At 42.0% G+C, this 71,285-nt stretch overlaps 3 protein-coding genes and 1 long non-coding RNA gene across 7 annotated transcripts in view; 3 read left to right on the top strand and 1 right to left on the bottom strand.

Moving 5' to 3' along the window:
* SNAP91 (synaptosome associated protein 91) overlaps positions 1-5,830 on the bottom strand; it is a 63,745-nt gene extending 57,915 nt beyond the window's left edge. Inside the window, exons 1-2 of one of the 2 annotated variants that reach the window (XR_014508884.1) lie at positions 5,727-5,830; positions 4,022-4,181 (exon numbers count right to left, since the gene is read on the bottom strand). Coding sequence is in view for 1 of the 2 variants with exons in the window: in XM_083431162.1 (XP_083287288.1) it covers positions 4,022-4,151 (130 nt within the window). In the remaining variant the exon portion in view is untranslated. Of the gene's footprint in view, positions 1-4,021; positions 4,182-5,114; positions 5,512-5,726 lie in introns of those variants that run through there. The other variant, XM_083431162.1, reaches the window with a different exon arrangement.
* A 147-nt stretch (positions 5,831-5,977) lies between these two features.
* On the top strand, positions 5,978-20,482 carry LOC310673206. Its single transcript, XR_014508908.1, has 4 exons — positions 5,978-6,260; positions 6,522-6,663; positions 15,452-15,515; positions 20,379-20,482. It is a non-coding gene; the product is annotated as an uncharacterized lncRNA (long non-coding RNA).
* Positions 20,483-34,838: 14,356 nt separating this feature from the next.
* Positions 34,839-38,654, top strand: RIPPLY2 (ripply transcriptional repressor 2). The gene is made up of 4 exons (XM_083431231.1): positions 34,839-35,319; positions 35,465-35,540; positions 36,884-36,942; positions 38,293-38,654. Exons 1-4 carry the CDS (start codon positions 35,240-35,242, stop codon positions 38,456-38,458), a joined length of 381 nt encoding a protein of 126 aa, XP_083287357.1. The 5' UTR covers positions 34,839-35,239; the 3' UTR covers positions 38,459-38,654.
* A 2,302-nt stretch (positions 38,655-40,956) lies between these two features.
* LOC310673177 (cytochrome b5 reductase 4-like) lies at positions 40,957-70,809 on the top strand. Of its 3 annotated transcripts, none has more exons than XM_083431190.1 (16): positions 40,957-41,262; positions 43,475-43,628; positions 47,626-47,726; positions 48,338-48,422; positions 51,161-51,202; positions 58,370-58,424; positions 58,943-59,000; positions 59,915-60,008; positions 61,327-61,359; positions 62,977-63,099; positions 63,750-63,890; positions 64,967-65,119; positions 65,770-65,920; positions 67,472-67,558; positions 68,783-68,947; positions 70,203-70,809. In XM_083431190.1, the coding sequence occupies exons 1-16, from the start codon at positions 41,188-41,190 to the stop codon at positions 70,255-70,257; spliced, it is 1,572 nt and encodes a 523-aa protein (XP_083287316.1). In that variant the 5' UTR covers positions 40,957-41,187; the 3' UTR covers positions 70,258-70,809. The 3 variants fall into 3 exon arrangements, with proteins under 3 accessions (XP_083287316.1, XP_083287318.1, XP_083287317.1); XM_083431192.1 differs by having other exon boundaries at positions 41,036-41,262; positions 63,822-63,890; XM_083431191.1 differs by lacking the exon at positions 51,161-51,202 and having other exon boundaries at positions 41,039-41,262.
* The last annotated feature ends 476 nt before the right edge of the window (positions 70,810-71,285 follow it).

Genomic DNA, 71,285 nt, shown 5'->3' with positions numbered 1-71,285 from the left:
CCAAGATTTCTTAGCCCCTGTCCTATTTCACTATACTGTACTATTCCCTGCTCCTTGCCACTGTTCACACCTGAACCCCCAATGGTGCTCCCACCTTACTGTTATTAGAAAAGCAGAGGCTACCTTTGTCGTTTCTCCCAATTTTGACTCCTGTGCCTTAAAGAGCAGTGTGCAAGCTCCAAGATCCACCAATATTATTCTCCAAATGCCTCTCCCCAGTCTTTCTCCTTTTTGCTATTACAAAACAGAGGAGTTTGTTCAAGAGCATACATAAATTTCCCCATAACCTGATTACAATTCCGCCTTGTGCTACTTACTTACAAAGTTAATCTCATTTCTCCAGAAGTATATTGCTCCCCACCCCAAAAACCGCATGGCCAACATCTACAGCAGTAACTGATTACATGAATCTTCAGTACATACATCTTAATTTATTTAATGCAGATGAAGTGGGAATATGTATCCCTGGGCCAACAGCATTGCCACTCATCCATCTCAGTATTTCTAAGGCTACACATCTAGGCATAATTACTCACATTTTTCACTGAATTCAGTAAAATTTCTTTCCAATTAAAAATCACAGTGAACATGTGTGAATGGTTGGGTGGGAGAAGCTTATTATCTTCACATATTAGGCCAAGAAGATTAGGGATGGAAACTTCACAACTTCACATGTCACCATGTTTGCATGTTTATATGTTAAAAAGGTCACGACAATAAGGCTAGATGGAGTTGCTTAAAAGATTACATTAGCCTGCCTTTTGGATTCCTAATATAATGTAGTTACCGTGAAATGTGGTCTGATAGTCAGACAATAGCCAGGAAAGGTTAAGTCCCAATGCATCAATCACTGCCTATAAGGTTGTCAGCTGGCAATTTCAATTACCTCTGTCTCTAAACAGATCTGCAGGTGCAAAAAAAAGAGGATGTGGTCACTATTTCTACTATGCCCCTGCTTTTTAGGTCCAATATTTGAAGTTTTTAAACAATGTCAGGCTAATCATTAAACTATGCAGCTTTTCTATACAAAGTGATTACATCAAGGGAGCTAAACAAAACCCAGTTGGATGCCAAAGAGTAACAGTGCAATCCTATTCTGCTAAGTGAGGATAGGATTGCTACTGCATATTCTGCTGCACCCAGAGAAGGTGATGCTATGCCAGTGTAGTGAATTTACACCAGCATAATCCTATGCTGCACAGAGAAAGTCTGGCTGGAGTCAGGGGCATGGTGAGAAGTGTTGTACTACTCTAGGAAAATGCATAATTTAGTCTCACTTCTAGAGATTTCATAATGCTATCAGCACCACAAGAAAACACACTTCAAGTCAATGGAGACCCAGAAATAGGCATGCAAACCCCTATTTCCCTCACCCATCCCATATTAGAGAACAGAATGTGGCACAGGGAACAGCTGTAGCTCAGGAGCCAAGCACATGCCTTACATGCAGGACATCCCAGGTTTAAACCCTGCCATCTCCAGGTAAGTCTGCCTCAAAACTTGGAGAGTCACTGGCAGCCAGAGTGGACAGTATGGATTTAGAGCCCAAATGTGGGTCTCTAGCTGTTTTTGGACTACAATTCCCATCATCCCTGACCACTGGTCCTTCTAGCTAGGGATGATGGGAGCTGTAGTCCAAAAAACTGCTGTAGACCCAAGTTTGCGAAACACTGCTCTAAATCCATACTGTCCACTCTGGCTGCCAGTGACTGCAAGTTTGGGAAACGCCGATTTAGAGAAACCAGTGGTCCTGACTTGGCATAAGGCATCTTACTATGTATCAGAAGTTCACTCCACAATAACTTAGAGCAGGGCTTTCAATGTGGCTGCCCCCTGTTCTGTCAAACAGCATTCCTGTCAATATGCAACAGACACCCACTATCTGCACTTTCCAGAAAAAAGTCATTTTTTGTTCTGACAAGCTTTCCCAGCTGGATGAAGGGGTCTCTGCTTTGTATTGTTTTTAATTTCATCTTCTGCCAGTTTCTATGCTGTTTTAGCCATTCTTATCATATTTTCTACATAGCCTTGTGACATTTGTGGAAGACAGATAACCATAATAACAAAATTATTATTATAATAATAATTAATAATAATAATAATAATAATAATATACTTATATGAGCCCTAGCAAATGAATACCAATCACATAACAAGCATGGCACAAGTTTTATGTTGTTCTGCCCAAAGAATCAAAACACACACAGGTCCCACTATCCAAACACTTGTTATTGAAACATTCACATGTTATTGAAACATTCACATGAGGAATTAGTACCCAAACCTCATTATACACACCACAGATTCAGATATCCAAACAGCCAGACCTATGTGTAGTACTGTAAACAAATAAGCAGCCTTATGTTTTGCTGGTTTGCAGCAGGTGTTTTACCAGAAACCATGGTGGGAAGTGGGAGAAATCAGACAAATCTTTTTTCAGAGGGTTGTCCTGGGTTTCCCAGTTTTGTTTTTGTTTTTTGTTTTGTTTGTCATTTTGGGGTCAGAATTCCATGGTCGGAATGCATTATAAAATTCCCCCATAGGAATCAATGGAAATCATCTTCTCATTAAAAGAACGCTCACCTAACAAACGATTCTTGGAGAATGCATTGTGTTCAGATAGTGAGACCTGCTTGGATACAAATGTACATCTGGAAAACTTTGTGTACAATGCTCTCTTTCTATCACAGCTCATTACTTAAAGGAAGGGCCTGCACAGACAGCTATGCAAAATCAACAATAAAGAAGGAAGTGAAGAGTCATAACACTTATCCACCTCAGCAACAGAATATTTTGCCCTGAGAAGCTTGTGCTCTACAGATCCTACCTCCTTCAGCCCTATAGAGTGTGGCAAGTGGGAATGGAAGGGGACACATTTAACCATGACATTGTCCCTCTTAAAAGAGTTATCTGCAGTCTGCCACCAGCTGCCAAGGCATCTGAACTCCTGACCCTGTACTAGAACTTGTGGCTGCAGGTGTGTGTGCTTGCTTGTCCTCCTAACCCAGCCTTCATTAACCTGGTGCCCCCCAAATGTCTTGGACCACAGCTCCCATCAGTCCCAGCCAGCAGTTACAGAATGCACCTGTGCAATGTGCACAGGAAGATGTAACAGGGCCCTGTGATGTCATCATGGTATCCCTTCCATTCACATATATTGTTGGTGCCTTCTCTGTGTGGGTTCTATGGCAGTACTGATGAGCAACTTCATTACGGATGGGTGATGGGAGGAGTTCCTAGAGATGTTGTGTGCAGGTTGATGTCTGTGGACCTTCTCATTTCTACTGGTGTTGTTTAGGTTTCTATTTTGCTGTGTTGAGTACAGAAGATCAGAACTACTCTGTCCTTTGCTGCTCGCAGTATTTAGGATTACAAACTGTAATATGAGGGCCATAAAGTAGGATTAGATGGCCCAACCATGGTCTAGCAATTTTGACTACCACTCCCTGCAATATAGAATGAAGGCCAAATGAGTGCAGAATGAAGATCTAACACAATTAAGGATGGCTGCACAAAATAACACAACTAAGAGCACTACAGCGATTTCATTTGGGATGAGTGTGCATGTGACATACTTTAAAATGTTCATCTTTCCTACCCTTCATTAACGATACACAATGGAACCATTACAATGAACAAGAATCATTCAGTTTTGCCACGACCAAACCAACCTCTCTGTAGAGATAATCTCCACATTACAGCAACTCAAGTCAACATCCACCCTCATCTAAACTCATTCGCTCAAAGCATGGCCAGAATACTTTTGCAGTTTCCAAATAGTCACAGGCCTTACATTCTCTCTCTGATACATGCACCTGTCCTAAAACCTGAAGGTCAAAATGAAGCAAAATAAGGGGACTAAGGCATTTCTGAGGTGTTATATTGCTACAATAAAAAGTTCATTTTTTAATTTTAATGGCAGAAGAAACTGATTACCCAGAGGGCAATGGACCCCAGGAGCACAGAACCACAGATTCCCTAGCCCTCCACACACGAACCACTTATATAAAAAGATGCTTACAGTCCAGGTGTTTTTTCTTGGGCCCCATCACTTCATGTGTGGTTGCTTTGCAGACGGCTCTAGCTACAGCTGATCCTGTAACGCTGTACTGAGCAGCTGCGATGCGATCTGTCAGCGTCTGACCCGACATCTTCGGCTAATTCTAGGACTGCTACCACTTCTACAAGGGGGAGGGGGGAAGAAAAACAACTGAGGGGAGGATAATCTTTTTTAAAAGGATATATATATATGGACAATTATTTAACTAGCGAAAGCTGATTTCTAAATCCTGGCTCATTCCAGGTTCCCTCCTTCCTCCCATGCCACCTCCTCTGTTGTGTAAGTGTTTGCATTGCAACTATATCCGAGAGATTCTGGGGGCATTGTAGACGAAACAGAAATATGCCCACATAATAATACTGTATATGAATTCCGAGGGTGAGTGTGTGTGTGGGGGGGGGGTGTCCTTTCCCTTGCCTGCCTCCCTTGAGTATGATGGCGGTTCCTGCAAACCACTATGTATCTCATCTCTCTTGTTTATGGGGGGTGGGGAATAAATGAAGCTTTCTCCCTCCCCTCCCCGCAACCTCACAGAAGATCTCCCAGCCCCGGGCCTTCCTGACAGAGCCCCAAGAGGGCCCAGGGATTGAATTATCTAGCCAGTCTCCAACACGGCCCTGTCACCACCGCTCCCTCCTGCTGCTGGCGGGGCTTCTTACTGCAGCAACGGGATTCTCTCGCCTTCCTCCCTGCGTTTCTACCTCTCTCTCTGGTGGGAGATTATCATATCATTGCGCCATGTTATGCCCTCTCGGTGCCTTTCCCCCAGCCAGCTCTGTCTTGAAGACAACCGCAGGCCGCGGGTTCCCAACCTCAAACCACCCCACCTCGGCGATCTCCCACACCCCGCAGCGCCCCGCTCCCCCTCCTCTTCCCCCTACCCTCTCCAAGCCGCTTGTCTCCTTCTCCTCGCCCTCTGCAATGCAACCCTCCCCTTTTTTCGGGGGGGGGGGGAGAGGAACGACAGCAGAGGCGGCGGCGGCGTTTGGCTAGTAGTCTTGCATATCTGCATCTCTCCCTCCCTCCCGTCCCCCCACCTCGCCTCGGGGATTACCAAGCAGCGCCCAGCCAGGCCTGCTCTCCCCGTCCCCTCCCCGGAGAATGTGGAAGTGCCCGAGGCGGCGGCGGCGGCAGCAGCAGCAGCAGCAGCAAACCTGTCAGTGCGTCCGCGTCCTTCTGGCGACTGCCGCGCCTCTGCTCTGCCCCTCGCGGTGCTGCTGGCGCTGCCTCCTGCTCGCGAGGAGGCCACGGTCTCTCCTCCTCCGCTTGTCCCCCCCCCCTCCACCCAACACGCTAACCTCTCTCGCCCCCGCCCGCTCGCAGCTGCGCCGAGCCCCCCTCCGTCCGCACCGGCGGCCCCCTTTGCTCCAGAGCGCGGGAAAGGCGCGCCCTGGGCGCACACGCCGCGCCCTCAGGTGCAGGGAGAGCAGGGATGCGCTAAGGCCAGAGCGGGTGCCGGGGGAGCTCTCCACGCCCGCCGCCGCCACCGCCGCTATTTCTAGCCTAATCCCCGGTTGCCTAATCCCCGGTTGCGGCCACAAACCTTCCCTGTGGTGCCACTGCTAGGATGCATGTATGCGTGCAATACGCAACCCCCGACGCGATCTCTCGCTCTCTCGTGTGTGTGTGTGTGTGTGTGTGTGTGTGTCTGCGCGCGCGCACACACCTCGCTCCCTCCTTGCCTTTTCTTGCCGGCTCTTCTTGCTCGTTCCTCACGGGGCCTCGCAGGTTTGTGGCTTCTTCGGAGTCAGGTGACTCGGAGCAGACGAAGCGGACAGCCCTCTAGGGGGCCGTAAGAACCGGATAAGGCCTCCCCCCCCCAACACCCCCCGCGCTCTTAAAAGGGACACCCCTCGCGGGCCGCGCGGTGGGAATCTCCCCGCCTTGGAAAAAACCGCGCGCCCAGTCGTGGGAAGGGCAGCTGAGAAACCGGGGTGGCGGCGCCCCTCTTCCTTCCCCACCACCAGCCCAATAGTTTTTCTATACACGTACATCGGTGTTATTCAGCATACCTGTATTTTTGTTTGGGGGGTACCTTTCACTTCAAATATGTGAAAATATAGCAAGATCTCTCCCCTTTGGACTGTATTATTTCTAATTAAGTTAGCATATTACCAAACCATTTTGTAAAGAGCCAAAGGAACACAAGTGAACCGCAAAGAACCTGCACAAGCAACGCTGACACCAAACGCTACATATAGTAAGTAAAATAGAAACATGCCACCCAACCCCAACCCCACCCATCTTCCCCCCCTCCACCTCTTTCCCCCTTTATTCCTAATGTCTCAACAAATGAAACAAATTTTTAAAAAAAGTTACATGGGGGAAATACAAGAGAGACATTGCACACACTTTTGTAAATCAAGAAAATCTTTAATAAAATAAAAATAAAGAGCTAATATCTGATTTGCCTGACTCTATCAGGCTCCTTCACATTTCATCTTCTTTGTTGCCATTACAGATAAACATTATTAGCTGTGTAACCAGATGGATGAACAATTAACATAAAGCTGCAGTCCTAAGTGTACTGCTTGCTATAGGACTCATTGAGCTCCATGGGAATCGCTTCAGACCGGGTAAAGGTGCTTAGAATGGCGCTGCAGGTATGTTCATAAATAGTTCTCATATGAAACAGCTTCAAATTATAACTTCCAGTGCAACTATAAATGCTTTCTAGCCACTTAAGTTGTACTTCAAATTGTATTATAATAATGACAGAGTTCCTCATTATTTTCAAACGTCTTTGCTTTTGTAATCACCTTCAATTGTAGTTAAACTCAGAAAATTGCTGTATTTTAAGAACTCAGAAACTGAAATTGCACTATCATGATGGTACATTTCATCTTTCCCCGTAATGACAAATTGAGCAGCAATAAGAGCTCGTAAGTCATGAGTGAAGCGGTGCTGCGGAAGGGAGGCATGTTGGAAAGATGTGGATGCATCTCATTAGTCACGTTATTAAATAGACCTGAGTCAGTCTGGTACCAGTTGCAGTGGTTTATATTTGCTTACTTTTTCCTGGATAGGCCCCCTAATGTTGTCTGAAAATCCCAAAACAATTTTGCTCTTGAATAGTCACTTTGAATTTAATCCAGAGATGGTATCCTTCAGCTCTAGAGTTCTTGGTTTCAGGATGTACAGCTTGCTTATAGGATAACAGTAAATGTTGAATTATTTTACAGTTGCAGTGGCCTCTTAATTTTACAAACTAGCAAAATACCAGTCCTTATAATGAGCAAGAGCCGAGGTGTGAGGTCATATTGCAAGTCATATTGCAAGTCATATTGCAAGGAGAAATCCTATTCCGCTGAGAAGTGCAAAGCTAGAACATGAGGCTGTTCTTCTAGTGCTGGGATGGAAAAGGCAGGTTTTCCCACCACCAGCAGCTGATTAGGTCTGGTTTATTAAATTTCTACATTACTCCACACTATAAAAAGTCTTGAAGCCATTTGCACCTAGGAGTAAGAGCACAATTAAGAGAAATACATATGAATTGTTCTGAGTTTGCGGGGCAGGAAGTAGGCTGTGTGCGAAACTCTTCTAACTCCTGGATCCAGCAAGTGTTAAGGCAGGCTAGGTTCCTGTGTTGAGGTGATAGCTTTGGTGATGGGCCATTAAAAGCGGGGAAAGGGAAGGGGGCTTTGTGAGAGATGGGCAAATGGTGGTGTTCCTTCTTCAACTCATATATGGTTAGAAGGACAAAGCTTGAGTTAGGAGTTGGAAGTTGCAGTAATGTGGGCCAGAAGAGAAATGGCAAGCTGGAGAGAGGGTCAGAACAATGTTTGATTTCTGTTTGAATCCAAAGCTGTGGCTATGGGAGAAACAAGACCATATATAAATAAACCATATATCATAAAGCCACCACAGTCTCTATTGTGGCTCATTTCCAAAATGCCTGGAACCCCTGGAATCTCACACCGCTTAGAGCAGGCATGGCCAAACTTGCTCCTCCAGCTGTTTTGGGACTACAACTCCCATCATCCCTAGCTAATAGGACCAGTGGCCACGCATGATGGGAATTGTAGTCCCAAAACAGCTGGAGGGCCAAGTTTGGCCATGCCTGGCTTAGAGAGTGAGGTAGCATGAAACAGTATATTAAAAATACAGTAAGAAACAGAACATCCTACCAGTTAAGTCCTTGAGTGCCACACTTGGAACCGTACACCACTGATTTGTAAAAAGGCATTGATCTCTTTCCTAATGATTTAGCATGTATTTTGTAATTTGCAATATGTATGCATTTATATGTCTTTATTATGTATATTTCTAACATGTCCTTCAGTGATCTGTGATGCCATTAGGGTAGCTAACAGATCTAAATTGCCGAGAGCATTGCGATATACAAATTATAACATCAAATAACATTTTAAAATAATCATAACAATACTGTAGGAAATATATAGTGTTTGGGAAAGGACTGTTATTATGATGGCTATTTTATTATTAGGCTGTTTGTCAGTATGTTTTTATTATGTTTTTATCATTGATGTTTTGTGATTTGTTTTTAATGTTGTACACTGCCTGGAGATCTTCTGATACATAAAGTGTATGTGCATGTATGTGTGTAATAAATATCATCATCATCATCATCATCATCATCATATAGTTGCCCTCATTGCATTAATCCCCTACAAAGGTCAAAACATATACGTCTTCAGGGGCTTCAAAATGTGAATGTTGGCAACAGCTGTAATGGTGCAGCCCCAAATAAGACCCTGTATAAGTAATCTACAGGTCATATTCTGCCACAGTTGTTAGAATGATCATTAACATCCTGTGAAATCACAGCAGCTCAGCCAATGACTGGAAAGGACATGAAGGATGCCAAAAACAGTTGTATACAAATAATTCTTTGCATTGTGGTCTTGGAAGTCTAGCTATTATCTGAGTGGGGCTTTTTATGGTTGATACTCTTGTCATAGCTGTCAACTTTTCCCTTTTCTTGCGAGGAATCCTATTCGGAATAAGGGAATTTCCCTTTTAAAAAGGGAAACATTGACAGCTATGACCCTTGTGTATGATAAAACTGCAATCATTTCTGCATGGGGAATCCTGTAGCTAATAAGGATAGTTTATCAACAGAATTACATTGTTTTTTAAATTGTTTTCAGCTATGTTAACTGAATAAAAGGAAGATTTCTAAATAGAGCTTTAATATATTTGACTTTGAAAATCAGAGTGGGGAACACATCTTTCCCACTCAAGAGCCATTTTGAAAAACCACATACCTTGTCTTCACAAGTCTATGTCATCAAGCATATACTATTGTCTAAGAAGCCCCACTTCAAATGCCTCATTACAATCAATTCTGTACAAGCCAGTATTTGGACTTAAAATGTAGTTATGACCTGAACGTGTGTTTTGAACTTCATTCTGATATCTCAATGTGCACCTGAGTTATTGCATTATAAGCAAACAAGTGTTGCAACCAAATGGAATGCCAAATGAATGAGTTACACCAAATGCCTCACTCTGCTTGGCCAGTAATGGGAGTTGTTTTTGACAGATTGATGTAACCAAATTTTAAGACAACCCATTATCTGCAGCGTAAAAGACAGAAGGAGTATGTCCTTTTTTTGTCTTTTGTAATATTTTAGCACTGAGATTACCAGACTTCTTTCTGCTCCTTCCTTTCCTGGTTCCAATCCCCAATGGGGCAGCCCATTTCCCCTTCATGGTCTGTATCTTCCCCCCTTCCTCTTCCTTTATCCCCTCCTTGTTCCTTCTCCTTTGCTCCTGTCCCCTTTTCCTTCTGCTTTCTACTAGGATGGAGAGCAAACACTTCCTGGAAACCTAGTATGGTCCTATTTGCTCCTGATTCCACCAGTGTAGTTGCCTTGCCAGCAGCCCATCGTAAAGCCCTTCAGCCGACATAGCTCCAGTATAGATTGTACCCTCAGCTGCAAATAACTGTAAATGTTAATAATTTATGGGGGGATCACCTGAATAGCAGCCAACACAGATGAGGCATATGTGTTGTAAAATTCAAGCTCAATGACCAGTTGTGTAATGTTGGTTCACTGTCATGCTATTTTGAGATTCCTTTGTCGCCATCCTATTCATTTATGGGATAACCAACTTTTCAGTTATTAAGAGTTGCCAGTTAGCTCCTGTCTCAGGTATGGAGCACCTGCTTGCTTCAGTTGGCAGGATTTGTTGTTGACTGGGAGGGAGCGGGTGTTTCAGGGGAATGAATTGCGGTAACATCTGACAGAATATTTTTCTGCAGTAGAGCTCTATTAAATCAGCAAGTTCAGCATCTGGGAACCAGAGCGGGGACCTCTTCTTATCATTTTTCATCTTATCTTATCTTATCCAAAATTACACAAGATGGATTCTGTTTAATTTTGTCAGGAACAGAGAGTCTGTTTAATTTTTACCCAGAATGACTGGGCATTTCCTAAGCATATGGGACAAATCTGTTGCTAGAAACTGAATCTGTGGAGATCTGCGGAATCTCCATTAAACTGGTACATCCTTCAATTGCATCTTTCCTTTAAAATCACACTATTATGATGATGGTTATTGTTGCTATATTTATTATTCATTTTCTGTTAAGCTAATCAGAAAGTATGTTTGTGTGATTCCAAGTGTTTATGCATTGTGGGGGTATCAAAATGCTACAGCCCACTCTGCTGTTTCTCTATCTCCACCAGTTTAAATGCAGATAAACTCATGAATGAAGACCGTTCAGTGAGTAAAACCATTTGCAAAGTACAAATGCTGTAAAAACAGCTATAGCTTGGACTAGTTCCTTCACCAGTTGGATGAAGAGACAGGCAAAGCCATAATTGCAATGTTCTACTAAACCCCAGCTGTCAGTTTAAAAAGCCGTCCCACTCATCTGACACATATTTACGCAACCTGACTTTGATGCTAGAACAAAGGTGATACAGTGATTCAATTAATAACAAGTGAGAAAATCTTTTTAGTCGGGTAATTTACATTCTATCTGGGTTTCTCTCCCCCCCCCCCACTATATGCCTTGAAGACCTTGCAACAGTTGGCTCGTGGAAAGCAAGAATGATCCAAATACTGTTTTATTCCAAAGTCACGTGTGTGCGCGCATACACACACACACACAGTCTGTGGCGGTGCCTGAGTCAACACATTCCGGCTGAATGTTCAGACAGAATCCCTCAGGAAAAGCTTCCTATTTAACTGGTTATCAGTAAGGATTTACATTCTCCTCTTGCAATAAAAAATACAGGTGGTGAGTACCACAAGGATTGCAACCAAATTTGAAAAGGGAAATATCAGCATTCGTTCTCCATAAACACAGCTATTTTTTAAATCGTGGCAACTGACCCATCCCCACCAAAAGCAGCCCAATAAGGACTGAACATGCTTGGTTAGCATAGAATGTAGAGTGGTAATAAGAAAGCGATAAAATGGCCTACATACTTGGAGAAAATGGCTGGTTTGAACCCTGAGCTAGAGGCCAGGAGAGAACATACACTGCAAAAAATCTGTTGCTGGAAAGCTTCGAGAACAGATTCTGAAAGTGAATGCCACTAGGAAATGCCGCTAGGGGAAATGGCTGTGTGCTAAGAAAAAAAAATTAAAAGGAAAAGAGCTTGTATGTCCCCTGTGTAACAAACCTTTAATAAAAAGGGTCTAATAATTAACTGGGAAATCGCTACAACTCAAATACTGATTAGGAAACAGTTCAAAGCTCGTGTGTTCCTTAACATCACTGACTTGTTTCTTTAATGGATTTGTAAGTTTCTCTTTCGTGGATGCACCTTGCTTGAAAAAAGGGATCCTAAGCTGGGGTAAATGGGCACCATTTTACTTAAGTCAATAAGTACTATTTGCCATTGGCTGAGCATTTGGCTTTGTGAAGTATTTGCTGGGGGGGGGGGGGGACGCAGAGAGAGATAGATGCAGAAACTTAAAGTTACCAGAAGCATTTTCTCTCCAAGCTGGTAGCGCACACTTAATCCTTATGGTATGGGGAAGAGGCATAGTGCAAGCATCTCCCCACTTATACAGGGGTTACATTCCCGGGGTTACCGCACATTTATGTGAAATTGCATATAGTGGGGAACATCATCTAAAAGGCCTGTAAACACCTTATAAACCTCACGGGGTTGCAGTTGCAAAGGCTCCTAGGATTGCTAGCTGTTTTCCTGCTGTTTTCCCGTCATTTTCACAGTTTTCCTGCTGTTTCGAGGCCCTTTTTGCTCTTTATTTATAGTTTAAATCAGTTTATTTAATTACTACCCGGCGCTGTGTGTGAGTTAAATGCGTGTAAGTGGGGAGACGCCTGTACAGTAACAGAGCAATGTAAAAGTTCCTGGCATCTCCAGGTAGGGCTGAAATCCTGGAGATGGAGGGTAGCGCTTGGGTTTGCATTGTTTGTAAACAGTGCTGAGCTAGCATTAAGCCAATGGTTTGACTCAGTAGTGCAGTGGCAAATTCAAAACTGCAGAGTCCCTTTTTGATACGCTGTGCTTGCTATCTAGGTTGGCAGAAGCTGGGACAGAGCAATGGGAGCTCACCCCATTGCAGGGATTTGAACCACCAACCTTCTGATCGGCAAGCTCAAGAGGTTCAGTGGTTTAGACCACCCACATCCCTGCTTCCTATATAAAAAGGTAAAGGTAAAGTCGTGACCGACTCTGAGGTTGCGGCGCTCATCTCGCTTTATTGGCCGAGGGAGCTGGTGTACAGCTTCTGGGTCATGTGGCCAGCATGAGTAAGCCGCTTCTGGCAAACCAGAGCAGTTCACAGAAACACTGTTTACCTTCCCACCAGAGCGGTACCTATTTATCTACTTGCACTTTGACATGCTTTCGAACTGCTAGGTTGGCTAGCTTCCTATATAGCTGCAATTAACTCCTCTTTCAGGAGTAAGGGGCAAAGGTTTGCATGTGTGCATGTTTGTGTTCACATGTGCTGAAGTACACCTGCAGGGCTGAGGCCTCATAGTAGGCATGGGGAATCTGCCTCAACCAGCATGGCTAAGGATCATGGATACTTGAGTTGTAGTCCAACACCAGGAGGGCAACAAACTCCCCATACCTGACTTGCAGAAGGCTGTAGCTCAGTGATAGAGCATCAGTCTTGCATGCAGAAGGTCCCAGGTACAATCCCCAGCATCTCCAGGTAGGACTGGGAGAAAACGCTGCCTTGAAGAATCACTGCCAGTCAGTGTAGACAGTACTGAGCTAAAAAGAGCATTGGTCTGCCTCGGTGTAAGGCAGATTCCTATTTTCCTGTGCTTTATAACCTTTGAAGAAGGGGCTGTATGGCTCTTTTCCCAGCAGTGAAGAACATTATGGCACAACAAAAGGATCTGTAGTGAAGGATTTGGTATATCATGCTAACTATGATTTCTGAAGTCAGAACTGCTCACCCATATTGAAGCACATCTGTGTGGCTTGTTCTAATTATAACACACTTGTGACAAATATCTCCCTAGCCCAGTACTCAAATCGTTGCTGGATGCATAAGTCAGCTGATGTATAAGTCATCTTCCCCCTAAATTTCAGAGGGGAATAAGAGAGGAAATTGCCATACAGGATGGCATCATTTGTTATCTTTAAAAGAAATACATTCAGGACTTGAGAGCCACAGTGTGAGTGCTGCAGAAAAAGGACATCATTGGCAGAAACAAACAGGAATAATAAACCGGATGATTCTAGACTTCATTTATGACTGCATCTTTGTCAGAGAGCCAAATGAAATGATAGACTCTTTCGCTTCAGTACAGTTGACTACTGCTTTAAATTCAGATACTGGCATACTAGCAAAGCTGAATTTCGATGCTTTGCCAGCAGAGCAGCTTCTGGCTGTGGACTACTTTTGTTTAATAGAGTCACATTTAAATGTTGCATGTCTGCAAATGTGCCTCTCTTTTTTGGACAGAGAAAAAATCCATTTGCACAAAAAGAAGCATCTTCACCCAAAGTGGCATTTTCCAGAGACAGGGTGCTTGAATTAATCTGCACAAAAGAAAGCCCATTTCTAAGATGGAAGGAACTCATGCAATTGTTTTGTATGTGGAATAGAAATACAGAAAGCACTCTTGTCATTTGTGAAGGTTGCACACATATGCAAAACTGGGAAGGCCATGGCATCTGCTCTGCATGCAGAAGCTCCCAGGTTCAATCCCTGGTATCTCTGTGTAGAACTGGGAGAGATCCCTGCCCCAAACCCTGGAGAGCTGATGCCAGTCAAGGTAGATTATAGCAAGGCAGATGGATGTGTTCCAGGGTGGGGAATCTTTGGCTCTCTAGATGTTGCTGGACTACGACTCCCCTCAGTCTATTAGCCACGCTGGCTGGGGCCAAAGTTTCCTCATCCCTCAGCTAGTGGTCTGGCTCAGTGTGGGGCAGCTTCCTATGTTCCTATATAGGTCTCTGTGGTGGCAGGGTTAGCTGGGAGAAGCTCTACATGTGAGAGCTCCATACTTAATTTCTGCAAAGAAACAGCCTTTGTATCAGGGGTGGGAAGCCTGTTGCCCTCCAGATATTGTTGGACTGCAGTTCCCCTCATTTCGGACCATTGGCTGTGCTAGAAGGGGCAATGCAAAGTCCAACAAAACCTGGAGGGCTACAAACAGGCCTTGGCCTGATCCAGTAGAGCCCTGCTTATGTTCCCCATTTAGCTTCGTGACAGTGTCCTGCTCATGGCTGGCTTCACTCTATTGGCCTGCCCACTGATCAGAAGGTTGGCAGTTCGAATCCCCACGACGGGGTAAGCTCCCGTTGCTTGGTCCCTGCTCTTGCCAACCTAGCAGTTCGAAAGCACAGCAAAGTGCAAGTAGATAAATAGGTACCACTCTGGCGGGAAGGTAAGCGGCATTTCCATGTGCTGCTCTGGTTCGCCAGAAGCGGCTTAGTCATGCTGGCCACATGACCCGGAAGCTGTACGCAGGCTCCCTCGGCCAGTAAAGCAAGATGAGCACTGCAACCCCAGAGTCGGCCACAACTGGACCTAATGGTCAGGGTCCCTTTACCTTTACCTCATTGCTCAGGTGGTGGTGAATATTCAAAATGGGGCCACGTAAAACAATAGGGAACTATTCCCATGCCTTATAGAACTCCAAGATGTGCAGGTCTCCAAGGTGTGAAGATGGAACTCTACCTCACCACCAAAAAAAGCCCAGCCAATTGAAGATTTAGCATGCTCAGCAGCTACACAATGTGGAATGAGAGTTGGAAAAGAAAAATGGAACACTAGAAAGGGAAGAGGAGTGGAATGGAATGATCCAACAGGAGGGAATGACCAAGTAGACCCTGAATAGGTAGAAGTGCAACATTTTATTGTAGGTTCCACATATAATAAGTGTCATCTGCCTTATGGGGTTGTTCTACAGGTTACTGGGGTGATGCATCTATTTATCTATTTATTTATCACATTTATATCCCACCTTTCTTCCAGGCAGACCAAGGGGGCACATATGGTTCCCTACCTACCTATTTAATCCTCATAATAACCCTGTGAGGTAGGTCACCCTGGATCTTTATATAAAGTACTTTGAATAATGTAAGATACTAAAAAATGGCAATTGTTTTTGTTATGGCGGCTCCCCACTTGTGGAATGCTCTCCCCAAGGAAGCTCGCCTGGCGCCTTTGTTGCATATCTTTAGGCGCCAAGCAAAAACATCCCTCTTCTCCCAGGCCTTTGGTTAATTCAACAATCTATGGCTGTTTAAACTGTGTGTGGGAAGGTATTGTTTGTTACTATGGTATGTAATTTGGTGTTTTTATATTGCAAACCACCCTGTGATTCTTGGATGAAAGGCTGTTTAGAAATTAAATGTGGCTAATTGAGTTGCAGATAATGGGATTTCTTATCATATTTCTTCCCTTTTAAATACTCTGGACAAGTTAATCTTGGGATTTTTATTGACAGCCAAGACATTCTTCTCACATATCTATATCTATATCTATATCATCTATATCTATATCTATATCTATCTATCTATATCTATATCATCTATTGTTGTTGTTTAGTTGCTTAGTCATGTCCGACTCTTTGTGACCCCATGGACCAGAGCACGCCAGGCACTCCTGTCTTCCACTGCCTCCCACAGTTATATCTATATCTATATCTATATCATCTATATCTATATCTATCTATATCTATCTATATATCTTTGTCTATCTAGCTGTCTATTGGTGTGTATATCAACTGTGACAGCATGGGGGTGCCTAAGTTCTCCTCAGTGCAATCCTATGCATGTATAGGATTAGCAGGTAGCACAGTGTTCAGTGCAATTTACTCACAGGTAAATGTGCATAGGATCACAGCCTAAAATCCACAGTTCTTCAAAATGTCAGCCCTGCAAAAAAATGTATTAGGCTGCATTCCAACACAGAAGTGGTTGGGAACCCTTTTCACCCCAAGGGTCATATTCTAGAAACCAGATGCAGGGCCAGAAGCAAAATTGTGTAGAGCAACAAATGTTAATTACTCACATATTCCTCTCTATTCTCCATCCAGACAATCAAGAAACATTATCAGAGTTCAAGGGCCCTTTTTAGCCTGGTTATGGGTTGTAATCGTTATCCAGTGCTAGGCTACTCAAAGTAGACACACTGGAATTCATGGACATGACTGACTTCAGTCTGTAAATTTGAGCGGGTCTACTCCGAGTAGAATGTAGGTAGATAACAACCCTAACGTTTTGATACAGTTTGGCACATGATTTCTAAAAGTCACAATGGCTGCATATAATTTACAGCAAAGGGATACTGTTTTGTTATCAGTCTATAGATGGCGCCAAATATCCATTAGAGAAATTACATCCTTTTTTATAATGGTGCTGAAAATATCAAATGGAGTGTGTAGTACGCATTAAGTCCACTGCATTACCATTCAGATCTAAGGTGCAGTTATATGTATCAGAAATACCACAGTTACCATAAATCTTCTGAAGCCGTATTCCCCTTTGCAGCATGTTGTTTGTTCTACATTATCTACTTAATGTCTCCTTATATACCATTACACTATATAATGTATTTGTGCTGGCATCTTCCCAAATACAAAGTGTTGCTTGCTGTTATCCCCCCCCCCCCCCCCAGAACAACTGCTGAGAGGCCAACTAGACTACAAGGTATTTTCTCCCTCTAGTTTCCTCTATGTTCCTTTGAGCTCACCTCCCCCAACCTCGTGGCCTCCTGATGTTTTTGAACAACTACTTCCCTCTTCCCTGACCACCAGTGGCCATACTGGCTGGGACTGGTGGGAGCTGGGGGGCCACCTGGAGGGCACCAGAGCAGAGAAGGCTGTTTCTGGGCTACTCACTTCCCCAGCCCCTTTTCCTAGGCTGTCCTCCACCCCACCCCGCCTTCGCTTTCTCTAACCATCTCAGTACCCTGCCTCTCTACCTCCTAAGCCTTGCTGTCCCCTCTTGGGATCTGAGGCCCTCAGTTTGTGGCAGCCAGAGGCCTACCTGCCTCCTTTTCTCCACTGTGACATTGGTTTAACTCGGCCAATCTGCAATGCGTAGGGGAGAGCTTGCCAACCTGTGGCCACATTTGCGTACAGGAGAAACTGTTGCAGGCGCCACACATGCGCCTCAACCAAGCACATGCCACAACATATTCTATTGGGCATATCTAATTTCGTGAGGGGGAGAATGCATCCTTGAACTCTGATAATGACTCTTGCTTGCCTGGATGCAAGATAGAGAGGAGTGTATGAGTATCTAGCCTAAGATACATAGGTAAAAATTATATTTGTGGCTCTTCTACTTTTGACTCTGGCCCCATCCACCATTGACATGTGGCCCTCAGAAGTTCGCCCAGAAGGAAATGCAGCCCTCAGGAATCAGGATGGTTTCCCAACCCCTTGGCAGAGCTTTCTGCAGTGGTTGTTCTCCCTAGTACCCATCTCCCCCCCCCCCCCCCCAAAAAAAGAACTGCTCATGCTCAAAATGATATCAGAAATAGTAATATTTTCTTTTTTAAAAACCCACTGGAGAATGAGATATCTTTTTGTTTCTCCAGTTAAGCACCCGTGTTCCCTACATGTATGTTTGGTAAAGGAGAGGGGGTTGTGGCTTTTTGTTCCCCTCAGAAAATGCAATGAGTCCCGCCATTAACCTACACACAGTTGGATGGCGCTGCCATGCATTTGCTGTGTCTTGTATTCAGTCTGTCTTCCAGTTTCCCCACAGAGCCATAGCTATTATTCATTACGGTTGTAATGCCAGTCAAACTGAGCCTATATATTCCTGCTCCTTCCTCTGGAGAGACATAGCAGCATTTATCTCATCATCAAGGCTATTGCTTTTGGAAACTCACTAGACAATAGTCATTAATTTGCAGCCCTTATCTAAAACAATTTAACTGGATTTATTGGGATGGATTATTTAAATATCAGAAAAGATCTAAATGGCTGAGTCAGTGACAGTTGGGCAGTGCCACTGATATATTTTCCTGGAATAAATTGTCCATTGATGCTTAGGGTGGCTGTGCGTATCAGATATCAGAAGCCATTTGATTCTCGTAGCGCTCTGGTGGTTTTGTTTGACCTGCAGCTGCACCTTTTTTCAGTAAATCCTTTTCATGTCACATTGATACATTTGCCTCCTAATTGCCAAAAGAAGCAGAAAGGGTGAGGTGGAGTTGCAAACTGGTATTTGACAAACTTTCCATATAATTAATATTACATCCATTGTGCCCTCCTTTTATATATCATTTCTAATACTCAGATTATTTAGTCATAAAAAGCAGCAAGAAACATAGGCCACATTCACACCATACAATGGACTACAATACCATTTTAAACAGTCATTGTTGTTGTTGCTGTTGTTGTTTAGTCGTGTCCGACTCTTCGTGACCCCATGGACCAGAGCACGCCAGGCACTCCTGTCTTCCACTGCCTCCCGCAGTTTGGTCAAACTCATGCTGGTAGCTTCGAGAACACTATCCAACCATCTCGTCCACTGTCGTCCCCTTCTCCTTGTGCCCTCCATCTTCCCAACATCAGGGTCTTTTCCAGTGAGTCTTCTCTTCTCTTCTCATGAGGTGGCCAAAGTATTGGAGCCTCAGCTTCAGGATCTGTCCTTCCAGTGAGCACTCAGGGCTGATTTCCTTAAGAATGGAAAAGTTTGATCTTCTTGCTGTCCATGACACTCTCATGGAGTCTCCTCCAGCACCATAATTCAAAAGCATCAATTCTTCGGTGATCAGCCTTCTTTATGGTCCAGCTCTCATCTTTTCTTATTGTTTATTCTACATCAGTCTACATCAGCTGTGTTGTTCTCGTTACCTTGAGGACTTTTCTATTTTTACCTAAGGATTGTGTTATACAGGAACTTACAAGAAGAAAAAAATACAGTTTACAGTTATTATTATTCCGCCTGGTGTGCTTTGTGTATTGTGATTACTGTATTTGCATAGTAAGGTATTGAATTTGTTTTGACATACTACAGCTCCCATCAGCCTTGACCTCTGGCCATGCTGACTAGGGCTGATGGAGAATGGCGCCCAGCATCTGGGCAGCACTACATTGGCTCCCCCTGATGTAAGTCTGGCAACGTCCCAGGAGGTTTCCTATGGTTTGCATTCTGAAAACATAAGCTCTGCACATGGAAGGTTGCCACTACACACAGAGCCAGATTCAGGTCAATGTACATACTATGTAGAGTCTATCCATAAACTATAGTGACTCCCTCTTTGGCTGTATGAATAATTTTAGTTGCAGAATAGCATTTAAAGGGCTAAACTTTTCCTGCCTGGCAGCAGTCAAGTTGCATGGTTAAAGGAGGAGGCCACTTTGACACCTTCCCCCAATATTCTGGTTGTATATGGTTGTATTGTGTGGGCTTAGGCTTCTTTTCAACAACCCTGCTGACCCCTGTCTTGAGGAGCACTGCAGGCCAAAGGATTCATTTTTTGTGTCCTATACTGAGCACACTGAAGTAATTCTCCCTGGAGGTTACCAGTGCAAGGATGACAGTGGCCAGGCCATTGTGGTCCAGAAATGGCTGCTGCTTGTTTTACCAGTATTATGATCGTACTGTAATGCATTCACGCCAATTCTTTGAGTGGTGAGAGATTTCAGGAGTTCAGTGTCTAGACTGGGTTGTATTCAGTGCAAGTCCTACTCAGAGCAGACCCATCACAATGACTAATTTAGTTCCTTTCATTTCAGTGGGTCTACTGTGCTAAGATACTGGATACAACCCTCTAGTTTTGGTTTCCACTGAATGAGCTCACTGGAGGGTTCTTGGTATTTTGTAATATTGGCTTAAACATGCTAAGAAATTTCCCCAAAGCTCAGTGCTTCCTCAACTAGAGATCCCTAGTCTGTCTTGCTGTCAGTCTGAACTCTGTCTTCATTTTCTTCACACAGACAGCTGGACCACAATATTCCTTAGAAGAGAGAAAGACATGCCCCCTTCCCTAACAGTCTCTGGCTATTGTTAAAGGCCCCCAATATCCCTAACAAAAGGAGGATGCTTGGCCGTTTGCCAGAATGATAAAGATATTGTCTACTGGTCTTTCTGGTTCTATTAACCACCCCAGCCCCAATATTACAGTCAAGAATCACAAGGCTATTCGAGATCCCAAGAGGACATCTGGTCCAACCCTAACCCCATAACAATGCATACAGTCTCAGTTGCCCAGTTGTTAGAAGATGATGTAATCAGATTGATTAAATGATGGTGCTACATTAACAAAATCTGCACTTGGGTCCTAAAGTACCTGACACTGTCCTTTTAATTAAATTAACATAATTTAAATGTTGTAATCCTGCAGGACGTGGGGTTAGCCCATTTTCAGCGTAAGAAAGCAGTCATGTATAATCTCTCTCTCCCATTAAGGAACCCAGCAGTCTTGAAGACATTATATAATACTAGTGGGAAAAACTAAACATGAACCCAGTGTGTATAATTAATAGCACAATATCCCCAGTACTGAGGATTTATTTTTTTTAGAGGCCTTAATTAAATGGTGACCTACCCTGGATAGAAGTGTTGATTTAAGAGTTCAGGAGGCTTTATGTACAATCTGGTTGAAAACTAGATTGTTGATATGAAAGAACAGGAAGAGACTATGAGTCTGTAGTTAAAGCTTGAGAACCTACACACACAGTTCTAGATTAAAGTTACCAGATTTTTTTCAGTGAATCCAGGGACACTTTTCAACTTCAATGGATTTTGTATGGGGACTGATTTGTAAATCCGGGGACTGTCCCTGGGAAACTAGATAGTATGCTAGTAAATGAAGTGGAGGCTATTTGTGTAGCTTCACTCTTTTGGGGATCCAAACTACTTGGTGTTACATTACTTTGCCAGAGAATCAAAGATGTGTCAACTCAGAAAACATAGGTCCATCTAATTCAGCATTGTCTACACTGACTAGCAGCTGCTCTCCAGGGTTTCAGGATACAAGTCTCTCCAAGCCCTACCTAGAGATGCCAAGGATTGAACCAGGGACTTTTAGCATGCAAATAGATGCCCTACCACTGAGCCACAGCCCTTAGTCCTTTATCTGTCACTGTATAGCTGCCATTGAAGGGCTCCTCTGTTCTTAAAGGGGTAAAGGGGACCCCTGACCATTAGGTCTAGTCGTGACCGACTCTGGGGTTGTGGCGCTCATCTCGCTTTACTGGCCAAGGAAGCCGGCGTACAGCTTCTAGGTCATGTGGCCAGCATGACTAAGCCGCTTCTGGAGAACCAGAGCAGCGCACGGAAACACCGTTTACCTTCCCACCGGAGCCGTACCTATTTATCTACTTGCACTTTTATGTGCTTTCGAACTGCTAGGTTGGCAGGAGCAGGGACCGAACAACGGGAGCTCACCCCGTCACGGGGATTTGAACCGCTGACCTTTTGATTGACAAGTCCTAGGCTCTGTGGTTTAACCCACAGCGCCACCTGCGTCCCTCTGTTCTTAGTTGGACACTAACCAGAATCCCTCCCTTGACAGTAACAATTACAGATTTTCTAGGCATTCACTGATTAAATGGGAAAATATTACCACAATGCTGTCATTTGGCTATCAGAATCAACTTGTTGCTAAGCATCAGGAAAATTATTCAACTAGGAAATATAGGTATTATTATTTGTTTATTTCTTCCTTATTAATGCATCATTGTTCTTTTGCACAATTAAATATGGATAGGAAAGATCCATTGTGTTTTGTATGAGCTTAATGTATAAACCTAACAATCTGTAAGTGTTATTCCTTTCACCAGAGTACTGTGAGGGGAAATCTTGAATGGGATAATGTATAATGTAATTAAATTGTCATAGGCAAGTAGGGAAGACATTAATACTATTGAGATTTCTGCTCAAGTTTCTAGAAAGCTGACCATTTTAACAATGCCTGTGAAACATATATATTCAGCATGTAGCTCAACTTGGGCTCGTTGCAATTGCTCTTGGTGAGCTCATGAGAACCAAAGAAGGCTACTTATTTTTGCTCAGCATTCAAAGTGAATATAAAGTAAATCATGCTAAATAATTATATTGGGATGGGAAATATAAATGAGTTGTTCTGCATTTTATATGCACACCAGGTAGCTGGAATCACCAATGACACTATGACTCTAGACCAAAAGCAAGCAAGAGTCCTGGGGTATTTTAGCAGAAGTTAATGCTTAAAGGGGAGGGGTGCACACAGAAGAGAGACATTTTCATAAATACAAAGGGGGAAACCCAAAGTTGTCCATCCACCAGTGGAATCGATTGTTTCTTTCTCCCTCTGCAGGCCCTCAGCCTCCCAAAATCTGTTTCAGAGGGTTGGGAGACCCTCTGGAACAGATTTTAAGGGGGGGGGCTGCAAGGGAGAGGAGAGGAAAGTTTCATCACACAAATAGAAGATGTTGATGTTGCCCAAAGTATTTTGATTTTAATACTAAATAAGAAAGTTAAGTCCAATCTATCAGTCCATTTATCTGATGAACTATACATATCAGCTTGTCCATGTCTGTTATTTCCAGAACTAAAAGTTCTGGAGGTAACACTTTTTCATTGTAGGAAGAAAATGCTTTTTTCCAATAGCAAGTCAGAGTTATTTTGGTTGCAACAATAAGGTTTACTAGTCACAATTTTGCTAATCTTCTGGGGATATGCTGCCCACAAAAGTTTGATACAATTGTCAAACAGATGACAGGACTGTAAAATATAAAGAGTAGGAAAGGGGTAAACAAAAGCTGGGCCAAATGAAAATTCTGATCTTAGACATGTTTCTTCAAAAATAAGCTGTGTTGGCACATACTTCCAAGAAACTATGCTTATGACTGCAGTCAGTGCTGCCTGCCCAGGCAGGACTTAGAAGTGTTTCTGCTCACTCAGACAAAAATGAGAATCCCCAAATGCAGCAGGAATTAGTATCTGCACTTTGAAATAAGTGAAATACCACACAGCCCTCCATAAGACTATTAAGTCCAGAGCCTAAGATTACCCAACTGCACAATTATTTGTACAATAAGATTGCAACTGACTCTGCCTAAATTTAATCAGTTTCAGTGGCTGCAGAATTATAGGCCTAATCCATTGTTTAATGACAGCAAAAGCCACATTGTCTTGAAAATACCTAGTTGAGAAGGGTTGACAGTGGTATGGTGGTGATGATTCTGATGTGTGCTTCTAACCAGTTAGCATATTGATGCAGAACCCCATGATGCCTACCATGCCTAATTAACAAAGTGACATATCTTTATCTATTCTCCACCCCCCACTCCCACCCCGCCAAGCAACTGTGTTATTCTTGGTCAACAAAATGGTAGCAATATTGGAATGACATACTGATGAAAGTGAGACTCCCCCCCTTTCTTTACAAAATAATAATAATAATTTATTATTTCTTTCCTCAGCCACTCTGGGCAGCAACAAAGGATTAAAATACATTAAAACATCAGTCATTAAAAACTTCCCTAAACAGGGCTTCCTTCAGATGTTTTCTAAATGTCATATGGTTATTTATTTCTTTGACATCTGATGGGAGGGCGTTCCATAGGGTGGGTGCCACTGCCGAGAAGGCCCTCTGCCTGCTTCGCTTCTCACAGTGAGGGGACTGCCAGAAGGCCCTCAGCGCTGGACCTCAGTATCCAGGTTGAACGATGGGGGTGGAGATGTTCCTTCAGGTATGCTGGGCCGAGGACATTTAGGACTTTAAAGGTCAGCACCGACACTTTGAATTGTGCTTGGAAATGTACTGGGAGCCAGTGTAGGTCTTTCAAGACCAGTGTTATGTGGTCTCGGTGGCCACTCCCAGTCACCAGTCTAGCTGCCGCGTTCTGGATTAGTTGTAGCTTCTGGGTTACCTTCAAAGGTAGCCCCACGTAGAACACATTGCAGTAGTCCAAGTGGGAGATAACCAGAGCATGCAGCACTCTGGCGAGACAGTCCAATGGCAGGTACGGCCTCAGCCTGCGTACCAGATGGAGCTGGTAGACAGCTGCCCTGCACACAGAATTGACCTGTGCCTCCATGGACAGCTGTGAGTCCAAAATGACTCCCAGGTTGCGCACCTGGTCCTTCACGGGCACAGTTGCCCCATTCAGGACCAGGAAATCCTCCACACCCACCCACACCTGTCCCCCAAAAACAGTACTTCTGTCTTGTCAGGATTCAACTTCAATCCATTAGCTGCCATCCATCCTCCAACTGCCTCCAGACACTCACACAGGACCTTCACCGCCTTCACTGGTTCCAATTTGAAAGAGGTAGAAATGAATTATATAAGTTCTCTTGTGCCTTTGTGATAAGCTTCCACATAAACATTTCACTTTAGCATTTTTAATCTCTTCATGGCTTAGAGGGGTGGGGCAGAGGGATAACTCTTTCCAGCCCAAGAGCAGCATACTATTGTGGGCAATTTTCGAGAGCTGTAGTAGGTGGAGTTGGAGGCAAAAGTGACCATGACAAGTCACAAAAGAGCATGGAGCAAGGGATGTGACTCTTTGTGGTCCCGGTTGCAGTGTCACCCACACCCTGGCAGTGGTTAAATTAAGGGGTGATGAGATGAACTCAAACAGACAACGATCTGCATTAAAAATGGCCACAACTTTATTGATAACAAACATAGATAGTACTTTGGCTCAGGCATTGGATGTGTATATGTTCCAGCCTCCTGCCAGAGGGCTGAAACCATTTCAGAGTCATGCCAAGGATTATGGCCCCCGAAGATGCTGATCTACAGAGGTGGCTATCCTAAAGCTACCGCTAGAAGCTGTATGGCTTCTGGACAAAGACTTCCACCAAGACTCTTCTATCAGGGTAGAATCTGCTGATGGTTTGGGACTAGAATTGATGACTAGGATTCTACCCAATACCTTAACAAGTCACAAAAGAGCATGGAGCAAGGGATGTGACCCTTTGCCCAGCATACTACATTCCAGTTAAGCAAAAAGTTTGCACACACAACACACATGCACACCTCCATCCAGCCAACGCTGTGGAGTGTGTAGGTCACCTTGGTCCTTTAGTGACCTGCATGCGATGAAACGGGGAAAAGGGTAGGTGGTGCAAATCTGACCGAACATGCATTATTGCACCTATTATGTGGCAATGATAGCAGTGAAGAAAGTGTGCACAGAGCTTTTCCATGTGGTGAATGGACTTTTGTCATCTGGCCCAGACATCAATGCTCTGATTTTCCTGGCAACCTGCCATGACAATTTTGCTGGCTTCTTTAGGGTGTGGGTGTGTGTGGATGCTTTATAATTACTGGTCTCCTCTGTGTGTTTCATTTTTTGTCTTGTCTACCCTAGTTAGTTTGTTTTTAATGGTCTGTTATCTACAGTACAGTACTTGTTTTATTGGTTTTTAAATCTGTATATTTTTGATGCATGGAAACTGCCTTAAATTATGTGACCTATTAGTTCAATTACTAAGATATCATCATCATCGTCATCATCATCATCATTTATAAGATTCCACCATAGGAAAATACAAAAAGTGCTTTTTTGAATAAAAAATAAGTGCACCAATGCGTTTGAACAGGATACATTGCTGCAATTATATTAACAATTGTAGTGATAAGAGGCAGAACACAGTTTTCCCAAATAAGAAGTGCAATCAACACTGCCTGGTTAGAAATGTTTCATAGTCATTGAGTTGGAGGACAATGGAAAGAGAGTTCAGCTGCCATTGTCAGTTGTATTCTGAAAGGTTTGTCTGCAATGAAGGAAGCTCCTTGTTTGTTCAGAGTTAAGAGAGAGGTGTGAATTTTTAGTGAGCTGAAGTGGTACTGCTTAAGAGGTGGGAACCTGTTTTGACTCACACTGCCTCTCAAATTGATGCTGCCATCTTAACTCACTTACAGCCAGAGTACATCCCACTGAACTCATTTTCTTTTACAAGCATATTTATTCATTAAGAAGACATGCTGAAGGCAGTTTCCAATCTTATTATCAACATGTTTGGGTTAGCTATATCTTTGTAATCTTGGAGCTGCCTACTTGGGGTTTTTTTTTGGTACTTGATATTATACTTATAGGCATTTTGTACTGATTTTCTGTGCTTTATTATTATGGGAGATATCCACATTGTACAAGCAGACGTCATTGGCACAGGGAAACCTTCCCTCCTTTTCTTCCCCCTGCAGCCTCCTGCAACCCCCACCCCCATTTTCTTAAGAGGGTTCACCACCCCAGAGCAGATTTTGGGGGTATACAGGAAGCTATAAGCAGAGAGGACGGAGAGCTCCTTGTTGCACATAGCACAAGTATGTTGTGCTAGCAGATAGGCACCCTAGATGTTACCCTATGTGTTGGTTTAACTCACATATTAATGTTTGCTGCCTCACGAGAAATTTTCTGGAAGGACAGAAGGTCATTAGACAAATAAAATGAAATAAATGTGGAAAAAAATAAATAAATTGACCATAAAAGAGGAAGCCAATAAAACACTTCCAGTTAACAAATCAGGGAGATTAAAATTAACACATTGACTGGCCAAATGCCTGCTGGAAAATAAATGTCTTTGCACAGGGGCAGAAGGGCCATCTGAGAAGTGACATGGGCCTCCATTGGCTGGGTGTTCCAAGGTGTGGGCATGGCCACGGAAGATGTCTTTTCCTGCATCCCAGCCAAACCCATTTCAAATGTTAGTAGGATGTAAGCAAAGAAGATCTGAACTGGCAGGCAGGTTTCCTTACTTCTGAATTGACATTCATGGACATACGCTGTGACATTCTTACTAAATTCTGCATGTATGGGATTGTAGCATTGCATAATTACATTTTCTAAAATGTAATAAATGAACATACACATGAGATTTGTTTCGGAGCTAACAAGCCCTTTAAAAAATAGTTTTGCTAATGGAACAACAGTATGATAGAACTCATTTTTTCAGTACGAACATTTTCCTTCTGCTTATACAGTAAAATTGGGACATGGGTGGCGCTGTGGGTTAAACCACAGAGCGTAGGACTTGCCAATCAGAAGGTCTACGGTTCGAATCCCCACAAGGGGTGAGCTCCCGTTGCTTGGTCCCTGCTCCTGTCAACCTATCAGTTCGAAAGCACGTCCAAGTGCAAGTAGATATATAGGTACTGCTCTGGCGGGAAGGTAAACGGCGTTTCCGTGCACTGCTCTGGTTCGCCAGAAGCGGCTTAGTCATGCTGACCACATGACCCGGAAGCTGTACGCTGGCTCCCTCGACCAATAAAGCGAGATGAGCGCTGCAACCCCAGAGTCGGTCACAACTGGACCTAATGGTCAGGGGTCCCTTTACCTTTTTTATATAGTAAAATTAGCTTGCTGAGAATTTTTTTTTTTTTAGTAGTAGTGTTTCTTCTAAAAGGATTCATTACTTTCAATTGATAATCCAAAACCCTTCCTCATATCAAAATAGAAAATCAGTATATTTTGATTAAAAAATTTATTTCCTTGTTTACAGTTGGAATAACCACATTGTTTTGTTCATCTGAATGATGTTCACAGTTCCTCAGTACTCAGAAATATGCAGCCCATCATAGGCATATACTCAGAAGTACCTTGCATTAAATTCCAAAAGGTTTTTTTCTTAAAGAAGTGTTCATAGAACTGCAGTCTAAATACGAAGTCCTACCATTGGATTGAAACACCAAAAATGATAAAAACTACTATTGAGATGATTACTAAATTGGGCTGTTTGAATTGCTTTTCTTAACAGTGTCATTTCTCTTTTTCTTGGCTGATGGTACTGCTGGTGCAATTAGTAGTGATTGCAGTATTAAACTTTTCAATGTGCAAAAGTATTTTGGAGGACACGTAGCAGTTGCACCCATCAGAGATTATTCCCAGAGAAATTATCTACCTGACCAGCATTCTAGGTATATGCGGAGTCACTAGTTGTGAAATGAATCTATGATAACAGTTACATCAGGCCCCATTCCCCATAATTTCAGTAACATTTTATTTCCCAGCGGTGAACTGCTTTATGCAATCACACTAATATTCAGTTCATGCAGTAATGCTATTTCCTACACAGAAGAGCTTTCTCTGTTGGAATTTTGACATGTTTGTAGCAGCCCCGAGTGTGTCCATATTGCAGCTCATCCCATGCTAAATATTCAGAAGTCCAACTCAACACATAGCTAATATGTATTGGATGAGTCAACTCAGATTGACTACATCACATTAAAAAAAATAATCCTGTGGACTGGTTCTGTCTTCAAGTTTTCAAGACCGTGGAATCTCCTGTAATAAGAGGTTCTCAACCTCAGAAAGTCATTAGTGATAAAGAGGTGACAAACTAATTACCTTGGGTGTTTTCCTGTCATCCGTAGTGAAGCAGAACAGAATCCTGGCTGTAAAAGTAAGATCTGTAACACACACTGAGCCCTTAACATTGCATATGTAAAATAGAGATATAATTCTGCTTATTGTTTACAGATAGAAGGTCCACAATGCAGCATTGTTCCAGCGATAGCAAGAGCTCTGTTCAAACTTTGTTAACTCAGAGGTAAAAATGAAGAGTGGAATGTTTTCCATCCAGATATTCCCATGTAAAAGTGTCATTAGCACCACCCTGCCAAATCTCACCCTGAGCCATCTGTGAACACCCTTCTTGTTTGGATTAACACACTCAGGTTTGCCCAGATCTCAGTGCTTACTCTTGTGTGTCCATGTTATACGGCATTGTCTCCCAGTGTTGCACTGTGGACAATGAAAACATTTCTTAAGACGGATTCAGTCCAAATGCCTGGTTACTTAAGTGATAAAGCTGCAATTAATATATTAAGCCAAATGTTCAAAAATAGCTCAATTCCAAATTAATCCCCTAAATGTCCAAATTGACAGTCTCCTAAATGTGTGCATATATCAAGTATCTATATCTATCTTTCTTTAGACATTTACAAAACATGTCTAGAATTGTCAGCATCAATATTCATTTAACTTTGGACATTAACTGCAGCATATGTGTGTGTGTGTGTGATCATCAGTATTGGATACGATAGCAGAACTGTTGTAAGTTGTAATACCACAAATAAATATTTTAACACTCATAAAGTACCGTAGATTCCAGTGTATTAGGCGACTGGGCGTATAAGATGACCCCCCAAATTGGCAGATGCCAATTTGGGGGGTTGACTTATACGCCCAGTCTTATACGTGGCAGCTTTGCTGGGCAGCAGCAGGGGCGGCGGGCTCCGCGCCGGGAGGCAGCTGCCCAGCGAAACCGGCTTAGCATTGCTGGGCAGCTTCCTCCCAGCGCGGAGCCCACCGCCCACTGCCACTGCCCAGCGAGCCCATACCCAGCGTATAAGTCGACCCCCAACTTTTTAGAGGATTTTCTGGGGTTAAAAAGTTGTCTTATACGCCGGAATCTACGGTATATAATTCCCAACATTTTGTCAAACTGCAGAGTGGCCTTGGCTTCATCTGCACCAGGTGTTGAAAGCAGTAATATACCACTTTAAATAGTCAACCACAACCCTACATTCACCCCTTTTGTTTCTTCCATATAAGTTTATGGATGCCATTTACTCTTAAGGGAGAAAAGGAAAGTGTTACACCTGGGAATACAGTGGCAGTGAGGTCTTAAATAATCTGCCCTTCAGTTTGATATTGGATAGCCCCAACTCCATTGATTGTTGCAACAATTGCCTATATATATGAATTCATTCTTAGAGATAAAATTTGGGGTGGTCCAAAGTTTACCCCCAGTTCATTATTCATTTATAGAAATCTTGTCTTAATATTGGCTGGGGCACACACACTTGTCAGCATCATGTGCACCTACCCTGCATTGGGTCGGACATGATTGTATGGCTTCTCATAGGCCATACTCTCCTCAACATTTGGGTGCATCATTTGAGGTACTACAAAGGTTACTGTGAGCTGCACATCCCCACTTATTTCTTCTACCTTTAAGCACATAGAATCATAGAATAGAATCATTGAATCATAGAGTTGGAAGAGACCACAAGGGCCATTGAGTCCAACCCCCTGCCAAGCAGAAAACACCATCAGAGCACAACTGACATATGGTTGTCAAGCCTCTGCTTAAAGACCTCCAAAGAAGGAGACTCCACCACACTCCTTGGCAGCAAATTCCACTGTCGAACAGCTCTTACTGTCAGGAAGTTCTTCCTAATGTTTAGGTGGAATCTTCTTTCTTGTAGTTTGGATCCATTGCTCCGTGTCTGCTTCTCTGGAGCAGCAGAAAACAACCTTTCTCCCTCCTCTATGTGACATCCCTTCATATATTTGAACATGGCTATCATATCACCCCTTAACCTCCTCTTCTCCAGGCTAAACATGCCCAGCTCCCTTAGCTGTTCCTCATAAGGCATCGTTTCCAGGCCTTTGACCATTTTGGTTGCCCTCCTCTGGACACGTTCCAGTTTGTCAGTGTCCTTCTTGAACTGTGGTGCCCAGAACTGGACACAGTACTCCAGGTGAGGTCTGACCAGAGCAGAATACAGTGGCACTATAACTTCCCTTGATCTAGATGCTATACTCCTATTGATGCAGCCCAGAATTGCATTGGCTTTTTTAGCTGCCGCGTCACACTGTTGACTCATGTCAAGTTTGTGGTCAACCAAGACTCCTAGATCCTTTTCACATGTACTGCTCTCAAGCCAGGTGTCACCCATCTTGTATTTGTGCCTCTCATTTTTTTTGCCCAAGTGCAATACTTTACATTTCTCCCTGTTAAAATTCATCTTGTTTGTTTTGGCCCAGTTCTCTAATCTGTCAAGGTCGTTTTGAAGTGTGATCCTGTCCTCTGGGGTGTTAGCCACCCCTCCCAGTTTGGTGTCATCTGCAAATTTGATGAGGATGCCCTTGAGTCCATCATCCAAGTCATTGATAAATATGTTGAATAAGACCGGGCCCAAGACAGAACCCTGTGGCACCCCACTAGTCACTCTTCTCTAGGATGAAGAGGAACCATTGATGAGCACCATTTTAGGTTCGGTCAGTCATTTTGTCAGTGTCTTGCACCCAAAGTGTTGGACAGGTCACAATTCACTGTCACCTCATGGACAACACTCTCCAAGATATGACTGCATGATCTGTAATGGTACAAAGCTTATTTTGGGATGTGCATCCCTTGTGCGTAAACAAAGCACTGGGACAGATGTGATTTGGGGCCATCTCAGGGAGGACACTCTCTGGGAGGTGCATGTATGTCATTTGCGGTAGCTCAAGGCTTCTTTCCTTCCTTATTCCACATATTTTGGTTCTTATTGGCAATATAGCAATGGAATGCAGTGAATGGAATGGAATGGAGTAGAATGGGATGGGCTGGTATTAAAACACCCCCAAACTTGTAGTTTGATGTACTTTTTATGAATGGAGGAGTCATGTTTGATGGGATAAGTGCTGCAAGAGGATAGTTGTAGGCCACTTTGGAGAACGGCTGGAGCAGACGTATGCCAACTGCATCTGCTGTCTACTCAATATCTTTTCACACCAAACTATGCATCTTCTGTGTCATCAAAGTGGAAATTGCTGTCAGTAATGACTTTCCTGTTGGAAATTCGGGTGCAACTCAGCTTAATGAGTGAAGTTTGCATGGGGTTTGCACGGATAGCTCGATGAACTTCAGGATTCCTAGACTATCCCTCTACCTTTATCTCTATGCTGACTTGCTGCTCAGTTTAGACTGATACATCTTAGGTTGCATCCTGTTTACAACTTGTTCCTCCTCACACTTTTACAGGACCTAAAAGTGAAAGGCCATCTTGATCTACCTTCTAAGAACAAAAAGGCAAGTAGAACGTCTTTGTTTCTCCAACTAGCTAGTTAATCGTAAAGGGACCCCTGACTATTAGGTCCAGTTGTGACCAACTCTGGGGTTGCGGCGCTCATCTCGCTTTATTGGCCGAGGGAGCCGGCATACAGCTTCCGGTCATGTGGCCAGCAGCGCACGGAACCGGAACAGTGCACGGAAACACCGTTTACCTTCCCGTCGGAGTGGTACCTATTTATCTACTTGCACTGCGTGCTTTCAAACTGCTAGGTTCGCAGGAGCAGGGACCGAGCAACGGGAGCTCACTCCGTCGCGGGGATTCGAACCGCCGACCTTCTGATCGGCAAGCCCTAGGCTCTGTGGTTTAACCCACAGCGCCACCCGCATCCCTACTGGCTAGTTAGGTATATCAAAAATGTTCTTCCTTTAATAAATATAAACTTTTAATTTTATACCAAGTCTCAGTCTGAATACTTTACAACCCAATGTGCGCTCCAAGCAATGATTCATTTAACTGAAGTTCTGCTGCTGCATGTGCATTCTATGAGTTTGGGGTGATAAGCTATGTATATGGCAGACCCCTCTAATCCCTGGATCCAGCAAGTGTTAGAATTTAATCAAGGCTTCTAATTCTTGGAATACCCAGGCTAGCCTCCTGGTGAGGTGATAACCTGAGTGATGAGCCATTGGGGATTAACGAGCTCAGTGTGAGAAAGCAAATGGGTGGAGCCTCTTCCTCAACAGACAAAGCCGGAATAGAGTTTTTTGCAGTGCTGTGGACCAGAACTAAAGCAGCAAACTGGAGAGAGAGAGTCAGAGCAACATATGAGAGCAATGTATGATTTCTGTTTGAATCCAAGGCTCTGATGATGGGGGAAGCAAAACCCTCTTGGGGTGTTGATGAACCCTCCAGTATAGTCTCACACTGTACATATGTATGTAAATAAACCATATATCATAAAGACACCACAGTCTCCACTGTGCTGCATTCCTGAAGGAAACACAAACCCTGGGTAAGCATGCCTGGAAACCCTGGAATTTTGCACCGCTCAGAGATTGGATTGACATGCAACAATGTGGATTACTTAATGGCTCATCACCCAGGTTATCGCTTCACCAGGAGGCTAGACTTCCTATAGAAATCTATTACATGAAGAAGCCTATCTTGGCAGATGTGTCTCTGTACATTCTGCACATGGAACAGTAACCACACATATACTAAACTTGCAGAGGGGACCCTGTAATATACAAGCCCTTCCTTCACATATGCCCTACCAGTCATAATAATGATCATTTTAAGACCATAAAAAACACTGTGCATTAACTATATGATATTGTTCTACCTTGGAGAGTTGCTATTTGCTTGGCTTATGACCATACTAATATCTGGTACACAGCTTTTCACTGTGCATTCTTACTTCTTCCCATGACACCTACAGGCATTCTATAGGTGTGCACACATTGTGTGCACCGTTCAGCCTGCTTTAAATAATTGAAGTGACAACTACCACTTCAAATAGTATTACTTTTCTTATGAATAAAATATTCCTAAAGTTTCTCTGCATATTATCATGCAATACCAGTTTCCCAGTCCACTATTCAAACCTTTAACACTCTTTCCCCTCAGTATAGATCACCCCTGCTCTTGCCTTGAGTGGTATTTTGTTTTACTGTGTGCTTAGCTCATAAACCCTCCTGCAGCTAATCAACAGCTCCAATTCAAAGGTAACATAAGCCACCCCCGAACTGATGAAATATTCCTAGTGACCCAATAAATGTGGAAAATTGGAGCCAAATGCATCATAAACAACACAAACTAGGTCTATGTAATTGGCACCCTGATGGAAAACACTTGACTCCAATGGAATGTGCTTTCAAATCTGTAAGCTTTTGACTCTAGCCTTCTATCGCAACACCACAGACCAGCTTTAGGAGCTAAAGCAACATCCATGATTTTGTAAGTGGCACAAAGTGTGTGATGCTGGCACATGTACTTCCCATGCAATGTGGCCAGGATCCAAGTGCTCCTTCCTGCAACCATGTGGGGAGGCCTTCTTTGTGAAAAATAAACATGGAGTGGGCAATTTCTGGAAAACATGTATAAACTAGATAGTGCTTCATTGAAACTTTCGGTCATTTCTTCTATGTTGTTCTATGGATGCCTTTAGGTATTTCAGGTGTTTTGTTTCAGCTCATTGTTCTTGCTGTTGTATTTTAAATTGTTATATATATATTTGTATATAAAATTGTTATATACATACATGTGTCTGTGTGTAGCCAAGGGGGGCAGGAAGGGACAGCTGCCCCCCCCATAAAGTAAAAAAATAGAAATACTTAACTGACAAATTGCGTTGGTTCTGCCCCCCAACAAAAGTCCTGCCCCCCCCCCAAAAAATCCTGGCTACGCCCGTGTGTGTGTGTGTGTGTGTGTGTGTGAGAGAGAGAGAGAGAGAGAATGAAATTTATATATTTGTTTTTATTGTTCAAGTCTATTGTTTTTTCCCTACGTTGGATCTGATTGTTTCATCATTACAAGTTGTTTTGGACACGATTTTTGGGAAAGGGAGAACTAAATATTAGAATGAACTAAAAATACAGTTGCAGGAATTTTCCAACATGGGAAGCGGCATTTCTCCCAGCAAACCTGAGCACACTCGGACACAGATACACACACGCTGGCTTTCTCACGCTGGACACTTCGCAGCCCGAGCCCAAGCGTGGTCTCTCCCCTCTGAAGGACAACACAGCCATGTGTCTGCTCAAGTGCGATTCACACTCCCTCGCCAAACCTCTCCCTGGGCCATTTGGAGCTCGCACGCGTCCACGCTCCTTGTTTACCCTGACGCGCCTTTCACGCGCAGCCTTTTTGTTTACCTCTCCGGCAAATGAGAGAAAGCGGCTGGGACCCTGCGCGGCGAGAGCTATAAAAACCCCTCGGGCGGCAGCCGCACCAGAACCCAGGCCAGGCTAAAGCCCCGAAGGGGAGACACAGCGACAAGGAGAGGAGGAAGAGGAAGCGGTGCGCCAGCGGCGTCTGCGCCACTTGGGCTGCCTCGACTGCTGCCAGCGACGCAGCATGGACAGCTCTCGGCTGCGCCTCTGTGCTTCTCCACCTGGCGCGCACAACGCCCGGATCTGCTGCAGAGGACAAGCGAGGTAACCCGCGCTTTCCTCCAGCTCCAGAAATCATAGGCTTCGAGTGTTTTCCTTTCCTTTCCTCCACCCTCCTTTCCAACAACCGACCGCTTTTTTGTGTCGCCCAGCTAACGCAAAGCTGTATTCCCTTCTATTGATTCTACAGGTCCGGAGGATTCTGGAGACCTTGGATTCCCACCCCCAAAGATGCAGAAAGGCAGCGCAGGCGAAACTACAGGGCGGTGAGTGTGTCCTTTCTGATTAAAGCGGCAACAATCCCACGTGGGGTGGCTGGAGTAGGGAGTTGTGTTCTCCTGACTAAGCTGGTCCTTGGGTCGTTAACTTTGTGGGTGTGCAGGAGCGAGAATGGGAAAGTCGTCCTTTCCTTTTCAGGCTGTCAGGTAAACACAATTCGGGAAAAGTCATAGATTTGTAGAGTCGGAAGGGATTCCGAGGGTCATCTAGTCCAACCCCCTGCAATGCAGGAATCTCAGCCAACGCAACCATTACAGAGGGCCAGCCAACTTCTGCTCAAAAACCTCCAAGGAAGTCATATTGGGATTTGACATTATTTTTATGTCCTTGCTGCTGCTGCTGCTTCAATTTATATCCCACCCTTCTTCCCAAAGAGCCCAAGTTGGCAATAGTGAGGGCAACGTCATGCTTGTTTTGATGGCATGCTTTAATTAATTAATTACAAAAGTTATATATGTTTTTGGCAAAAATAAAAATCCCTAAGCAGGTTACAGACAGGGACGTGGGTGGTGCTGTGGGTTAAACCACAGAGTCTAGGACTTGCCGATCAGAAGGTCGGCCGTTCTAATCCCCGCGACAGGGTGAGCTCCCATTACTCGGTCCCTGCTCCTGCCAACCTAGCAGTTCGAAAGCACGTCAAAGTGCAAGTAGATAAATAGGTACGGCTCCGGTGGGAAGGTAAACGCTGTTTCCATGTGCTGCCCTGGTTTGCCAGAAGCGGCTTAGTCATGCTGGCCACATGACCCGGAAGCTGTACGCCGGCTCCCTCGGCCAATAAAGCGAGATGAGCGCCGCAACCCCAGAGTCGGCCACGACTGGACCTAATGGTCAGGGGCCTCTTTACCTTTACTTTAAGCAGGTTACAGAAACTGTAAAATTGAAATACAGCAAATACAACCAAGTAATACAAATAAGAATCCATTATAAAGGCATTATAAAGCTTTGGTCATTTAAAAATGCCAAGTCAATAATTAAACAGGACGACACTCTTTTTTGATATCTGGAATGTTGCTTTACGTTTCTTTCACAAGTGATACCTGAATATGCATGTCCTATCTGTCAGGCAGGGCTGGGGAACCTGTGGTCCTTTCAGATGTTGTTGAATTCCCAACTCTCATCCACCCTCAGCTAGCCTGGCCAATGGTCAGAGATTATGGGAGTTGTAGTTCAGCAGCATCTGGTGGCAGATGGCTAAAATGAAATCAGCTTCCTTACATTCCACAAATTTTCCATGCTCAGGAATAGTTTTTATATTACTTTTGAAACTGCCCTTTCCGGATACTGTTAATCATTCTGTTTTTGATCTGTGTCTCCTGTTTATTACTCCTAGTTGTGCAGCTCTTCGGAGACAGACTCAGCAAAACTCACACAGTATATACATCCAGTCAGGTAAGGTGTAAGCATTAATATTATTATTTATAGTTTCTGTTAGGGCCATTTTCACTATTTTTTCCTAGCAGGGAATCATTAACAGCTGCCTAGTGAGAAGAATACCAACAGGTGGAAATGGTTATAGTGCAGAACAGTGGACACTTTTTGTTAATTTCAGGCAGCAGCTACATCATTGCACTGTCCCTCTGACCCACAAGGCTTTATGAGGTTGCTGCCTGTATTGCACACCTGCCTCTCCTGGTGGTCATAGAATAGCACGTGGCCCACCTATTGAAGACCATGATTCCTATGGTGTATATTACAATTCCACATGAAAGATGTTCTTCTCTCTCCCAACCCTGCAGTCCTGGGTGAGTTCATTCGCTGCGCCAGAGAACTGTGGACTACATAGTTTGTGTGGCAGGATGAGATGAGTTTGAAAAACTCTCTACCAGATTGTACATCCCCACCCCCTCAGTTGTATAACTGTTTCTGGCTTTTTCACCCAGGGGAACGGGAAAATGTACTATGCAGAGTTGTCAGTATCAAGCATCATGGCAAAGGTTCCAGTGCAAAGCTAACCTTTCTTGTATGTGTATATGTCCTACTCACTATATGTGACCAGGAGCAATTCAGACCTGCGTTGTTAAGTTTCCCATCAGATGCTATCAAACCATATCTGGTGTTTGAGTTGTCAGAGGTATCTATTTGACCTTGTACAACAATAATTGTGTTTGAGGGCTTACATAGCTTCTGTTTTACTAGAGTTTTGCAGAATGTATGTTTAAGTATTCTGGCCAAGGACAAGAAATTTTCACAAGGGTGGGGAACTAGGTTGCAGACTGAAGTGATGGGCCCACTAAGCAGCTGCTGCAGAACCAAAGTTCTGTGTCATCACTAAGAATGTCGTACATTTACGCCTTTTGCAGTACAAGAGCAGAGCTATTACTAGTACCAAACCATTCAGAAAGGTTTGCAGCATCATTTAATATTTAATTGTAGGGAAACTTTAGGTGTGAAATGCCGCTAATTACATTTAGGCATAAGTAGGGCCTGTTTTCTCATTAAACTTCCATTTCCTGCTGGACTTTTGTAGCTCTAGTAAATGGAGTATCAGAGTGCAGCCATATATTATAGCTCCTAACTCTGGTTTGCATCCAATGGTACCCACCATGTAAGCCGAAAGAAGATCCACTTGCTTAAGGTGAAGTATCCAATCTCCACCAATTACCTCTTACGCATGTACTCTAAAACCTAAAGAAGTAATTTTCAGCAAAAGTTATTTCACATTAACCCTAGGTCAACTAGACTGAAATGAATCCCTTAAATATTAAATTAACAGAACAGGTTGTCTCTGTGTGTTTTTAGGTTATTCTGGCCCAAATCAAGGTGCTTTGACTACTTGTATCAAGAAGCTGAAGCACTTCTGAAGAACTTTCCTGTCCAAGCCACAATTTCCTTCTATGAAGATTCAGAGAATGAGGAAGATAGTGATGACTCGGAAAATGATTCTGGAGCAGAATTGGATTCTTAATTATAATGAATGTTAATACCACTGTTCATATTCATTCCTTAATTTAATATTGATATCAACATGCTATCATAGTATTTTAAACTAATTTATATGTAAGTTATTTTTCATTAAAAATCAAGCATTTTACATTTTTATAGAAACAATATTGAGTTTTGTTTCATTTTATGCCTGCTACACTCCTCTGTTCCTCTGAAAATAGCAACGCTTTTATGCTGGTAGGGCAGCAGAATCAAATAGAATTACAGCTGCATAGGTGGTTGGATGCATTGTGGCAGGGGACAGAAATAAGGAGGGGTGAGCTTGCATATTGGAATCTGGATATATATCCAGATATATATCCCTTAAGAAACATTTTTTTTATGCCCCATACCCTGATTCTGAACATATTCATTCAGAAGAAGCCCTATTGATTTCAGTGGAACTGATGTTCATGTAAGAATTTCAGCCTTGCATTGTTTTTCAAGGTTTGATAAGAGAAGCATACAAACCGGCATGAGGGAGAAATGTGAATTTGTGTTTTCCGTGTTGCATGTCACACATCACATATGAAAATATTGTCATTCTGGAAGCTGCCCTTAGAAAATGAAAGAGGCAGCTCATTCTTAAATTATTCCATTCTTAAGTCAACAAAGGATCTAAGCCTGCAATCCTACACTAACCTGGAAGTCCCACTGAACTCAGTGAGACCTACTTCTGAATAGACAAGTATAGGATTGCACTGTAGGGCTGTAATCCTATGTACATTTACTTGGATGGAGCTCCATCACCTTCAATAGTTGTGTAGAATAGAGAATTTCAGATGTACCTTGTTGTGCAAGGTGCACTCCCTGCTGAAATTTCCTATTCTGCACAACTTTCAAAGGTGGGGAAAACCCCGTCCTCTTTTACATCTAGTTATCCTACCTGATATCATGCCTCACTGAATACAATGGGGCTTGCTTTTGAGTAAACATTGCCTTTTTTGATTACTGAAATCTCCATAAAGAGTTAAAACCAGACTCAACTGGAGTACAAAATGTATCTGACTTGATAAACTGGATTAACTCAATGCTGATTTACACTTCATAAACTCAAACAATGTTCCATGTGTGTGAAACTGGAACCACTCAGAATATACAGTAGTTCATATATAGAAATTGCTCCTATAGGGAAACAAAGTGAGATCCATCTGTAGGACATTGTGTATGAAAATCACACAAGCACATATACTGCTCTTGTGTGTTTGTAGTAAGCTGCATAGAATTTCAGCTTTAGTAATGGAAATCTTTCTCCTTTAAGTGAACTCTGAAGACATTTTTACTCAGGAACACTTCTTATTAGTTTATTTGTGTATCCTGATGTGTGAAAACAATTTTTTTAGTTAGGCTTTCTTTTTGTATTTTTTCATTTCGTTGTTATGATTGTTTTTATACATTCTTGTGAGCTGCCTTGTAAGAAAGTTTCTCTGAAAAGTGGAATATAAATCTACAAAATAAATAGTGTGTTTACAGGCAGTAGTAACATGTTGTTGCATGGTATGATCTCCAAACACAGACACTTTCCAGATAAGAAAAGTGGGTTTTATTAAAAAATCCTAAATCATTGGTGCACATAGATTTTCTAAAGAGCATAATATGTACTGAATTCTGAGCACTTTTCTACAGCATAGATTGCTTACTCATCCACTGAAGTAACTCCATTGACTTTGAAGGGACTGCTGTGGGCTAAACAGTTCAGAACTGTACTCTATCAAATAGTGAGATCAACATGGGTGTAGCTTACATAGCAAACTGAGGTTCTGCACCCCCCCAAAAAAATCCTGGCTACGCTAATGGAGATCCACAGTAACTGTATTCAGGCGTTATGCCTTTATAGGCAATGCAAACGTGAGTAGGGTTGCTATACACGTGTAGTAGCCCTCATCAGACCTTCCTGCTTAACGCAGGAATGTGGGTGGGATGGGTGAGGTGGTGCAAGTGGTTCTTTCCATTTCAACCTCACAACAACCCTGTGAGGTAGGTTAGGCTGAGAGATTAGGCAGGCGACCTTTACTGCACTGAATATTTTTTGTTGAGGCAGGAATACCCAGGCATGCAAAACTGACGTCTATTTTAATACTTCGCATTACAATTATTAGTAATAATCATAGCTGTCAACTTTTCCCTTTTCTTGTGAGGAATCCTATTCGGAATAAGGGAATTTCCCTTTAAAAAAGGGAAAAGTTGACGGCTATGGTAATAATAATAATAATACTTCGAATTATTATTGTTGTTATTATTATTGATGTTATGGTTGTAGGATCCTCTGCCGCCACTTGGAGCAAGCGCCACTCGAAAAGCAGGATGCAAGCATTTTAAAGGAACAAATCCCCGCGCACCAAGCGCGCGAAACAAAACACAGGCAAGCGGTTAAGCGGCCAGCTAGTAGCGTCTCTAGACCACGTGGGCGGAAGATCCCGCCCCCGCCGTGGGTTTTTGCTGTGCAGCCGTCAGTCAACTCAGGTGGGTGGGGCCTAGGCACGCGCCCTGGTCTGTGGAAAGAGCTCCAACCACCCGCCCCGCCCCGGTTCAACCTCACGCCTGCGCAGCACGGGCTTTTAAGTCTCCGCCTGCCTTTCAGCTAAGCTACTGGCTGCTTCGGCGCCGGGCCGGACCCGGAAGCGGCTCTTTCTGTCCGCTTGCAGTTTCTGAAGAAGAAGAGGAGGCGGCGGCGGCGGCGGCGGCTGGGGCGGCTGTCCTGCGGCCGGCAGGATGCTCAACGTCCCTTCTCAAGCTTTCCCTGCTCCAGGCTCCCAGCAGCGGGTGGCCGCGGGAGGGCGCAGCAAGGTGCGGCGTGAGCTGGGGCCGGGGGGGTCTGCGGTACTCCTCGCCACTGGGTCCCAGGGCAAACTGGCGGTGTAAGAGGGGTCGCCTTGCGCATTGGCACCTGCAGAGGCGGAATAGGGGTTAACGCTTCCTTTGCTCGTTGAGGGTAGAGATCTTGAACCCAGATGGGTGTTACAGGCGGAAACTCGGCAGGTGAAGCCTTTCCTGGCCCGGAGATGTAGGAAGTGAGAAAAGCTGTACCTGTTGGGTTTCTGTGTTATGAAGCTCCTAAAGTTCTGCCCGGCGAGAGGATGGTGTCAGTCCTTAAGGGACTGAGGTTCAGAGGTGTTTTTAGGTTAAGAGCAGTTCGTGCTGCCTTTTCTTGTGTTGTGTGTGTGTGTGTTTTGCAAGGCAACACAGATGCATCTGGTTGTTTCCTCTTTTCTGAGGACTGTTGTGTAATTATGGGGCACGTAGTTTCTAAAAGAGAAAGGAGCTCCAGGGTTCAAGCTTGCTTTCAGAATACGCTCATTATCCTGGAAGCCCTAATAGCTGACGGGCAGTGTCTGACTTTTTTGTTCTTTAGGGCTGTGGAAAGACTATAGATGCTTCTGTGCATCCTATTCCTTTCATGTGTTTGGGACTCAACTTAAGTCCAGTGTGGTGTTTGGTTAAAACTATATTAGTGGCAGGGTATGGGGAATATTTGCATAAAGGAAGATTGGTTTCGAAGTGTCTTCAAGCTGATTGTTGTGATTATGGAACTAGTGGGCTGTCATGTGGTAGTATAAGGCTGAAGCCATGTGGCAACAGTGTTGGTATGTCAGCTGATTCCTGTTGAGTAATGTGATGGGCTGTGGAAATTGCAGAGTCCTCAACAAGTAGAGTCAATGAATTTTTCATGGTACAGCTCTTTTGCAGGCAGTGCTGCTTGAGCTTTAGAGAAGAATGTGCACTTTAAAAACCACACAGCTGTTAAGTGTGTCACCAATAACAGTAGTAATTGGAGTGAAGTTCTGCCCATATTGAAGATCTAAGGAGAAGTTTAATAGAAATTTAGAGTGACTAAAGATGCAGGAAAAGTAGGAACTGATGCAATGTTGTGTTTCTCATGCATACACAAGTTGCGTATTTTCCAGCATAAGTATCTCCCTATTGTAGGGAGATAGAAATTCTGTTGGGGAAACAATAGCCTCCCTTAAAATCCCCTATGTTACATGTTCTCAATTGCATTTAAAGCATAGTCTCCTTGACCACGAGATTTGCTGTATGCTTGTCTTTCTAGTTTGTATATCTTCTCTCTCTCCTCCCACTGCCAGGCCCAATGTTGTCTCTGATTTAATTTCATATAGAAGTAAAGACCAAGCCTAAATTGTGCACTTAGAGCACTTAAATGCACAATGACTGCCAATATAAGCCAATATTTTATGTTATAAAATATTGGCTTATTAAGTAGTTACTTTACTCCTCCCTTCCCACGAGCAGTGAAATATGGCACAAAGCCACAGTTAACCGTAACTTCCCACTACATCAGAACCAGGAAACTATAGTTACTGGCTTACAGACAAGCCAGGATATGAAATTGTGATAAAGAAATTAATTCAAGAGCCTAGACCATTAGCTATAATGATGTTCATGGGGCTTGGTTACATACATACTTTTATTTTTATGGCACATTTCCATAGTTCAAGTCATGTTCAAGGCAGCTAACAACATGAAAAAAATCCCTAATTGCGAACTTAACAAAAATAGCCGTAAATAATAACTAAAATATCAAAAGTGCACAACCAAGTTAAACAATTTTCACATAAATTATAAGATCTAAAAAAAAGATACAGAAAGTGAATATTAATAACAGCAACACACACAGCCTAGAAAAAACCTTAAACTATACCCCATTCCAAGAGTCTGTTCAGGGAAACGTGTTTGGATAGGAGAACTTGGCTGGAATAAATTGAACTTCCCTCCCCCAGTTCTTCTGATTATTAGCTTACATATTTGTATTTACCTCAGAAGCAGTCCTGCATGCTAACTTTCCTCACCATTGTCTGCTATGGCTCTGTCTGAAGGTTATTTTCTTCTGCTTTGTATAGCTTTGTCTTTGTGTGCCAGAATTAAACGAGAATTTTTGCTGTTCACCATAAAGGACGGCAAGAAACCAATCTACTTCTGCTTTTTGTTGCTAATTATTTAATAAACTTATCTTCCTCCACAAACTTATCTTCCTTTCTAGGTACCTTTGAAACCAGGCCGAAGTCTTATGGACTGGATTCGATTAACTAAAAGTGGGAAAGATCTAACTGGTCTAAAAGGAAGATTAATAGAGGTGACTGAAGAAGAGCTTGCTAAGCATAATAAGAGGACTGACTGTTGGATATGCATAAGAGGTAGGCTGCTCTATTGACATTTCTAATGAATGTGCTATTGCTACTTATTTTCCCCCAAAGCTTTTATGCAATAATAATAATAATAGTAATTATTTATACCCTGCCCATCTGGCTGGGTTTCCCCAGCCACTCTTATATAGAGGAAAGAAATATAACAAAATAAATATGCGTAAGTGGTTTTAAAGTTTTATTAAAGCTTAGGTAATGAGATTAATGGATGCGGGTGGCGCTGTGGGTTAAACCACAGAGCCTAGGACTTGTCGATCAGAAGGTCGGCAGTTCAAATCCCCGTGACGGGGTGAGCTCCCGTTGCTCAGTCCCTGCTCCTGCAAACCTAGCAGTTCGAAAGCACTTCAAGTGCAAGTAGATAAATAGGTACTGCTCTGGCGGGAAGGTAAACGGCGTTTCCGTGCGCTGCTCTGGTTCGCCAGAAGCGGCTTAGTCATGCTGGCCACATGTACGCCGGCTCCCTTGGCCAATAAAGCGAGATGAGCGCCGCAACCCCAGAGTCGGTCACGGCTGGACCTAATGGTCAGGGGTCCCTTTACCTTTAATGAGATTAGTTAATAACAATGCCATTCAGCATTTAGATAGCAGCAAGTGAACACCTGGAACTATATTGTCCAAAATTTTGCTTTGAGCATATTCTTTTTTTCCTCACTCACCTTCCAAAGAGTTATCCTTGCCTTTCATTTACTGGAAATATACTGCAAATGTATATCCTCTGTCATAAGCAAAGGAGAAACAGATTTGTGGAATTCCCAATGGGTGTGCGGAGAGTGCTTCTGAAACTTAATGCCCACTAGGGGACGTGGGGGATGATGCCCCTTTAGAAAAGACAATAGACCAGAGGTTGTTGGACTGCAATTCCCTTTCTGCCAAAGCACCTAAGGCAGTTTACTATTTTAAAGCATTAAAACAAATACGTTACAGTGGTACCTCAGGTTAAGTATTTAATTTGTTCCGGAGGTCTGTTCTTAACCTGAAACTGTTCTTAAGCTGAAGCACCACTTTAGCTAATGGGACCTCCTGCTGCCGCTGCGCTGCCAGAGCACAATTTCTGTTCTTATCCTGAAGCAAAGTTCTTAACCTGAAGCACTATTTCTGGGTTAGCAGAGTTTGTAACATGAAGCGTATGTAACCTGAAGCGTATGTAACCCGAGGTACCACTGTATTTAAAATGAAGAGTCACAAAGTCATTTCAGGCCAACTGTGAGCTGATGGTGTGTGTTCTTCCTTTCCTGGGCTCCTTCAGGGTTGTCCAAGGTAAGGTGGAGCAGGATCTGCCCCAGCGGTTTTCTCAGACCATTAATCGTTCTGTCAGGAGCAGATGGTACATGTGCTCCAGGACCTAGGTTCTCTTTCTCCTCCACACAACCCAAGGACTGCATGTGGCTCTCGAGGCCTCTTTTGTGTTAGGTTATTTCCGTTCCACCTTAAAAGGGAGCAGGATGTTTGTGTCACAGCCTGCGTATTTTCCTGTTTCACAGGATGTTTCTGTTGTGTCTTTGTTTTCGTTTCTCTCTCTCTGCCGGAACACTGAAGCAGGCAGTCATGTTTTTCTTTGTTCTGATCAACGCAGAAATAAACTTGTGAATAATGCTCTCCTGGGTGCATCTTTTGCTGTGCATTATCTGCTGATAGAGCGTGCATCGGCTCTGGAATGTGGGAAGCTATTTCTGGAGCTGATGTCGCTAATTGCTGATACTGCGTGTCTACGCGAGATCAATGGAGGTCCGGAGACGACGTGGAGTCATGATGGACTTTGTCTCCCTGGCAGTATCCCAACATTTTGGTGACTGTGGCAACATTTGATTACACCCTCCACAGCCCTCACACTGCCTTCTCAAAGCCAAGAGAGGAGATGCTGGCCTCTGGAAAGGAGGCATGGGGGCTCTGACCACATTCTAGAATCTTGTCGAAACAAAATAAAATAATAAAATAAAATTTACAGTATTACAGTATTTTAATATTTTTTTGGAGGCCGCCCAGAGTGGTTGGGGAGGCCCAGCCAGATGGGCGGGGTATAAATAAATTATTATTATTATTATTATTATTATTATTATTATTATTATTATTATTAAAATTTTAAAATCCTTCCAGTAGCACCTTAGAGACCAATTATGAGCTTATACCAATAACTAACTTAGTTGGTGCTACTGGAAGGATTTTATTTTATTTTATTTTGTTTCGACTACGGCAGACCAACACAGCTACCTACCTATAATTAAAATCTTGTGTAAATGATAGTGGGAAGCACACCTTATATAAATTTGTATGTATTGACTTGCTGGCATCACCTACATTTTCTGTGGGTCTCATGATTTGAGAAAGAAAAGCATTTCCATGCATTATGAACAAATTAGGATCCTTTCTATGATATCAGCTACATTGTGATAGCGTTAAAATGGCACTCACATCATTCTGACTGGTGAAATACCCGCTTCTGGTTTTTTTTATCAGTGATGTTATAAATTCACCTGTCTGCCCAGGACACGCTGCAAAGATACCTATGAACAAAAAAGTGACTGAATCTGCTTTCAGAGTTAACATACCTTTTCTGATATGCAGTGCTCCGTACTTCACACTAGATGGCATTCTGAGTGCATATTGGATGAAAGGCTTTGTTATGTGACATCTGTATTGAGCCAAGATATTTGGACAAGTGGTCCATGAGTCCCTAAAGCATTATTCTCTGTATCTTGTGCTACTGCTAAATAGACAGTGTTATGCACACACAGTCTTGGGGCATTTTTGAAACCTAGTAGATTTGTTGTAGTTTTCTAGCTTTGCAAGTTTGCAAGTCTGTAATGAGAGAGAACCCCACAGTTCTGATTAACCCATTTATCAGCAAATACTTTTCTTAGAGTGGATCCCTTGTCTATGTTGTAAACAAAAACTGAACTCTTTCCCTTATGGGGTCCACAAGAGCCCTTATAGAGTCCTTTGTAGGTTCTCCATCAGTAAGAGAAAATAACAGAGGCCAACCAGAGAACATTGAGAAGTGAAGCAGCTAGTAAGCCTGATTTTTATTAAAGCTGTTGCAACAGGGTGCTCCCCCACATGCAGGAGAGAGGAGGAGAACCCAAGACAAAGGTGTGCAAGCCCTTATGTAGACTTTTGAACTGCCCACCCTGTAGCTCAAGACCACCATACATCATATATACATCACAGAAGGGGTGCAGCCCAAGACCCCCCCCCCAATACATCATACGTACATCAGAGAAGGGGCGGACTACAACAGAAATCTGAGTGAGTTGTTTTTATCCTGTCTGCCAGGTTACCTGATTGGATTACCTGGGAATCCTGGCCACTCTTTTGTTATAATAACTACTCAATCCCTGAATCCAGGTCACAGGCTCACCTCATTCATATATTAAATGTGCCCTTGAGACAGGATTTGTGAGCAAAGGGACAATGGGGAGGCTCCCCTTTTCCTTTCACCTTGCAGAGAAATATTTGAGGTCGTTTGGGAGAGACAAAATCGTTTCAGGACTTTGTTCTGAGGGGTTTCTGTGGTGTTTTAGACATGTAGTTTATACATTTATGAATATTTATTTCAGTAGTTGGTTGCAAAAGTAAATATATGTATTTTCCTGGTTCCTTGCATGTTGCAGAGCCTGCACAGAGCTCTTCCCAATGTGACTACATCTCCATTGATTAGGGGAAAGGGTAACCATGCACATAAGAAGGGATGTATGCTTGGATCTACCACTTCCTCTGAAGCAAGGATAGATGTGACTCTGGATTCTGGACTCTCAGACGCCTCGTCACCAGAACATAAGCTCTCACATGTGCTTTAATATTGTGCCTTAGGTTTACCTAGCGTGGCATTCCTGTCTTTTTGTGAATATAACCTCTTTCATTGTACAATTTCCTGTTTCAGTATTCCAAAATAATAAAGGAGCAATGCAAATATATTTAATTTTTTTTTTCATAGAGGGCATGCTGCATGTTTTAATTGGATTTTTAAAAATTATTTTTACAAAAATTGTAGGTCTCGTGTATAATATTACACCGTATATGGAATATCACCCTGGTGGCGAAGATGAGCTGATGAAAGCAGCAGGAGCTGATGGCACAGAGCTATTTGATCAGGTAAAAAGAGTACAGGTCATATTCAGTTCATCAAAACTGCACACTATAAAGGATTCTGCTGCCTGAAGAAGACACTATTCTGCCATTTACTGTATTTTAAAATTAATTGTGTATAATGTGTGTATCGTGATAAACAACAATTTTTTGATGTTTTGAGTTGTAAGATGTGTTGTTTTGAAGTAAAAGCTTCCATTGTGTTCTTCCTGGCCAAGTGAGAGGAAAGGAAAGAGAGAAGTTCATGAGTCCACCCCAAAAAGAAACTGAAAATTCATTTATATCATGCACTTGTTGAGCGATTGGCTACAACTTCAGCAAGGTGCCCTCTTAAATAGTTAAATCGGAAGCTTAAGTGCTACTCCATGTGTTAGTTGCATTGTCCCTATTTTGAGTTTACATTTCTTAAAAATGAAAAGCATATTATGCTACCTTAGTACCTCTGTCCCCATGGTGGATCAGGACCTATCTCTGCTTGTGTTTATTTTCATTCAGAAGTTCTATGTAACAAGTTTTCATTATTTTTTTTTTTACTATACCTTTATAGTTGCTTAGAAGCAAGTGTTATTATAAGTGCCTGAATCCTCTAAAATAGTCCTGGTTTCTTCTACATGCAGGTGCATCGCTGGGTTAATTATGAATCGATGCTGAAAGAGTGTATGGTTGGAAGAATGGCACTCAAACCTTTTGCTGCTTTGAAAGGTATACACTCGTGTGTGTGTGTGTGTGTGTGTGTTTAATAATAATTTGTTTAATTTTTTTTAAAAAAAACTAGGTGCAATCCTAATCCCATTTATGTTGGAGTAAGGTTCATTGACACATTCCATACCAAAATCAATTTCCCTTGCTAGTGTAACTTGACAGAGAGACGTAGCCAATTCTGGCTTCCTCTGTGATACCTGAATTTTCAAACACATTGCTGCATTACATTTTACAGTGCATGGGCACACCTAAGTTGTCTTTTGTTGAGGCCCTTAGCATTGTCCAGTTAAGCACCTGAGTTTGGATGCAATGATAATCCAAAGGCAAATTAGTCCGCTCTTGATCTGCCTGTTATTAAAGACCCATTCATTTAACTGAGGCTTGCTTATGATAAACAGCGTTTGCTAGATTGAATTCTTGGATGTGCAAAACTAGTTCATTGTGTTACCTCTGCAGAGCCATGGTTCCCTTCCCTCAATACATACTCCTGATTAGCACAGTTTTGTTAAAATTTATTTTTAATGCTTGCCAAGTGTTGGTTCAGCTTTAAAAGGCAATATTCTAGCTGCTTGTTTTAATTTGCTTGCCGTGTCAACACAACAGAGAGCTCAGGAGACTGGGTTTTATTGTTGCTATGTAGCTGACACTGTGAGTTATACTAGGATGCTGCTGTGTATAAACATAACCAAGAGTAGTTGAGCAGAATCTGTAGAATCCAGATTGGCTAAGGCATCTTTTAAGTATAAGAACAGGGTTTGAAAACAAATGGTCTTGGTGCAGGTTTATAACTTTTATGTGATTAAAATAGCATTAAAGATTTGGGCATCCTAAGCAATTTTGAGATTGTGAATGATCGTTATCTCCCTCTTCCCCATCTCCCATAAGCTCTGCCAGCTTTTGCTCTACGTCTTCTGTTCGCTCCAGGGTAGTAGCTTCTTCATGACTTCTTGCTGACTTGTGTGATGCTGTAAGCTTGTTTTCTTCCTCTAATTTCTGTTGCACACTCTATAATGATATTGAACTCCTGGATTCAGTGAGGAAATGGAGGCTCTTTAGAATGTCTTATAAAGGAGAGCTACGGAAATTTCCTTTTCAGTGTAATACACATAGATCAATATCCTTTCATTTTATTTGGCACTTTTAAATGATACTGAGTATCGCCTCCTTTCAAAAGCCAGCTTCATATACAAAGCTAAATTAATAGTTACAGTATTTCTTCTACTTAAGATAGTTCATTGTACCGTAATTCAGCTGTTTGTCTTTCCTAGCTCTGAGAACAAACACTAATGATGACAGACAGGGAGCAATAATCTTAAGGGGGAAATTTTGGATACAATCTCCAGAGGTCCTTCATTAGGCAATCTCTGGGGTTTACATATGTATCCCATGGGACTTGTGGTGATTCTTGAAAAAAGGAGATCCTGCCACTCACCACTGCTTTTGAAACCCATTAAAAACATTAAAAAGCAGAGGTGGTCTTTATGTGGCAGAGATGATCACAATTTGAAAAAAAAACCACACCAAAAAAACCCACAAGTCTAAAGCACAGTTAGAGACTCGAGCAATCTGGTTTGTGGCCATAGTTGGCTGTTTGTTGGCATTTTTGGTACACTTACATTTAGAGTGAAGACTATCTGAATGATTTGAGGACAAAGTAGCAGTTAAACAGTTAATTTACCCCCAGTTGTTGGTACCTGATACTATATTTGAAAGGTATCTAATTTTTTTCCTAAATGAATGTGCTGTAGCCAAGGTTTAAAGAGTAGGACAAAGTATCCCAAGCTTTCAGTATTCCATATGGAGATCATTCCATTCCTAAAAATGTCTGCTGATAGGACATCAGCTCTATACAAAGTACTATACATTTTCAAAGGCCCGACATAGGAATGACAACATTAAAATGCACTGTTAGTTCCAGAAATGGTTGTAAACTTTAGTTTAGTGTTTCCTGCAGTTTGCTCGCAGGTGAAAGGGGCAAAGATGAATTGTCCAGAGTACTGCCACTGAGAGGGTTATAATGCATTCCATTTGAAGCAGCACTGGTGCAGCAAGTCCTAGGGCTGGTGCACATGAATGGGCGCTAAATGGAATGCGCTTTAAGCTGCTTCTTGCAGCAAGTGCTGCCATGTGGCGAACAGTGGCTTGCCATAGTAGCTGGGTGGCTTTTATTCACACTACCACAAACATTGCACAGTGGCATGCAGGGGGGGGGTCATTCTAGTCTCTACACATAGATGATATAGCACAATGAGGCAGTTCCATGTGGTTTTCATAGTGGTTGTTTCATTATCCGAAAATATAGCAGATAGTTGTGTCATTAGCATTACAGCCTCCTGCATGTTGGGAGCATAATGCTAAACATGGTTTGCAGCATTTCTAAGACATCCAGATTTTGATTTGCCACTTTTATATGTTATGCAGTGAATGTATCCAGATTGGGGAAACCGTGGCTTTAAATATATAATTCCTAAGGTTGTACTAACTTTTTCATCATATATGCCAGTAGCCCATCAAATAATTACATTTATTTACAATTGGCTATATTCTTCTCTTCAGTTTACTGCTTTTTATTCTTTTGCATGCTTTATTTTTCTTCTCTTCAGCTTTGATGAGCCTTCTTTATTTTTCCTCAGTTTTTTTGTTTTGTGTTGTTTTGCCCAGAATGATTGCATATTGTAGCATAACTTGTGGGAGTTTTTTGCTCTCATGATCACAGCATTCTTCTTGCATACTTGCAGAATCTTGCCCCATTGTATCTGAAGAAAACAGAATCTTAAATGGTAAGTATTTGTGCAAACAGTATCGCATGCATTTTAAAAACAACAACACAGAGATATACAAATCAGAGACATGCAGATCACTAGTGGAACTTCATATAGATATCTTTTTCTGACTAAACAAAGGACCATCCACTCCAACAACTCTTTATCTAAGTTGCCTGTACTGTCATGTGCTACCGTCAGAAATAAGATGGCACAGCAGAAAATGAAGTAGAGAAGATAGAGCATTGAGCTACTTGAGAAAGACAGCTGTAGAGGAAGAAAAATGCTCCTCGGATCTGTTGCCAATAATAGTTGAGGAGTTTTTGTCGTTGGAAAACTTGCAGGAGCTTGATGAAATCTCTGATCCTGTGTGCCCTTGTTAACAGCACAGGTCTTGAGTTCCCTTCTTGCTTTCTGCTTTCATATTATTGTATTATATTGAAGCCTGCTCAAAGATGGTGGCAGGAGTTTCGGGAAGAACAAGTTGGAGCAAATTGCTATGCATATATGTGGTGCTTAGACATCGGGTCAAATTTTTCATAGTGGATTGTTGAAGAAATTGTGATTGCAGAAGTCTTTTGGCTGAGTTGATGTTATATGAAATCATAGTGCTCAAGCATTGGGCTAATGCATTTGCTCTTCCAGCGTCATGAGGTGCGTATTGGAAGCTTTAATTTCAGTTTTCAACTAACTGTAGTGTGTTATGTCTGAATTCAAAATGATGTTAGTCTTTCCTATGGCTTAGACCAGGCATCCCCAAACTCGGCCCTCCAGGTGTTTTGGGACTACAGTTCCCGTCATCCCTGACCACTGGTTCTGTTAGCTAGGGATGGGAGTTGTAGTCCCAAAAACATCTGGAGGGCCGAGTTTGGGGATGCCTGGCTTAGACTAGCAAATTGGGATTACAAACCATAGTTTGAAGTTAGTTTAAACCAGGCATAGGCAAACTCGGCCCTCCAGATATTTTGGGACTACAGCTCCCATCATCCCTGACCACAGGTCCTGTTAGCTAGGGATGGGAGTTGTAGTCCCAAAACATCTGGAGGGCTGAGTTTGCCTATGCCTGGTTTAAACCATACTTAAGACTAATCACTGTTTCTCAGAGAATGGACATAGCAACAGACTGCTATTAATTGGAAACAGAAACACAAGCTTCTAATCTCCTTGTGGCTGCACCAGAGGAAGAGAGGGGAGAGGAAACACACAACACCTACCCATTGCTTCTTGCTTCAGTTGATTGATCTAGATTTGACACATGCCAAACAATTTAAAAGATGATTCTGAAGAGATCATGAAAAAGTTTCTGTGTTTCTGTTGCTTATGTCCTAATCAGAAGTCGGCTACTTAACTGAGCAGTGAGTTTGTTAACTGAAACTAGAATTTAGATTTCTTTATTCTTTAAGTCTGTTTTTAGGTTTTCTTCCTGCAGCGTTGACTGCTGCTAACAAAAGGATGTCTGCAGTTTTGATCAAAATACATTTCAGAAGCAAAATTAGAGATGAAGTTTTCCCACTCTCGCACCCCAGTGAGGCTCTACAGTGCTAGCCCTGCCACAATTCATGTCACTTCTTGTTGTTAAGAGTAAAATGCTTCTTCCAAAATACGGATTCTAGTTTTTAAGAATATTGTGGAGAAGAATTAAAAAGGCAGTAAACTGGTTCTTCTCTCCCTCTCTTACTCCCCACCCCTTCCTGTATCAGCATAATGCTGATCATATAAAGTGATCCACTGAGCTATAGTAAGGAATAACAGCTTATTGTATCTGCTGAGAATAAGGAGGAAAGGCTGTTAAATTGTTGCTTTGGAGAAATACCTGTAGAACATATGGACTGGCAGTTATATTTGGCTAAAAAATACCATATTATCAGTAGCTATCATGGAGTAACACATTTGTTTTTTGTTTGAAAGGGTTAATGGGTGACTGAGCTGAATAAGTCACCATCAAAGTCTGCTTCAATAATATGCTTCATTAGCCGATAAATATATCTGAACAATACTAGAGTCACTGTACTGGGCATGTAAAAATGGACTGAATCAGAAATTCATTGCAAATAAGCGTGGGCAGATATGAAGAGCAGCAAAACAACACTGAGTCATCTACCTTGTGTAAATAAGCCCTCTGACTCAACTCCCCCTCATCTGTCTTTCTTTATAAAGATAATCTACCATGCCTTCACCTAAAAAGCAGGTATATTCTCTGCTTGTAATTTATGAATAGAACAGGAACAAAACTATAATTAAAAAGCCTGCCATGAAACCAATTTTCTGTTGCCACCGTTCGTTGAGTTCATTAGCATAGTGGCAGAACCAGAGAAGAATTGGTATGCAGAGAAATCCACAAGGGCCAAATCTTTCCCTGTATATTGCATTAGACTTAGAACAGTTTTTTATTATGGGACTTTGGGAAAATCAGTTTCCCCCAGGCTGTGCTCTGCCTTGTGAGGGTGGATGTAAGAAATAATCTAATATTGCAACACTAAAGGGCAGTGTAAGCTTATGATGAAACTGGGGGGAAAGCTTTATTGTAATAGAAAGCTTATCGAGCATAATATTCTGTGTTGTATATACCGTACAGTGGTACCTCTGGTTACGAACTTAATTCGTTCCAGAGGTCCGTTCTTAACCTGAAACCGTTCTTAACATGAGGTACCACTTTAGCTAATGGCATGATTTCTGTTCTCATCCTGAGGTAAAGTTCTTAACCAAAGGTACTCCTTCCAGGTTAGCAGAGTCTGTAACCCGAAGTGTTTGTAACCCGAAGTGTTCGAGGTACCACTGTACTGAGATGTAAAAGTAGAGGGCCAAGCAGTTGTGCCAATGGGGTCTGAATATGTGAAAATGTCATGGACTGGCTGGAGGCAGAGGCGTGGTGGGAGGCACTAGCTGGAGAACCCTCCAGGGAACCCCCAGGGGAAGAAGGCCGAGAGCCAGGGGGTTGGTGGTGGGGTGACGATTAGTGGTCAGAGGAAGAAGGAGGCAAAAGAAGTAACAGGGTTTAGTGAGCAGGAAGAGGCTGCGTCAGAGAGCAGTTCAAACTCTGTGGGAGAAGCGGAGGCTGGAAAAGAGGGGGACCATAAAGCGGCGATGAGGCAGGCTGGTGAAAATCCAAGGAGTAGTATCCCCCTCCTTCTGCAACCAGCTGCCCTCTCTCCTGGTCTCCTAGAGCCCATTTCTCCTAGAGAAATGGAAAAGGAAGAGCAGAAAGTGGTTGTATTCAGATGCAGTCTGCGACTGCTTCGGAAAGACGATGGAGAGGAGCAACAGAACTTTCTCCCTTGTCCCCCTGCACATGCCCTATGCCCTCCCCAAATCTGCTCTGGTGGGTGGGATGTTCTGCTGCACTATAGAAAATCCTTGCGCCGACAGGACATGTTAGTTGGATGCCACCTATTCTCCTCTTTTTCCTGATAAGAGGGAAAAGGCTTGGGCAAAATGCTTGATCGTACCTTAAGCGGAAATATTATCTTTCAAATGCAATTAGAATGTGGTCACACAGTACTTTCCCCCCTGTGCTATAGCAGACAGTTGATATTTTCACTGAGTTTTCTATTGTGTCCCATGTTTCCTGTGTTGAATCTAGTTTAGACTTTAATATAAAGGTCACCTGCAGCATTTAGGAAGCTGGGAAATAAATTGTTTTTGTTGTTGTTAACTTTAAAATAGTCTGTGAATTTCCAGTAGTGACAGTTTCAGTATATGTGGTCCCCGTAAGCAATATGATATTCCTGAACTCTTAGAACACTGTAACATGTAAATATAGGAGAAAAAATGAATGAAGGAATTACTAAAAATCTATAGCAACCCTGTAACATAGTTATAGTATAATAGTTTAATTCTAAATATATTTTCTTTAGGCAAGCAGGAAAAGATCAATTTTAATCAATAAAAGAAATGCTAAGCATTGTTTACAGAGAGTTTCTAAAGGGCATTCTAAAAATCTCTTCCCCTGGGAAGTCTTCATAGTGTATTATTGACAATTCATTAAGAGGGCAGATTTTGTTTTTCTGTTGTGTTTCTATAGGTATAGCAAACTTTGATTCTACTTATTTTGGATCATAGGTCTTGAATAATACCGAGTTTCCTCATCCTGAAGAGATGGTTAATGGAAAATATTCCATTTTTAACCATTTAATATTTTATTATAGTTATTGGTAAGGTTTAGAAACTGCTACCACATAGTGGAACAGGTATACTTTCACTGTCTGAAATCATCAGCAGTATTCCAGTTCTTTCTTTCTTTCTTTCTTTCTTTCTTTCTTTCTTTCTTTCTTTCTGGTATTGGCTTTCTTGACTCATTTTCTGTTCAGACTTGCATTAGACACCTGGGAACCTTAAGGTCAGCATTCTTGAATGACATTTCCATTACCAAGTGAAGGACATCTTTTCAAATAACAAGAGCTATATTTAGATGGTAGAATTTAGACAGAATGCCTAGTGGTATTGGGGTGTGTGGATTTTTATCTGGCTATCTGGATCCTTTATCCTCACCTTTTAACGGTATTTGACTTAAATCCTACATGTCCATTCTGTTCACAGAAGCGCGTTCCATCTAGTGGTAGCTTCCACTAGCAGATTCTCATCAATTTCCCCTCCTCTCCGAAATGCCCCATGTCTCCCCAACTCACACACTTTTTGAGAGTTTCCCAACCTTTTGGAAAAGATTTCCTTGGGAAATCTGAAAAGACCCATTAAAAGCAACAGGACATTGACATAAATTTATGTCTATGGACTTTGTGTGACTTTCTTTGGATTTGAGTTACTAGTTGTCTCTGTTCTTTTGTTAGGTCTCATAACATTGCAAAACTCCTATGGCTTGGTGGGAATACAGTGGTGCCCCGCAAGACGAATGCCTCGCAAGACGGAAAACCCGCTAGACGAAAGGGTTTTCCATTTTGGAGGTGCTTCGCAAAACGAATTTCCTATGGGCTTGCTTCGCAAGACGAAAATGTCTTGCGAGTTCCTGCGATTTTTTTTCGCTCCCCACCCCCTTTTTCTAAGGCACTAAGCTGCTAATAGCCTTTTAGCAGCTAATCCGCTAATCCCTTAAGCCTTTAATAGCCGCTAATAGCCGCTAAACTGCTAATAGCGCTAATCCGCTAATGGGGTTGCTTCGCAAGACGAAAAAACCGCTAGACGAAGAGACTCACGGAACGGATTCTTTTCGTCTTGCGAGGCACCACTGTATTACTGTCTCTTGCACCATATAACTATGTGCAGTGGATACAGCATTCATTTTGATCCTTTACACTGGGAGTGGTGAACCCTACAACCTATGAGTTGGATCTGATTTGCCAAGCCTTTAAATGTGGCCCACTTCCCCGCATGAGGCTGGCTTCCACCAAGAGTAGAAGACTGCTCTGTGTTTTGGATGGAAATAGTCCTTTCTCTGAGCTGGAAATCTCTCCCATCTCCATGCTGGGCTAAGAGGAGAGGTTATCCTAGTGCTGGGATGGGGAAGTTGCAGTTTGTGGATGATGCATGTCTGGATTAACAATTTTTATGTGTGTGTTTTGAAACAAGAGTTTGTGGTGAGTAAAGTGCCTGCATGCAACAGCAGTTGCACATTCAGAGACCACTTTGGCCATAGTCAGGCATGTGTCCCTCATGGTTTTCCATTTTTGAATTGCAGTCATTGGACTGGGAGGAAAAAAGTTATCCACCCCCTACTTCCAAATAAAGTTTAATTAAAGTACGGATTACTCCAGTTTTATGCATAGTCTTCCGCTGCAGTGTCTTGTGTGGATGAAGGGGAAAGTAGTGCTCTCCTAACTGGCGACTGGGGCAGGCCCAAAGGCAGCAGGTATTCTGGAAGTGAGGTGAGATGCTTGTAACACGCTGCTGGCACTACACTTGATCTTAGCCAAAAGGCCGAGAAGCGATCATAGCTGCTGGCTATGGGGTGAAGCTGAGTGCTTTGCATGACACTTCCCCCCCACCCCCACCACTAAAAAACAGACTCAAAGGCTGTTTTCACAGTACTCTGAATTGTACTTAGTTGAGAGCTGTCTAGATTCGTTTTGCTTTCACATGCAGCAGACTCAAGGCAGGGCCCTTGTGTGATCAGATGGATAATGGCTCTAATTATGTGGTATAATCAGCGCTGCATATCTCTTTAGATACTTTAAAATATGAAGCAGTATATGAATATTCTTAAACAAATGAATTTGAGGTAAACAGCAGAAACACATCCAAATGCTGTTCTGCGGAATTTGACGTTGCGAAAGTTTGAGCAATGTCATGTTCAGGCTGTATTCAAAGGTGTGTGCAGCTGTTAGCAACTGTGAAACTCTTCCGCAGTCTTATATGGTACCTGGTTTCTTTGTGTTTTTGATACAAGTTCTTGTGTGTGTGTGCTGTATTTACTAAAACTGTTTATACATTTTAAACTTGCATCACACTAGCATGTTAGGCACCCTGACAGAAACCTCATCTGAGCTCAAAACAAATGAATTTAAACCAGGATCCCATCTGTTACGCTTTGCTCTTTGACAAGTGATACGTGGTCGCCTTTTTCCCCTCCCTTCTCTTGGATTGGGGTGTTTCTGTGCCTCAGACAATTTAAACTTGTGGAGGCATGAATGTTGTATCCTGAACTTGAGTGCTTCCAGGTACCTAAGGACAATCAACTCTGAACTGAACGTTCTGAACTAATTTCAGCAAGTGCCTGATATGTCCCAGGTAGACAGTGTTCTTTATTTGAAAAAGTAGTTATTACTATGTTTTTATATTGCCCTTTGTTCAAGAAGCTCAGATCAACATGCATGTTCTCCTCATATATTATTGTAACCTGCTGAGACGTTGGTTGGGCTGATACATGTCTCATGCTGATAAAATGGCATGAAACTAAGGTTATATCTGCATACTTGGGGGTGGATGCAGATTAACCCTTCTATAAACTCCTTCCACTTTCTAAAGGGACCGATCCAGTGAAGGCTGCCACTGTAGAAGGAGGAAGGGAAGCAATTGTCTGTTCTCCCCAGGCCACCCCCCCCCCCATCACTTCCTCCGGCTGTGCAGGGGTCAGTGAAAATATCCTTTGCCATTTCTCCACAGGAGCAGCCCATGCATGGAGTTCTGCCCATGGGAACCGTGGATCTAAGTCAATTTGTTTACCTAATGAATATTTGCTTTTTAGGTCCCTATATATGTATATCATTTCTTTCTCTCTCTTTTTCTTTTTTGCAGGTCTGTTTTCTAAAAAGAAAGTCTCGGATAATTATTCCAAAGAAGCAGTTCCCAGGTACTATTCCAAGACACCATTATCATTTTTATAAAATCTTTGTAAAGCTCTATTTTACATAAGCTTCAGTAACAACTAGCAGCTCTTAGGTGACCCCCCCTAGACAGTTCCATGAAATAGCTGCAGTACGGTGACCATTGTTACACTATTTAATGGCATGAATAACAATTCAGTAATTTCTAGGGGCCTGGGATTCTTGGTACATTTCCCACTCCACCACTTGGTGGATTGGGAAATGGGCAGCTAAATTCTACTAATTTCAAATTATAATTAAAACAAAGTAACTCAACGTTTGTTCTATGTGATGGTGCCTTTCAGATTAAAGTAAACAAAGGTAATATCAATCTTTTGGTGCGACTGCCAGAATTTTGCTCACAAGCTTTGTTAGATAGTGGAATGTTTTCAAGTGTTTTTAGACATATTTCTTCAGCAAACAAATGAAGACAGGTTTGTACGGAGGCAGATATATACATGCATTGTTTCAAAAAGATTAATAGGTTTTTTCCCTAATATTTCAGTTATGATTGGTTCCAGACAGATGGTTCCATCACCGTGGTCATATACACTAAACAAAAGGTAGAGAATTGCTTTTTATATTAAATAATTTTGAAAACTGTATGCTTGTTTTTCCAATATATCATTTAGTCGCTCCATTTGTATCCAAGCTTTGCCCCAAAGAGCTCAAAGCAACATACTTGTTCTCCCCCCACATTTCATCCTCATAACAACCCTGTGAGGTAGGATAGACTGAGAAATAGTGACTAGATCAAGGCCACCCTGTAGGTTTCATGGCTAGCTGGGAATTTGAACTCAGGTCACCTTGGCCTTTGCTCCTCCAGCTCCCTCACTAACAGCTGTCCAGAGTTGTTTCTTGCTTCTGCATATGCTTGAAACTGCCTCCAAGGACACCTGTGTGGTGTCACTTGCCAGTGTGGTGCAGTGGTTAAGAGCGGTAGTCTCGTAATCTGGGGAACCGGGTTCGTGTCTCCACTCCTCCACATGCAACTGCTGGGTGACCTTGGGCCAGTCACACTTCTTTGAAGTCTCTCAGCCTCACTCACCTCACAGAGTGTTTGTTGTGGGGGGAGGAAGAGAAAGGAGAATGTTAGCCTTTGAGACGCCTTCGGGTAGTGATAAAGCGGGACATCAAATCCAAACTTCCCCTCCCCCTCCTCCTCCTCTTCTTCTTCTTCTTCTTCTTCTTCTTCTTCTTCTTCTTCTTCTTCTTTCTCCCTCTGTCCTCCTTCTGTACCAAAACCAAGCTTAAGTATGTGGAAATGAAGTGCCTTCTTCATCCATTTACCCTCACCACCTCCTTCCTGTCTTCTTTCTTGGCTCCTCTTGATAGGTTCAGATTGAAAACTCTCCACTGTAGGGAACTCTTGTTACTTTGTAAAGTGCTGTGCGCATTGATGGTGCACTATTATAATAAAAAACCCTTCAGTTTTAACAACCACTTTGAAAAGCCTTCATTTTCCTTCCTCTGCAAGGATATGAACAGTGAATTGGTGATAGCTGATCTTCAAGAACGTAAACTGAGAGGAGAGCTGATTGTGAAAGACTACTCGTATCTTTTACATCTCGGTAAGGACTTTACTGGCAAATTCTTCATTGCAGGGGTGTGCATGTAATTATATACATGTAATGGATGCACATATACACTCATATATAAATGCAGCTCAGCTGCATTAAAATCCCGCAGTGATAAGAGGGGAATGTGTATAGTACTCAAGCCATGGTACCCCATGAATGTTTTGTACTTGGTAGGCATAGCTGGAGGTCGGGGTTGATGGGAGTTGTAGTCCAACAATGCTTAGAGAGCACAGGGTTGGGAAAGGCTGGTATCTCTATGTTAAGGCTAGACTCCAAAGATGTGAAATATGTTGAGGGAGAGACTTGTGCATTCAGTTGGAGTTTCATTCCTGTATGCAGTTGTTCTGTTCCTTAAGAGTAGCTAGTGTTCATCTTTCCTCTCCAGCAGAAAGTGAAGAGAAAATCCAAGTGATAGACTTTGGGCACCATTAAAGCGCACCATTAAATTGTCAGATATTGAACTTAGTAAAACAGAGCAACTGAGTGCAAGTGTAGGATGCTCCATCTAGCTCAGAACCGTCTCTACTGAGTGATAGAGGCTTTCCAAGCTTTCCAACAGGAGCTTTCCCCAGCCTCTACTGGAAATGTTGGAGACACTTTTTAAAATTGAGCTTTGACCTTTCCTCTTAATAGAATGAAGCTCCAGCTGTGTGCGCACACCAAATACGTGGATCCTTGATTTATGACTAGTTTTATCACGAGTCTTCATTTGTAAAAGTTTTAGTTTTGTTTTAAATGTATCTGTTGTTTTTCTGTTTTTAATTTATGTGTAAATCACCCTGAGACAGTGGTTTATAAGGTGATTAGTAGATTGGTTGCATTATGAGGCTCAATTGAAGTATAACAGCAAGCAGTAATCTGGCAGTACATGAAAACAGCCTTTAATTCGAACGCGCAATTCCTCCTTCCCTCTGGTGCTGCAGTTTCTTCTCTCACTTCCTGTTTGCCACCAAACCAAAATATTCTGTTGCGTATTTCCAGTTCTGGTTTCAAAGCAAAATATGCTTAGTGTAAAGGGAGGGAATTTCCGCCTGGCAAGGAAAGGGGGAGAAGAGAGCATGCACATCCAAGACTTGAATATGTACTGCCAAGCCATGCCTATATATTAATTTAATGGAACTTTGTGGTATAGCTAATTATTTGGGTTTTCCATTGTAGAGAACCTCATAACTTTATTTAAATGATGAAATCCAAAGCTCTAAAGCGTTGCATTTTCCTGACACCTGTACATTTAATAGTTATTGCTACTCATAATAATCGATGTAGACACTTGGTTTTTATTAAATTAAAATATATACTTCTGTTTTAGAACTAAGTTATGCAGTTCATGAGGATATGATAGGTAAGCAAGTACATCCTCTTACAGTCAAAACATTTGTGCTTTTTTTGCTCTGACTTGTTAGTATATTCAGTATCTGATCACTGTTTTCAGTAATATTACTACTAGTGCTGTTTCCGAAATCTTACATCGTGCAAGAAATGTAACATATTTCTTGTATTTCTATGTATTTATTGTGCTGTATATTAAGTACAGGTAACTCGCAACTTGCGTACATTTAACTTACGTGCATTCAGCTTTTTGCTCAGCTTTTTGCATTTTAACTTTTTGCTCAAAGTTAAAAAGGGGTAAAAGGGGGATGGGCATCAGGAATCCCACCTGCTGTTGAACCCAGTGTGTTCTGACTATATGCAATTTTTGACTTTAAGTGCCATCCGCAGAAGCGTAAGTTGAGAGTTGCCCCTACCTTCCAGATGGCTGTCTGAGAAACTTAAATAAGGCTAATCTATAGCAGAGTGCCCTCATGTGAAATACTTTCCCTGTTCTAACATCATGTTAACTCTTGTGCTAATCAAGACTTCAGAGCCTTAGTATTTGTTGGCATAGCAATTCATATGATTGGACTATAATCTTAGTGCGCTGTGCATGGTTCACCACACATTGATGCATGCCTATGTGAAAACAATATTAGATGCACATGGTGCACCATTGAAGTTAAACTGGTTTAGCTTACTGTAGCAGCATGTTAACTGAAGAACTGAGAGTATCATCTTGCATCAGCTTCTTTGCAAAGCTTACATTTTATGTTAGTTATCTTATTCATTGTAATGCATTTCATAGCTGTCAAGATTCTTGAATGACTGTATCTTAATGTCTTTTGAGTCTCTTGAGAGTTTTCTTTACCAATGAACAATTTGAAAGAAATGCTTTTCTGCTCATACAAGTGTTTTCTGTTGATTATTTTTTTTAAAAAAACCCTTTAAAGACCCCTGTGCCATATTGCAAACTACTTTTGAAATTGATTTTACTTTAGAACAGTCTGTCATTCTGCATGAGCGCTGCTGTTAAGAAGGAACCAGCCAAAAGCTTCCTTATATTGCTGTTCTTTTTGATTCTGGCTACTCTATGTTGGGTCCTGTAACAATGATCTGTTGTCCTTTGAATATAATTTGTCCCTTATTTATTTATTTATTTATTTATTTGCTTGCTTGCTTGCCATATGTAAAAATGTCTTGTTGAGCATGCATCTGCTATCCTCTCATTCAGATAACAACTGCAAAATGTGGTATTTAATCAAATGCTTTTCACATTCTGACTATTACTGCTTACATTTCTATTCCATCTCTCTGTATCAAGCAGCTCATGGCAATATTGGTACATAAGGAGTTCAGGCACTGACTAGACCAAATCTGTTTAATTTCAGCAAAGTAGCTGTGTTTCGTTCTTTCAGCTGCTGCCCTGCAATTTTATTGTCTTTGGAGAATATCCAACTACCATACGCGGAGAAGACTCATTGAAACGAATGACCATTTCTTTCAGTGGGTCTCCCAAGGGCTTTACTCCCTCCCTCTCTCTTTAATAATAAATTGAACAGAGGCAGGTTGTGAACGCTGTAATTACATTTTTTGTACAAAATGACATGTATGTATTAGTATAGAACAACACTCTGTGTATTTTTAGTACAGGTCTCTGAAAAAGTGGGAAAGGTGGAATTTGTCCTGAAGAAGAAAGAAATTCTGTCTTGGAAAAAACTTGGACAGCCATTGGAAAGTCATAACTCCTTTGTCAAACGCACAGAGAGAGGTAATTAGTTTTGCTGCCATACTCATGACTGATTTTCAGCACACCCAAACTTTAGGAGACAAAATCAGATTGCTGTTCAAGGTCTGCAGCATAGTTCAGAATGACTATGTTTAAGGATGTATTATAGTCTTAGCAAAAGCATTGTGTATAGCTGTGTATAATATGATGGCTTTGTGTTTTCATTGTACCTGCAAAATGTCCATGATAATAAAACCTCTCTATATCCCCTCTTCTCCTCAGCTGCCTAAAAATTTTATGCAGAGTGCAAAGTATCTCAATTATGTTTCAGATTCTTATATAATGTATTTGGAAACAAAAAATGCAATGATTCAGAAATGCAATGATTCAGAAATGCCATAGCCTTTATATGGGACCAGATATGATAGCTGAAATTGTCATATTAGCAGGAATCTGTTGTTGCTGTATTATTAACTAATTTTAATACCACTAATGGTTGAAGCATAAGTTGTTGACTTTTCAAGTGATAAAGGCATGAGTAGATATTTTGCATGACTTTGGTTTGAGGATCTGAGGATTTTGTTCCAGTCATGGAAGAAGAGTTATGCACACAGAAGTATCTCTTTAGATTCATGGAATGTGAACATTTGAGTGGCCTGAATTGAATTAATTACCGTTTCTGTATTTTTAAGGTCTGTATTACAGAAAATGCAGATTGCTGTCAAAGACAAATGTCAGTCATGACACCCAACTCTTCTGTTTAGCATTACCGCTGGGAACTCATCTCCTGGTCCCTGTTGGGCACCATGTTTACCTCAGACAAACTATTACAGGTAACGTAATGAAAGATCCTTTGCTATTTCCTAGAATATATTCTAATTCTGTTGTGGTGGTGTTGTTTTAAAAAGGAAAGGCACACAAATGATCACACAAGTTTATCACTTACCTTCTTAAATGAAAAACATGTTCCACCCTAATTAAATAGGTAATGCTCAGATGTCTCAAATGTTGAAAGGGAACCATATACTGTGGAATTAAAACTCTATTTTATAAAGGTTCATTTAGCAGTGTTTTGTGTATGAAGATGTCCACTACTTTACACCTCACCAATGTCCAGCCAGTTAATCTTGCATAAAATAGGATAATACCCAGTTATGCTCATAGAGGGCTTTATTATGCAGAAGAGGGAAAGAAGCCATTTTTGCAAATCCCTTATTTCTCCTACAGACATCCCCCCATGCCACCTACCACACTATTTGAGAGGGTCCCCCAACCTCCAGAATGCATTGGGGGTGTTCAGGAGGGATTGCTGTGGGAAGGGGGAATCAACAAAAATAGCTCCCCCAACTCTGTTATCAGTGGCTCCCGCTGGATTAAAGTGTGCAAGTGGAGAAGCTGCTGGGAGAAAATGACAAGCAGTTCTGAATGGGAAGAAAGGTGATATTCTATTTTCGTTGAGCGTTGTGCTTTTTCACAGTCTAAAAAAATAGGTTTTAGCAACTAGACAAAGATAATAGCCAACCTTAAAAGCTGCATTTATTACAAGTACCAGGATAAAATACATCAGTGCTGAAACTCAGCCCATCAGCTTGTAATTATTAAGTCAGCTGACAGCATGACTTCTTTTCATAAACACCAGTAAGCTGCTTTTTCTTTTTAAAAAATCGCTCAGATGGTATTCAAAACTTCTTTGTTTAGCCCATTTATACACACATGGTCAGGTATGTTGAATATTCAGTTTATTTAGAAAAGGGGTAAGGGCTTCTGGCCCATATGACTTCCACACTTAGCAGGAAGTAATTGCATTATTTGTAAGAATATGTGATTTGACATTGATGGTTGAATCTACTAAAAGGGACTGTTTCTGTGAATACTAAATGTTGAATTTTCTTCTACTTCTTTTTCTCAGGCACAGAGATAGTGAAGCCATATACACCAGTGCCATCTTTCTTGGAGTCTACATTCAAAAACCCCTGTCATGATGATCAGTTGCAAATATTTTTCATAATCAAAATTTACCCAAGTGGACTATTCACACCAGCACTTGATGCCCTACGAATAGGTAAGTGTTTGCTTGCTTTCTTTTTCTTGCGCTCTTTTGGGATATTCTAAAACAGTGTTTGTTACTATAAATCTTGTGAAAGTTTCCATTTATTTTTTTTAATGATATGAAAATATATTTAATAGAAAACGGAAAAGGGGGAAAGCTGTTAAGCATCGTAGGGTGGTCTGTCCAAAAACCTGGCTGCAAACCATTCATTTCAAAAATATAGTTTGTTTTCTTGAAAAATTAATAAATTATAATTTATTTATTTTTAAGTGTTTTGTTTTTCAATCTTTTCCTGAAGAATGATTGTTTTATACTGGAAGGAATTCAACGCCTCGTTAAGGCACCCCTTCCATCAAGGCAAGCATTTTGGCTTACCAAACAAAACAACCCCCTCTTTCCTCTCCTACCCCCAAAGGTGCTGTTACAGAGATTCTCCCAACTGCCCTGAGTCAAATCCTGTTGCGCAAACAGGGTAGGGTTTTGTGTAGGGCTTCCATGGACAGGACTCATAAGTTGAATCCTGCCCACTGTTTTTATAGTTGTATAAAATGTGAGCTAATGCACCCTTAGGTTTCTTTTAATGGGTGGATGTTGAGAGTGCCCTTATTTCATTCTCTCCAAGATTCACTGCACTGTATGTTTTTTTTCTTCTTCTTCTACAGGGGAGTATATTTCTGTGAGTAATCCTGAAGGTAACTTCATGAAATCGCAAATGGAAGATGTAGAGGATCTGTTTTTATTGGCAGGAGGCACAGGATTCACCCCAATGGTTAAGCTGCTCAGCTATGCTCTGACCAGTAGCAACAACCTCAGGTATCTTCTCTGCTTATGACTAGGTGCAAGCATTATAAATGACAAGAAAAGTCATTTTAAGTAGTTCTTGCTCTGGTTATGTGCTTAGCAGCAAGATTGTTTCAAAACACTGCACAGGTATTTGATGATAGAAACAAACAGTCTTTTGCTGTGAAGGAAGGTTTTGACAAAACAATACAAATTGCTCGTAATGTTTGTGTTGCAGTATTTCTTACTACCTTGTTTTAGCAATATCTGCAGGTGCAGTTTTACACCCACTGTCCCTGGAGTAATCCGTATTGAAATTAGACTTAATTTTGAGTAGGCATGTATAGGATTGTACTGTAAGGCTTCTGCTAATGTTACTTGGCAAGAGTGGGGGCTTCCCTGGTTGTGGTTGTAAAGTTTCTCAAATCACATGTGCACAGTTTCCTACAAGCAGGTTTTAATGTGGGGTCAGGGTTCATGAAGTTTGATTTCTTCATGGTAATTAAACTGCCAGAGGTCTAGCTGATTCCATTTCTACCATGGATTTCCTGTGACTACCAGTATGTCATTGAAATGAGAGCACCCTCCTAGAATGTAGGAGTTTCTGTATAATCGAGGGATCCCAATTTTTCCATCACCCTTCTAGACGGGACCTCTTCTTTAATTTGTGTATTGAGGATCAGTGATTTCTGCACTAACGTGATTTCTCCACTAAGACAATGGAGAAAAAGAGATACTGGGCAATTTCAAAATGATAGGTAGCCCTAGGGTAGGCCTGCTTTACAACACCAACTAAAAATGTGCATTTTTTTGGTCACACCCCTTGTATATAACAGGGACATCCAACTCCCAAGAAACTGCGATCTACTCCCAGGGGAAAAAAATGGTAGTGATCTACCCATTTCGGGGGTGGGGAGCTCAAAGTTGTTGAGTTTTTTTTTTTAGGGGAGGCACAGAATTTGCACTCCTCAATTCAGGAATGCCAAAGTACGTGCACCAAAAACGGAGCTGGGTGGCGATAACTCCATCTTCCGTTTTAGCGATCCTGCCCAAATGCACAACATAGCGAGGGGGCGGGGCCAGAAATGAGCAAGCGATCTACCACAATCGACCAGTATCACCCAGGGATCGACCTATCGATCGTGGTCGACCAGTTGGACACCCCTGGTATATAATATGCCTGGGCCACATAATGTAGTTACCTGATGCTTTTTAAGTGATTATAATATTTGATTGTTGTATTTCTTGTTCTAACCTATCCAGACAAAGGGCAGATATGTTATGTAAATACAAAGGTGAGCAGTGGTCTTAGTACAGCAATGGTGTGCTTGGAGTGAGTTTGATAGGGAGGGCAAAGCAAATTAGGGCTACAGAGGGGCCAGAATCATCTCCTCCAACCCCACTATGCATAAGTAAACTTACATGAATCTTTCACTGCTATTAAATTACACAAAGTGGCATTGTTAAAAGCTGTTGGGAGTTCTTACTGAGGAATACGTATTGCATTATTCAGTGTCTCCTGCATGGGTACAATATTTCTAACAGCTGTGATTTTAAATATTGAAGCCCTAATTTCTTTTTAAGGGCAGTGAAATTTATGTTCTTCAACAAGACGGAAGATGACATACTTTGGAGAAATCAGCTGGAGCAACTAGCCCTGAATGATGCAAGGTAACTGGGGAGACCCTGGAACTGGATATTGGGGGAAAGATGGTAACTTGATTGTTCTTGAGGAGGATGGAGACTTCCCCCCAATTTCCTTGCAGTAGGTGCCTGCTCAGTTCTAGCAATGTAGAGAAGTGTGTTACTCCTGCAAGCACAAAATACATAGAAATGCAGCTTTATTGGGCAGTACAGGTTAGCTTTGAACAATATATATCCTATGTAGGGATAGGTGCACAGAAAGGAATTTAATGCGGTGATGATCATATTGTCTAAAGTTCACAAACCTCCTGTTACTCATCTCCCCTGTTTACATCATTCATTGCTTGCACCCCTTGTCTTGCATTTAAGCTTGGTTTGAATTTGCAGTAAGTGTAGCGTACAAGGCATTCATTTCTTAGTCATCCAAATTACTTATTGAAATATTAATGAAGTGCTTTGGGCTGTGGGTGCAGTTGTGTTGAATAATTATTCATCTTGCTTAAAGCAAAGTTCCTCATCTCTGCGGGACCAACATCAGATCACTGCTTGATATCCAAACCATTCACTATTTTTGTTACAGAAGGGGCTATGTAAAAAGCTTTTATTCAGTTGTTTATCTGCTACGTTAGTTACTCACTGCAGGGGGAAGCGGCTTCCTTTATTATTTTAATGGGGAAAAAATCAGAAGGAAATTGTTTTTCACATTTGACGGAAAATATAGAAATCTTGTTTCTGCCTATAGTGGTGATTTCCCGTCATCTCAATATGCCTTTCATTGTTCAGAGCTGCTGCTGTAGCAGATAAACAACTGAATAATATTTTCGTCCCCTAAATTCCAGAACAATATCATCACTGTTATCATTATTGCATGCCACGTATGCCAAAATGGTTTCCAAATGGCTATGAAATCAATGATAAAATACATACACAATAACAATTTAATCAGAACATTAAAGCATTATTAATGAATATGCAATAAAAGAGGCCAGTTAGAAAGGAGAACTGTTAAAATAAGAGTAGGAGAAATCCTGAAGTCACTGTAATTTTCATACTTCCCAAATGCAATGAAGACCAGAAGGGAACAGATTTTAGCCTTCACTCTAGATCAAACTCTGTGTTGCAGAACCATACAAGACCTGATATGCTGACATACAAATGATATCCAATTTTATTTATTTTTTGCTCGTTCCAGTTTGTTCTATGGCTGAATAAATTGTGCATGTTCTGTGACTTAATCATTCTGTCTTTCAGATTTGAGGTTCAGTTTGTCCTCTCGGAGCCAAAGAAAGGCTGGAAAGGCAAAGAAGGAAAAATTTCTTCCTCTCTTCTTTCCCAATTTGTGAAAAGAAGTAAATGTGATTCTAAGGTGCTCATATGTATCTGTGGTCCACCACCTTTCATGGAGCAAGGAATACAGTAAGTAAAAGAGGAAATATCATGTTGTATACTTCATATGCTCTCCTCGCCCTTAATTTTTATAATTGATATTTTATTTAAAAATTTCCAAATATAAAGCAGTAAAGAATTTACATACATGGGAAACTTGGTGAGAGCCACCTAGGGTAGAATAATCCATTGTTTTCAGTGGATCTGCCCGGACTAAAATTGGATACCACTTGTTAGTTTTAATACTGCTTTTCTGTGGGCTAATTTTAAGGGTGGGTTGGTGTGACTGAAAAGTTTGTTTTGCTGGGCAGGTTGGGTCCCCAAGTGTTCGCTTTTTCTTTTCCCCTGCCAGCAAACGGTTAACGGATGGCAGCCTCTGATTGGCCAAGGTTCCAGGAGAGGGAGTTGAAAAGGAGAGGATTTTGAGAGACAGTTTGTAGGTTGGGAGAATAGGGTGGGAGGTAGGGAGTGAGAGGATAGAGAGAGTTGGTTCTGGGTAGAAACATCCACTTTAAGGAATATATCACAAGCTAGAGAAAGGAGACGCTGAGCTTAGTGTGAAGGACAGTGTGTGGTGTCCTGTAAGAGTAATAAGCCAGGAATTAACTGGGAGGCTGAGGCTGAGCCAGGAGAAGTAGAAACTGTGAGGATACAGTCTACTTAGGTTTCATTCCAGTCAGGAGGGGAGAGATTCTTCAACCAAAAGAGAAGTCTCCCAAACCAGTTAAGAGGGGTGTGGTGATCCCTTGGGTCTGTTACCTGGAGTACCTCAGGAGTAGGGTTGTCTAAGGAGGGTGCAACTGATAGAAAATACCACTTTGTTTAAGAACCAAAGTATTAAGTGGCAACAGCTGTGCAACAACTGAGAAAGAACTGAAGTGAAATAGCATTATAATCGGAAGTATCCTATGTTTTACCCACTTTGTGTCATAAACTTCCTTTGTTTAATAAAATATTTCTTGTTTATTGGATCAAATCTTGCCTGAGACTCGAAATTATTAAGTTTTCCCTCACACAAGTACCCTACAAGATAATCTGGGGTAGTTTGTAGGAATTAGTGGAACTGGTGTTCTGTGAGGTGGGTGCACTATATTTAAGTGAGGGCGGGCCCAACAGCACCAGGCGGGAAAGTTGGTCATAGGTTTTGTAGCATCAACAAACAAATCCCAGTTTTATAATAGGAATAATCTACATTTTTAAAAAATAAATAAATTGCAATGCTACTTTAATATTCTTGCTTTCCCTCTGTACATTATTTTGTGTATATGTGTTTGTTTCATTCCAGGTTTCTGCAAGATCTTGGGTATTCCTCTAAAGAAATACACTGTTTTACAGCTTAAATATGCAGCATTAAGACCCTAGGTTGTGCACTTCAAAAACATGGTTTTTTTAAAAAAATGCAAGAAAATATTATGCATGAATATCTTGTTCTTTTTAATGTGATTACTTGAACTCTTATCATATTTAGGTGAGAGTGGGTTCTTTTATATTCTGCTGTTTTGAAATTGTATTTATTTTTGTTACTATATCAAACTTAACCAGAATATTTTAAGGGGTAAGTAAACTAGCACGTGTATGTATTGCACAGATATGAACTTTGTCCTCCATCAACTACGATTTAGTAGCATCCCTTTGCACTGGTTACTATGTCTATATAGGCACTAGAGACCTTATTTTAAATTATAACTTCACCACTTTCCAAAGTCTCAGCAATAAAGTATTAAGTTATATGTTATACAGTTAACTCAGGAAAACAATCTTACAGGTGTCGTAACGCTGTAGTATTGTAAATAACGAGTGTTCTTATAATTTATACGCAAAATATTGGTTTTATATACTAAATCACTTTTTGTATCATGTTAATAAAAACAAGATGGTTGCGTTTAAATACATCAATTTGTTCATTATTATTTTAAATATAATTTTATTGCATTTCAGAACAACCACAAAAATGTACAGAACTCAAAAACGCCAGCCTCCTCCCCACCAGCATCCACTGACCCTCCACCCACCCGTTCCCCAGGTAGTTTCATATCATCAGCACATAGTTCAAGTGGCTATCCATGCTCATAACTACTATCAACCTAGAAGCATAGAATTGTAGAGTTGGAAGCGGCCCTGTAGTCCCAACCCCCTGCAATGCAGAAATCTCAGCTGAAACATCCATGACAGATGGCCATTGAACCTCAGCTTAGAAACCTCCAAGGAAGGAGAGTCCACCACCTCTTGAAGAAGTCCGTTCCACTGTGAAAGAGCTCTTAGCACCAGAAAGTTCTTCCTGCTGTTTAGTTGGAATCTCCGTTCTTGTCACTTGAAGCCATTGGTTCAGATCCTACCCTCCGGAGCAGGGGAAACCAAGCTTGCTCCA

This window comes from Podarcis tiliguerta (assembly GCF_965153285.1).
Source record: "Podarcis tiliguerta genome assembly, chromosome: 3".
NCBI classification, from domain to species: domain Eukaryota; kingdom Metazoa; phylum Chordata; class Lepidosauria; order Squamata; family Lacertidae; genus Podarcis; species Podarcis tiliguerta.
This window is presented reverse-complemented; position numbering and strand designations above follow the sequence as displayed.

What these genes read in the sequence shown, in the direction of transcription:
- RIPPLY2 (XM_083431231.1), top strand. Translation starts at nt 35,240, where the DNA reads ATGGACAGCTCTCGGCTGCGCCTCTGTGCTTCTCCACCTGGCGCGCAC. An exon ending in GCAGGCGAAACTACAGGGCG is followed by an intron (nt 35,541 to 36,883) that starts GTGAGTGTGTCC and finishes TATTACTCCTAG; the next exon opens with TTGTGCAGCTCTTCGGAGAC. An exon ending in CAGTATATACATCCAGTCAG is followed by an intron (nt 36,943 to 38,292) that starts GTAAGGTGTAAG and finishes GTGTGTTTTTAG; the next exon opens with GTTATTCTGGCCCAAATCAA.
- LOC310673177 (XM_083431190.1), top strand. Translation starts at nt 41,188, where the DNA reads ATGCTCAACGTCCCTTCTCAAGCTTTCCCTGCTCCAGGCTCCCAGCAG. An exon ending in TCATATACACTAAACAAAAG is followed by an intron (nt 59,001 to 59,914) that starts GTAGAGAATTGC and finishes TTCCTCTGCAAG; the next exon opens with GATATGAACAGTGAATTGGT. An exon ending in CTCGTATCTTTTACATCTCG is followed by an intron (nt 60,009 to 61,326) that starts GTAAGGACTTTA and finishes CTTCTGTTTTAG; the next exon opens with AACTAAGTTATGCAGTTCAT.